Source organism: Hyaena hyaena, unplaced genomic scaffold, assembly GCF_003009895.1.
Source record: "Hyaena hyaena isolate Hyena2069 unplaced genomic scaffold, ASM300989v1 scaffold_32, whole genome shotgun sequence".
NCBI lineage: Eukaryota > Metazoa > Chordata > Mammalia > Carnivora > Hyaenidae > Hyaena > Hyaena hyaena.
The window spans coordinates 1,235,730-1,307,818 of record NW_024080663.1 but is presented as its reverse complement, the minus strand read 5'-3'; the positions used below and the strand labels follow the sequence as shown (position 1 = coordinate 1,307,818).

Below are 72,089 nucleotides of genomic sequence, written 5' to 3'. Positions count from 1 at the left end.
AGTTAAGTGTCTGACTCTTGATTTCAGCTCAGGTCATGATTTCGGATTTGTGAGCTATAGCTCTGCATCATGCTCTGTGCTGACAGTGCAGAGCCTGCTTGGGATCCTCTCTCTCCCTCTCTCACTGCCCCCCCTCCCCTCTCTATTTCTCTCTCAGAATAATAAAGGAACTTAGACATTTTTAATAAAAAAATGAAATTCTCTTTATAGACAAAGTGCTTCTAATTAATTGAATGAATAAGTTATAGTTTGGTAATTTGCTAAGTCTTGGTAATTATATTTTGATAAACTCATAAGAAATTGAGAAAACAAATAACTCTAATGTCTAATTAGCAAATCATTTTCAAGATAGGCAAAATTCTTTCATATAAATTTTAGAATCAAAATGTCAATTTCCTCTAAGAAATATTTTGAAATTGTTATTGAGACTGCCATAAGTTTGTAAGCAGCTTCAAAGAGAATTGACAAGTTTGTAATATTGAAATGTCGCACTCCATAAACATTGTTTAGCTCTCCATCTATTTAAGCCTTTAATTTCTCTCATTAAAGTATTTTAGCTTTTAATGTAGCGATCTTGCAAAACTCTAGATTAATTCCCATAGGGGCGCCTGGGTGGCTCAGTTGGTTACGCATCCGACTTCAGCTCAGGTCATGATCTCATGGTTCGTGGGTTCTTGCCCTGCGTCAGGCTCTGTGCTGACAGTTCAGAGCCTGGAGCTTGTTTCATATTCTGTGTCTTGTTGTCTCTCCGACCCTCCCCTGCTCATACTCTGTCTCTCTCTGTTTCAAGAGGTAAATAAACTATAAAAAAAAAATTAGATTAATTCCAAAAAATTGATAACTTTATTTCATTGTAAATTAATACAGCGACATCAGTTTCTTTGGGCAAGTTTTTATATCATGTTCTCTTTCTCTTCTTTACTTTTTCAAACTTTCAAAATCCTCTGTAAATAGGACATAATTAATTTCTAAATCTGATAGACTAGTCCTCATATTTTAACTAAATAGCAGCCAACTTGAAGACCTTCAATTATGTATAAATAATTATGTAGTATATACATTACGCATTATATGTTATGTACTTTTATCTTCCATTTTTATGTTCTTTTTATTTGTTCCACTCCATATACTTTTCTTCACCTGATATGCTGTTCTTGTCTCCTTTTACCCTCCTTCACTAACAATGAAAGAATGTTAGAACACCAGAGACCTATTTGATGCTTTCCTGACTTGCATGGTATTTTGATCATGTCCCTTTTTCCATCCTTATACTTTCATAAGGATCTAATCTGCTGTTAAACCTATCTGTATACTTTTTCAGTTATATAACTTTCAGATAGTTCCTCTACAAATCTGCATACTTAAATCTTTTGGAGAAAATTGAAGTTTGACTTTTATCTCCAGAAGCAGAATAAGTGTTTTTACCCCATTATGTGTCTGAGAAATCCAGTATCTGGAGTTCTTTTGGGTCTATCTATTGCTTCTGCTGATTTTGGCTCATGCAAACTTATTATATGTCCTGAAATTTCAAAGTATTTGATGGTCAATTTTATTGGGGAAAAAAAATCTTTTAGATAAAGTTTGCTGTCACTTTGTGTGTTATTATCTTCTTCAGAAAGGATTTTATCTCCTGCCTTAATTACCTGTGGACACTTGCAGTACAAGATCAATGTTGGAGGAGCCTCTATGCTGCCTAGGGGATCCCCAGGATAATCTTCACACTCTGATTCCAGAATTCAGCTCTCTCAGGTGTTTGCTCATAACAAGGATTGGTTATTGCCAATTTTGGCAGTTGCTGAGCTTGGGCTGTTTCCCATCTTTGAAAATCTGCCCCAGAGCACAGCTTCCCTCCCAGCTGTGTTTTCTGGGGTGTTCCCAGCCAGTCCCCTAGTCCTCCTCACTGAAGTGTGAGTTGCCTCCTCTCCATGGGCAAATGCCAAGGGTGTCAACAACTCTAGTTCACCTCTCTACGGTATTCACGCTCACTAGTCCAAGACTGGTTATTTTTCACTAACTTGTTGCACGTCCAATGCTACTAAGAGGATATTTTCTGTATTTTGTCTTGCTCTTTGGGCTATTCTGAGAATGTGTAAGTCAAGACACCTAAGTAACCATTACTGAAAGCATATTTTTTCACTTATAAATGAATGAAGGTAGGTGCTGGGAGCCGCACCAGCCTCGCTGGATGACAGTCACAGTGAGGAAATGGCACTGTTTACACAGCTCCTGCCATGAGAAATGAAAACTGGTATCTCCTTCTGCTACTACTGGCTCATGTTGGAAATGAGCCTGCTGGTCTTGACCAGGCCTCACAGTATTCCAAATCATACCAATATTCTGAACACAGATTCCTCATAAGGAAAGCATATTCCTGCCTTTTCAAAAGAGATTTTAGATGAAAGCACTGTTGATGACTGTCAAAAGGCTCTTCCTATGGGCCTTGCAGATCCAAGACAATTGTCCCCCCCCCCCCCCGACAAAGAGCCTAATTTAGAGTTAAGGAACAGATAAGGGCATAACTTAATACTTAACACCTTTTCTAACTGGTGATGCATGGCAGTCCCTTCCACAAGGCCTACTTTCCGCAAACACCCTCCCTTACAGGGGCGGCTGGGATGAGGATAGATAAGAGTAGCTAAAACATAACCCAAAAACAAAGGCTGACACATTTAGGGCCTCCGTGGTGTTTACACATTCAGCATCAAGTCAAAAAAGTTTCCACAAACAACTTATTAACCAGCTCAGAAACATTTGTCCTCTTGTGAGCCAGACAAAATGACTCCTAGCCCATCTATACACAACTTAAACTATGTCCTAATCCTCGCGTTATTAACTTAGAACAAATATGTATGTCATCCTGTTTTTCACTAAGAACATCCTGTTATTTCCATAGTTGTAAGATTTACTCAACCTCACTATAATTGGGGTAGTTCTGCAAGAATACTTCTGTAAAACCTACTTCTGTACACTTTCCAAAGCATCTTATCACAAAGAGTTATCCATTGAAAAATTCCTTTTTCTGATGTCACATTATTGTTTGACCTATAAATAAAGACACCAAAACCGGCAGGACAGAAACTCCTGCCTGGTGATCAGAAAGAATCTCGGGGCTCTCTCACTCTCTCTCTCGCCAACACTGTCCATCCTTCAGGGACCCCTGGACGTGCTGGAGCCGGCCTCCAGCAGGTAGGTATCAAATCATAATGGCATTTAGATTCCACTGGAAACATGTTCTAACAGATTTATCTAAGACTATCAATTTTTTCAACATGCCCAAATTATATTATTTGTACTAATTTAAACTTATCTTAAAGTTTAAGATATTAACATAAAATGGACCAGAAAAAAATTTTTCATATTATTTTGAGAAGCGTGTTGGAAAAAATTGTGTAGATAAATGTCTGTTTCCTAAGTATTTGATTTCACATAACTTCCCTTAGGATGGTGTAAACTTGATTAGAACAGAACTGTGCTCATTTATCTCTATGCCTTTAGTACCTGGTACAGTACCATATATAGAATAGTCCCTCAGTAAATATTTCTTGAATTGTTACGTTTTCATTTTTTCTCCAATTTTAAAATTGTGTTGTGTATGATGTCAATGATACTGATGTCAGTGAGTAACTGATCAGCAATAGAAAACAACATTATTTTCACTAAATCTAGTCATTTTCCTTTCTGATCAATACAACAGTTGGTTTCAGTATTCAAATGGCATTAAGACCAAGATTCCATCTGCTTTTCCTGAAATATTGGTTAATTTACTCTAATTTGCATGCCATTTGAAATAACCTTGCAAGAACTAAGCACAGATTGAAGAAATTAAAGATATTTGTATAATGTGGCTTTTACCATTTTATGACATTTTAAGTTTTAAAATTTCCTCTGAATAGTATTTACAAAGGCAAATGGATGTCTGAAATTTAAATATGATAGTAAAATCCTCTCTACCATATTTTATGGCATATTAAGGAATATTTTTAATTTTTGTCAAATCTTTTGTGAAAAATAAACGATACACCGTTCTGTGTGTTATTCCTGCGCATCTGAAGTCATGTCACAAGTTGGCTGTGCTCTGTGAATTCACATCCACAGATATGACATTAAAGAATCACGACTAGATATTACAGCAGGCTAAAAGGTGGTTCAAGAACTCTGCCATGAGAGCGATTGGTGAGAAACGGTATATGCCAAAAAAGTCATGGTTTATTCTGGAGACAGTAAGATCAACCACGTGGGCTCAGAGTAAACTCAAACTAAAATTGAGAATTAGTGAGAATTAGGATACATGGGGAGGAAGGGAAATTCTGAAAGCTGGTGAATATCAGGGGTCAGGACAGCATTCCATTAAGAACCTGAGAGCAAATATTTTACAATTTGTGAGCTACATAATTTTGGTCACAGCTCCTCGCCTCTGCCACTACAGTGTCAAAGCATGCATACACAACACAAAATGGCTGTATGTGGTTGTGGTCCAGTAACACATTTATATATTTTTAAGTTTGTTTATTTGTTTGTTTGTTTAGAGAGACCGCATGAGTTGGGAAGGAGCGGAGAGACAGGGAGGGAGAAGCCCAAGCAGGTTCCACACTGTCAGCCCAGAGCCTGATACGGGGCTCAAACCCAAGAATCGAGTAACACTATTTATAAAACCAGGCTGGATTTGGTCTGTGAGATGGTGATTCACCAACTCCTGCTGAAGAGGGTTCCAGGACCCCAGGAGCCAACTTGTTGCTTGAAGGAACAATGCTGGAAGACAGAGAACCAAAAGTCTTACCTTCTCTGTGGCATGGTGGCTCCGTTTGCCGCCAGACTTTGGTCCTCCACAATCCCATGTAAATTAGCTCCAGGCTGCTGAGATTCCCATGGTGACTTGGAGCTCTGCACAGTCTGTAGCATTGCCCACTTGGAGACTAAGCAAGAGTTTTCTCATTTCACAAGTCCTAGGCACATCCACTGTTCTCAAAGCACAGCCCCATGCCAGGACCAAGTCCAGAAGGGCTTCCAAACTTAGTTATATATCCCTCCAGAGCTAGCTCTTCCCGAACAGCTCTTGGGTCCTACTATTTTAGATTCGGGTCATGAAACCAGAAATACTTTTCCTTCTGGTGAGTTCCTCTTGAGAGTCTTTATGTCTCCTCCCGCCAGAAGATCTCTTGTTTAGGGACGCTATAGGTCACCTTGAAAGTTGCCCTTAATTTTTATTTTTTTCACTCTTAATTGTTAAATTAGGATCAGAGTCTGGGTCTTTTTCTTCCACAAAGACCCTAGTTTTTATAAAACTGATTCATCTGCCAACATATCTAAGAAAATAGAAAAGTAGTCCCCTGGTAACAAAAGTATGATACCCTTCTCTAAGGAGAGTGAGTCCTATTCAATTTACATTTGCCTATGTCAGCCTTTTTCAAAGCAGAGATCTGCTCCCAGGTGACTTCTTTCTTTCCCTATAGAATAAATGTGCAGTTTGGCTTTATAGAAAGAAACTTTAGCCCTGTTTAAAAGAAGCTCTTCTTCAGGTATGAGGTCATTTTCTTTGGATGCAAGAAGCTGTTCCTGGAAGAGCTAGACTTTCTAAAATGAATAGAAGCTAACTTATCTAAAATGCAAATTAGACCAATACTGCACATCTTGATCCTTTTAAATTGCTAGCAGCCCACACTTTCTTCTGGCATCATCTTACGTGTGCTGGTCCATCACACAATCTGCACAGTTCACTCATCAATATTTGTCAACGCCGGTTAACCCCAGCAAGTTGTGTACATGGACAAGATGTGCATGGCTGCAAGTAGTGAAGCTCCACAAGCACTGCATATGAGGGGTTCACGGACACCTTTATCATCACTCCTCCTGAAAATCGTGGGTAGCAGCAAACTATGCAGTGGTAGACAACTTGTGTTGAGGTTTCATTTGTTGTCTATTGGGATACATTGCAAGATGATGGCATGGTGGATTGTGGCTGGAAATCAGTCAGACACAGACTATTAATACCTCATACTTTATTCCCAGAGAAATGCTCTTACAATGTCATTAGTATCAATCTTATAGAGTATCTATTACACAGAAATTTTTGGTTGTAAGTGACAGGAACTCAAAGAAAAGTAACGGGCAAACGTGGCTTGGGAAGGAGGCAATTATTGACTCATGTATCTGAACCTCAGAGAAGGTTGTGTTGTAGCTGGCTTTGTGGTAATTGAATTCAAGAACTCAAAACTCTCAAGAATCTGTATCTTTTTATATCTTCTTCTCCCTTCATGTCAACTTTATTCTCTTCTACTACTATAAGACTTTCCTCATTTGGCAGAGGGAACAGGACCATGGGCAGCTTGGGACTTACACTGTCACAGCCTTGCTACCAAAAAAGGGAAGGAAGGGCACATTTCCCTCTGACGCTAGTTAGAAAGCCCCTGGGAGGGTACTCTGATAGGTTTTATGATCATCTCTGGGCAAATCTCCATTGCCATACCATATGGTATCATACATGGTAGGACTCATTTCAGTCATGTGCTCACTCCATGACCAATTTATGGTGGATTGTGTGGCAGTAAATGTCCCCATGCTTCGAGACAACATATTGGCTTGTATTTGGAGAATAGGTCCTATCTCAGAGGAAGGAATGGATGAAAACCAAAGTACCAGATGTTCTCAATGCCTGGGATCTACAAAAGACCAAAAATTGATGAATTAAAAGTTTACTCAATTGCAAATCGATAACTTCTATAATTCAGTGTAAAGGGTGAGCCAATGAATCTAAGAATTCTAGAGTTTTACAAGCACCATTCCACATTTTGCAAGGTCTGTCATTTGTGACTCCATACCTGTGTGAAATCAACTTTTCATTAATTTTGTACTTCAGAATAAAGTCCAGAACTAATATGCCTATTTTCCAAATACTAATGAACAAATTTTTACCAAAGATGTAATTAATTAAAGATACAAACATTATTTTAAGTGTATAGTTTTCATGTAGTTTATATATTACTGTGAAGTTAAACTATAATTCTATTTGTCTTATTTTAAAGTTATGCAACATCTTAATTTTAAGATACATATTGCTTTAGCTCTTTTCACAAGTGTTTCCAGAGAATACTGCAAGGACAAAAGTGGCGTGAGTGGCAGCAAAAGTTAAGAACCACTGCTTTACATCATCTTACATTGCTTCCTATGTGTTTTAATAATTCTTTCTAAAATTGTTTGGACTCCTGTTCTAATTTTTCTTATAACTGTTTATAAAACATAAGCGTGGTGACTGTAGTTAACAGTACTGTATGGAATATTTGAAATATTGCATATTTGAAAGTTGCTAATAGAGTGGATCTTAAAAGTCCTCATCACAAGAAAAAAATTAATTATATATAGGGATGGATCTTAATTAGACTTACTGCAGTGATTGTTTTGCAATACATGTGAATATCGAATCATTACATTGTATACCTAAAACTAATATAATGTTATATGTCAATTATACCTCAAGAAAAAAACCATAATGGTTATATCATGACATTCAAATTAAGAGGGAACAAGGAGAAATTTTAGTTTAGTATGACAGATAAAATGGAATTCCCAGTCCACAGAGGAGTTGAATAGCCAAGGAGACCAAGATAGATGAAAAGATACATTCAAGAAGCATTTAAATGCATGGGTGCTCAGAGAAAAAAGAGGACCACTAACATTTGGATTCTAGAAAAGTTTTGGAGCTTATAGAGCCTAGAGACAAGGCTGGGAAACTTCATGGGGGAAGTGAGTCTTCAGGAGAATTTAGGAGAATTTGAGATGCAGTATTTACAAGAGTGCATGGTTGGCTACACACTGGGAAAAGATTGGAGGATGCAGACTTGCTTGATTGGAACACGTTTCTCCCTAGCTCCAGAGAGAGGCTCAAAATTCTCATGTTGGACTAATTATTATAAAAACTCTATGCGATCAAAGGGTAATTACAGAAGGACTGAGAAAACAGGAGTCAGTCTGGACTAATTAAAATAGATTCTTGTTTGTGTGTCAGACACCTTCCACACTTCTTGCGAAAATTGCCAATGTGCTCAAAGTGTTGAGAGAGAAGAGAAAGAAGGAGACTGTGTGCTTATCCCAACAGGATCATAAATCATAAAAGTCTAAATTAATGAAAGCACTTACTCAGAATCTTTGTTTCAAGGTTATACCAACCACTATAGGGGAGAAGAGAAATTATGGAATTTAGTTACTCAATAAATATTTACTAAATTCTTGAAATGTACATAATGCTATGCTAAGGATTGTGTGTTGGGTCCACACAGGGGACAATGGGGGCTTAGATGAAAAGACTGATGGAGGCCAGACCAAGGAAGCCCTTAAATGCCAGCCAAGAGACTGGAGAACCTTGGAGAGTTTTTAAGTAAATAAGTAACATGATCAAAATTGTACTTTTAGAGAAGTAAAATTAAAATCAAAATCAGAGAGTTGATCATGGGGGCTCCTAGGTGGCTCAGTCAGTTAAGCATCTGACTCTTGGTTTCTGTTCAAGAATCATCATGATCTCATGGTTCGTGCCTTCAAGCCCAGTTTGTGGCTCCATGCTGATGGTGCAGAGCCCTTTGGGATTCATCCTCTCCTTATTACTCGGCACCTACCCTGCTTGCTTTCTCTCTCTCTCAAAATGAATAAATAAACATTTTATTAATTTTTTTTAAAAAATAAAGAGTTGATCATAAAATGAAGATACAAAGCCAGGGAAACTGCCCCAGAAGCTGTTATAACATTATAGAGATAGTGAAGAATTGAACAAACTGGTGAGAACAGAATTTTAATGGAGAGGATGGATAGAAGAGATACGACATGCCTCATTCCCTCAATTCACTCCTCCAGGTGGGAATACAATATCAGATTAAAAATACCAAATAAAATGATCACGGTCATAATCAAGTGCTACTATGTTCAGTGCAAAATAAGGTCAACAGTTGTTCAGACAGAGGTCAATGAGAGCTGGGAGTAGTGTTAATAAAAATCATAAATGTGAGATGTGCATATATTCCAGGAGAGGGGAACAGCATGTGAGAGGGCTCAGAGGCAGAGTGAACATGGTCCAAGCATGGCTCAAACAAGTTCGTCAGAGGAGAGGACACAGTCTGCAGAGAGCAAAATGAGGCTGTTCAACAGAGGTAAAGAGTGTCCTGTGGATCACTTGTGTAGAGGGGTGTTGTATGGCAAAAAGCTTGGAGGACACAGCGAACTATTGCAAGAAACCAGGCATTAATTGTGGCCAATGGAAATAGGGAAGACACAAGTCGGAAAGAACAGAATTTCACCGGAAATTCAAAAGGATTTGGAGACTAAATATAAGGGATGAAAGACATGAATAAATCGAAGGTGATGGCAAGAGTTTTAGACTGAGTGGTTGGCTCTTATTCTTTAATTAGTTGTTGCCTATTACTTACCAGTATGATAGTAGAGAACCTTTTTCCTAGTGTGACACTGAAAGAAAAGGAATAGTCAATTGTATTCATGTGTTTCTCAACCTTTTCACACATAAAATGATGTATTAATACAGCACAGTAAGGTAAAGTAAAAGAAAAGGGCAGCTATGTAAAACTTAGTGGAAATAATTAATTATATTTTTACAGTATGTAAGCCTGAAGACAAATCAAATTTTAGGGGAACACATTAAATATAAAACTTCCAAATAAAATCTATTCAATTTTTAATGAGAAACTTGAGCTTACTTCCAAAAATATAATTTTGTACAGGGAATGGCTACATACATTTTCTGATCAAACATTTTTAATTTTGATCTCTCTAACTTTGTGATAGTTACCATTTAAGAAAATCTTTGTACAAGTAGCTGATGAATATCTAAAATCATTGCTTTACAACCACTGAAAATATAATAACCTTTGAAATTCTACTGGAAAAACCCAACAACTCTGCTTTCATTGACCAAAGCAATGTTTAAGTTTCCTGTGACCACATTTTTTAAGTTTATTTATTTATTTTTGAAAGAGAGAGCAGGCAACCGAGGAAGGGGTGGAGAGAGGGGGAGAGACAGAATCCCAAGCAGACTCTGTACTGTCGGCAGTGAGCCCGAAGAAGGCCTTGATCTCATGAATCACGAGATCATGACCTGAGCTGAAATCAACTGAGCCACCTAGGTATCCTTCTTACGATCGCTTGACTGTTTTTAAATCCAATTAGAATTTATATATCAAATATGTCAGAACAAAAATGCTCTTATTTCCAAAATATGTGTGTGTTCAGGGCATTCGCACCCCCTAAAAGTTACATTGGGGTGAGAGAGTTGGCAGCTCACACGCTCTGCCGCTGACTGGGTGATACGTCCAATTGGTTTCCAGTTCGTGATTATGTTCAGTGCGTTGGGGTGGAGCATCAATTTCCATGGCTGGCAGGCCTCTGGGCATACGTCAGAGAGAAGGACGAAGGAGAGAGAGAGAGACAGAGACAAGAATTTATTTTAAAGGATATGGGAATTTGTGAAGAAACAGAAGGAAGAAGAAAGCCAGACTTCTCAAAGGAAGAGAGCACGTCACTTCTGAGAATTGAAAGCTCAGAAGTAATTGCTATTCTCTCTGCAGCTGCCATGAATCAACGTCAAGAGTTTTCCATCTTGGTATCACTCCCTTCAAATTTCAAATTCCTAGGGAATTTATTCCATTCGCTCTCACTTGGCTCACCATCCGCACTCCCCTAGTTGACCTGGAGAGGACTGAACACCTTCAGTACAGCTTTGACTGCAGGAGTGGACAGCTCTTCATGAAAATTCAAGATACCGACGCAAGAAGAAACAATGTGTCTTGGACAAACAAGATGTTTGTTCGATGTTCGTTTTACCATTCTAACTCTATTTTAAGGTGAGGAAACCAAGTCCCTGAGGTAAAACGTTCTCTTCAATCAATGACGAGACCAGAATTAGAACAACACTTTCCCATCTGCCAGAACTTTCCTCATTTCGCTTCTTTTTCTCCTTCATACATTCAGTTCTTTTAACTCTCTCTCTTTTGGAAAAATGAAATAAAATCTTACATTGTCTCCTGAAAATGCTATGAAGTGGGCTGGTGTCTGAGAAATATATTACTAAATAAAATGCACTTTTTTCGACCTTAAAGATAAATGTCAGACAAATATCCCAAGGTTGAATACTTGCCAAAAAGCTGAAAAAGAGTTTGTATTTGGCTGTGAGCACTCAAAACCAACACATGGGAAAACCACTTCTTTCTTATCTTAGGAGTCTGACAGTTTTAATGATCATGTCAAATGCATTTTTCAGGCATATATTTTCCAGGTTATTTGTGCTGTGAAGTACTCTGTCTTGTGAAATGTCAGAGTGCTGCAGTTTTAGTGGGTGCCTTTTTTCATTTGAATGCACTGAAATAAGATTTCCAATGAAAAATATCCAGGTTCTGTGAGGCACATTAAATTGTTTTTAATGCCACCATTATCATGAGAATTTGCAACTGGCAACATTCAACATACAAGCTCTGCCCTTGGCCCAACTGTACACGGTGAATGAGGGATGGAGCATTTTTTAGTTCAGGAGTGTCTTCTAGTCACCTCCATGCTGGGAGTGGCTCTAAGGTCCACTCCTCCCAAAGCCTTCTTCCCTCAGCCACGACACTTAGGAGGTCTCTCCACAGCAATTACAAGCGTATCCTAATTGTTTCTTTAGTTGTGTATACCACAAGAGGTAATTATATGCCTGTTACCAGAAGCAGTGTGTGCAGCACTTAAGATCACAGAATTTGGGGTGATCTACTGGGTTGAAAAACTCTGCTAATTTCAGTCATTGCTCTTGAATATAATAGCTAACCTCTCTGAGTCTCAGGTCCTGTAACCGAAAAATGTGAGTCAATGGTATCCAGTTCTTAAAGATGTTATAAGCCTTAAATGAGGTAAAAGGTGCAAAGCATTTTGAACAGTGATGTGTCTATAGTGAGCATCATGTAAGTGCTTTCTATTGTTATGACAAATTTATTATCCTGTGTCTTCTCCCCTTCCACTTGCATTAGACTCCAGTTTCTGTGAAGGCAGGAACCATATTCTATGATTTTATTCAGTGGGTATCCAGTAGGAAATGCGCCTCTCACAAAGTCAGGGGGGTGGGGGTGGGTAGTCAATCGATATTTGCAGGTTGAATGGATGGATAGATGAATGAATGGACCAATTTGATAACATCCCAAGTGCTTTCACATGTACTGTCACATTTGAGCTCCCAAGTGCTGCTGTCAGATGGCACCAACACATCTCTCATTTTATGTCTTAGGAAACTGAAACTTGGAGTGACTTACTTGAGAGCAGATTTCAAATATAAATTCTGAACTTGAGCTCAGGTCTCTGACTCCAAATCTCATTCTCTTCTGGTTCGATCTATTTACCTAATGTTTTCCATCTCTGAATCCTCTCTACAAGATTATTCTATAAAAGAGAGGAAAGAAAATATTTTTTTTTAAAGTGGGATAGAAGAAAAGAGAATCTGGTCAAGAGAAGGATACAAGAGTTATAAGAGGAATGGGCTTTGAATTCTGAAGCATTTCCTGATCCTATACCATGTAGTCAGATCAGGCTGGTCTGACCACCTAGAGAGAAAAGGAAAGCACCTATCTAATGTTTCAATAATTTATTGAATTACTGAGGTGTGGTCCCCATGCGTCTCTGATATTTTATCACACGTTTTCAGCTCTTGGCTGTTGTGGACTCTGGGTCTAGAGTTCTCTCTTGTCCAGCAAGAGAGTGGAACACAAGATTAAAAATGTGAGAAAAAAAAAAAAAAAAAAAAAAGTGAGAGGGGCTAATGTCCAGGAGGAGACAAGAGCCCTGAACAAGGCTCCTTGCTCTATTTTTATTAGCACTGGAAGGCTTACAAGCATGATGGACCCACACAAAGAGACAATGCAATCTTGAACATTAACTCATGGGCCTGAGGGAACGGGGGTTTTGAAGATATGCGGTGTTAGGGGTTTGGGTCAATACAAAACAAAATCCTGGCTCTGGTGGAAGGTGGTTTACAGAAGACAGGAGGCCCCACCTATGTTTACCAAACTGGCCTAGGGGACAAGAAAGACTACTTGCTACACCAGGGTCAACAAGGCACCTAATTAGCTCCGCTCTGGGCAACTTCCACCCTCCTGCAGTCTAGAGCCCTGTTTACCTATTTTGGTCCTTCCTTCCTGTGAAAGCAGCTTTCTGCTATTGTACTAAGTTGGGGGGCACTTCCGCCCTGAATACCTAAATTGATTACCTCATCTTGGATGTTTACATCCTGAGGTTTCCTATTCCTATACCTTTGTCCTATACTGGGGGCCTTTGCTCCATTTACCTAACCTAATCTTGGATGTTTTCATCCTGAGATTCCTTATTCTTATACCTTTATCCTATGCTGGGGGCCTCTGCCTTGTTTATGTAACCTAATCTTATTTTCCTAAGCTTGTTTACCCAAACTTGGGTGTGTACATCCTATGGCTTTCTCATTCTTTATGCCTTGTTCACCCATTGGTGCGACCTCAGGGAATGCTTAAGCCTATTCTCCACACTTGGCTAGGGAAATTAGGGGGCTACAGTGGTGAGCCTTCCGTTTTACCTCCTCTTTATTTAGGAAAGCTGAGTTTCCAGGATGATAAATTCAAATATCTTCTTAGTTTTTTACAGCCACCAAGAATTGCAAATTTTGTTGAGGTATTAAGAAAGTTGAAAAAAGGAAACACACACAAAAGAATTTTGGTAGTAACGAGAAGTATAGTTACTGGTTAATAGCATGATGACCAATAAACAGAATCAACTAACAGTTATTAAGCATTTAGTATGTGAATGAAACCATGTTAGATGGTTTTATAATCATCATTTATTTATTTTTGCCCATACCCCCACGTACCTCCATCATTTGATTTAGTTGGTTTATGCATTCCTTCAACAAATATTTACTGAACACTTATTTGTCAGGCACAATCCCAGTTACCAGACAAGACATACTAACCTTTTAGAGCTCACATTCTAGTGGGAGATAAAGTCAATAAAAGTCAATAAAAAATTGACTTTTTTATAAATACTTGCTAAACTATCAGATAGTAGTAAGTTCTATGAAGAAAAACAAAATAATGAGTAAGGATGAAGAGTAATGGAGGCCTGAGGTGATCAATGCTATTTAGGTGGAGTGAGTGGTCCTGAGGAGTTTGAATTTGGGCAAAGGTATGAAATAAGTAAGAGGTTAAGCCACACAGTGTTGACAGAAGGGCATTCCTGGAGGAAGAAACAGGAAGTGCAAAGTTCCTGAGGGAGTACATAGCTAGTCTAGGACTATCGGACCATTAAGGCATAGGGCAACATTAGCGAGTCCATGAATCAGGCAGGGCCCTCCGATAAGGCTTTAAGGAAGATGTGAGGAATTTAGGTTTTCTCCTGAGTGTGATGGGGAGTTCTTGGAGGCTTTGGGCAGAGGAATGACACAAGTGGATCTACTTTTCAAAAGATCTTCCCGGCTCCTGTAGAGGAAATGATCTGTAGGACACAGGGCTACCAAGAGTAGAAGCTGGTAGATCAGCTAGGAGGCTCTTGTGCCAGTTCAGGAAAGAAATGGCTGTAGTTGTGGAGGGTGAGGGATGGGGGCGAGCTGTCGGCTTTGGAAGGTAACATAGCTCTCTTCTGATCAGGCCACTTTCCGAGCGAAATGAGTTAAGTCATTAGCTGAGAACGACAAGATTTGAAGAAAGAGAAGGTGTGAGTTGGTCCCCGGAGATAAGAAAGTGAACAGACTATGGAAAAATACTAGGATTGTGGGGGATTAGGAGCGGTTTGAAGTTTGCTGCCATTAGTCTAACTTGAAACAAGACCACATGGCTGTGTGTTTTTCCCTACCCACCTTCAGTTGTGCTGGTGGGAGCAGATAATTGGGTTTAGTTGGGGCTGGGGTTCTGCCAGTGAAGTGTGGTGCATAGGGAGGTGGAAATGGAGTTTGGAACAGCTGGGCTCTGGAACCCAAGCCCGACAGAAGAAAATGAAAGAAAGAAAAAGAAAATCAGACTGTCTCCACACTGTCAAAGATCTACTGGAGTGTGCTATCAACTGAATATCTGCGTGCCCTCGAAATTCCTGTGCTGAAACCCTACCTTCCAGTGCGAGGGGATTTGGAGGTGGGAGCATTTGACAGACAATTGTTCAGATGAGGTCATGAGAGAATGGGGATTGGACTGAGAACTTCGGCATTGGCGGTCAGATGCGTCAAGTAGAGACTTTGAAGATACTGGAAATGGCCAGTGGCTCGTCATCATAGGAGTGAGCTATCTTTTTTATTACATAAAAAAGTGTTTTCTGCTTGCTGAGTGTTTTCCTTCCAGGTTGCCAGAATAACCACAAAGCTGAGACCTGCCAAGCCCACTGCCAACGAGGTGAAGGACTTGTCTTATGTTGTTAATGTCTGAAGAGGTGCCTCTGTGATGCTGGCTTGGTTCGAGAGGTGTGATGCTGAGGTCAGAACATGCCCTGGCCTCTGGAGTCAAGGAGGATGCCCGCGCATCTGCCCCATCGACGCAGGGAACCCTCACCATTCCCAGACAGGTAATGGTGTTCATCAGCAGGAAGGGTCGCTGTTGCAGGGAACCGGGGAATCTCCTAAGCAGAGAATCCTCAGAAGGGGCCGTCATTCCTTGATAGCAGCCAACTCTCAATAAGTTCCCACCAGGGCCTACTTTTCAGTATGGGATCCAAGTTTTAGCTCCCCGCAGGTAGAGGTCCGTGTTGATGCCTAGCGAGGGTCAGTGCGCAGGACCTGGGCTTCTGCTCTCCAGCAGTCCTTAAGTAAGCGTTCCTCGAGTGGCCCGGGAGGCTTTCCGGGGTTGGGGAGGGTGGGGTGGGGTGTCTGAGCTCCTCAGCCTCTCTGCTGCAATATCCAGGGGTGCGTCCCCCCTTTTCCGATTCTTGACGTCAAGCTCCTCCGACAGCGCCAAGCCTCGCAAGGGCGGTGGAGAGCAGAGGGAGGCTGGCAGGGAGGGGAAGCCATTGCAGCAACAGCTCGTGGGAGGGAGCTGGACGTCTCTAGGTGGAGAAAACCCCGGAGCGAGGGCCAGAGTAGGGGAGGAGGGAGACCTGCCGGTTCAGGGAGCCTCTTGCGGCAAAGAGGGGCGGGGAGAGGCGGGGGCGCTGCATGCCACGCGCTGGCTCCAGCGGTGCCCGCGGGGAATGTGACATCAGCGGCGCCGGGCGCTTGCGGCTGGAGCAGGCGGCTCGCCTCGGCTGCGCCGGGCACACCTCGCCAGGGGGAGGACGCGGACTCGCGCAGGCCGGGATGTCGGCGAAGGAGAGGCCAAAGGGCAAAGTGATCAAGGACAGCGTGACCCTCTTGCCCTGCTTCTATTTCGTGGAGGTGAGTTGGTGCAGCGCCTTGGCATAATGCAGATCTCGCCGGCAGCTCCGGAGGGAATTGGGGTCCTGGACGGTGTCGGAGGCGCGGAGACTGTGCCCGGGTGCGCGTCGCTGCCCTAAAATGCCCGACCCTCCCCCCTGCCCTAGGTTTCTCCGGAGCTCCCCCGAGTGCCCCCGTGAGCGTCTGCCAGCCAGGGGTGATTATCACGAGTGGTGTCGCTGCTAGGGGGCCTGCAGGGAAGAGATACCTGTGTGAGTGAACGCGGGGCTAGTTCCCTGGCCCTCCTGTAGCGCCTGTGCACAGCGTCCGCGGCCCGCAGGGGCCATGATGCCGATATTTTGGGATGTGTGTCTTCCGTTTGCAAGTACGTATCTAGACTAGAACTCTGTGAGCTGTTGGTAACAATTCCAATGCACACAGCCATGCTCAGAATGTATGAGATCTGGGGATGTTTATAGAGCATTAGAATTACTGATTGCTTCAAGAAAAAAACGTTCCCCTGTTATGATTTCTGTGGTGCTCACATCTGCTTCTAAAATTGGGTCTGCATCCCTAGGCATCAACCTATTGGCCCTTTTCCATGGTTAACAAAAATTATACATATATGTGTATACATATCATGTATACACATATGTATGTATACGTATGTGTAGTATTTTAAAAATATGTGACATCATCTGGTTTTGCATGGTTTGTACATGTGCACTTTTTTTTTCTGTGCTGAGCAGCATTACAGATAAGCAATTGACATACAAATGTAGTGATAAGGAACCTCTAACTTACCAAAATGCAGTATTTAAGAAAGGAACAATTTATGGGAGGGTTGTAAAGATTGACGGGTACAGTGATTCCATGCACTACGGTCCATTGCATTAGGAAGACATTTTTTAAACAAGAGGTTTATTAAATCATAGGTAAAAAAGAGATGTATTGGGTAGGTTTAGGGAGATAAGATGGTTTTAGGTATAATTGTATGTTCTGTAATTAAAGCCTGGATTGCATAGAGAATTATAAGACTGTTGCTGAATTAAAAATATCCTTCACTGGCTGTCTTTTCAGCCAAATATGGAGGTTTAGCACTTCCAAGTGCAGATAGTAGACTCTGTATTTGATGACTGTGAGGCTTATCTATATTGAGGGATAGCCAGGGCCTTGAAACTTGGGGGAAGGGACATTGTCAGATTGTTTGTTGTAGAGAACAGTATATTTGCAAATTTCTCTTAGGTGTCCTACATTTTGAAAGCAGTGTCACTTATAAGAAAGATGTATGTGACTTGCATAAGTCTCAGAAAAATGAAGGGTAACTCCTTCATCCATGACCCATAGGAGAAAAAAAAAAAAGATATCCTGTTTATTTAAAGTAATTAATTGATTCATTTATTTTCATCCTTCCTCTTTCACAAGGGATTTTGAGACCATGATTTAGATAATATTGCTGAAATATAACCAAGAGTTTTCTCAAGGAAAATGTGGGCAGCAGAGGATTCCATGATGAAAAGGGAAAATAAATAGAAGACGGGATACCTGACTTTAAACCAAATCATGTCAGGCCACTTGTCGCATTGCTAATCCACTGTGGTTTAAAACACTTTCATTCACATCTGGACCCCTTATGTGTTCTAGGAGAAATCAGTTCATTTCTGGGTTCTACCTCCAGGATGGAGCACACCTGAGGTCAGCTACAAGCTGATGACGTATGGATGGTGACTATATGGCTTCAAGGAAAATACTTTTATGAAAGAGGATGCAAACCAGAGAATTAAGAATATGCCTTTAAAGAGTCTGTGTGTGCACTTGGAAGTAGCTTTAACAGGGGTACATATCCCTTAATCCAAAACATTAGGAGTACGCTTTTGAAATGTGTCTCTCATAGGGACACCTAGCTGGCTCAGTTGGTAGAGCATCTGACTCTTGATCTCAGGGTCTGGAGTTCAGGCCCCGGATTGGGTGTAGAGCCTACTAACCCCCGCCGCCCCCCCCAAAAAAAAAAAACTGACAATGAAGTGTGTCTCTAGGAACAAACTTCTCACAATTGTTACTTTTTTTCTATGAATGGAAATAGTCCCGAAATCCTTACATTCCCTTTGACCTATTCACATACCCTCTACGAATTCCTTAGCAGGGCAAGCTATAAAACAATTGCTTGAAGCCTATGCATGGAGTTTGAGTGAGCATTAATGACATTATATCTTGGGGGTAACAGATTTCAAAGGGAGAGCCACAAAATTGGATTGTGAATTATCTCCCTGAAACTTCAATGCATGATGAACCACTAAAGAGCCTCTAGAAAATGGGGTAAGACATTAGTACACCAATTATTTAAGGGGTTGACAAGATGCACTACCAGGCTTCTTTGGAATGACTCATTTTGAAGCCAGTGAGATCGAGCTTTATATCTCCTTTGGAGGATGAATAAATAGCATGAATTAACACGTCAGTAAGATGCTCTAGAATAATGACACTTTGTTTTACAACATAGTTTCCCAAGACTTTAGTAATTAAAATAGAAAAGTGAAACATGAGTGAATCTTCCATCACAGGCCAGCCCAAAGCACATATTTCAAGCCTTTCTCTGTTACTTCAGACAATAATTTAAGCCATCTCTTTGCCAATTTCCTGAGTTGGTTTGGGTTCCAGAGCATTCCTGAAATTGACCTATCTTAATAGACCTGAATGGAGACAGTAACTAACTGGGTGCTATTTACAGTTTGTACAACAATAATGGCAACCATTTGCAAGCACTTAATAGATACTCAGAATAAGGAAAGCTAAATGCTTCACGCACACCATCTCATTCAGTTTTTAAAGTTCTCATTAAGAAGCCATTATTGTCTCTGTTTCAAAGAAGAAACAGAAACTCATGAACGTTCAACAACTTGCCAGGGTTTATTTACAAAGCAAGGTCAGAGGTATAGCTGAGTGCTGATTTAGAACATGTGCTCCTAACCACTGCACCAACTGTCTCTCTCAACATGTTGAAAGAATATTCACATAGGTAAAGTTAATGCCTATGGTCTCCCACTAGTAAACATCGGAATATGTAGTTTAAAGTAACGGCATATTGATAAAGATGACAGTCTTGCCTGATAACAGACCAACTTTCCCAGCTGAGTTCCTCCTCCTCAGGCTGCCTCGTGGCACAAAGCGTTGGTGGACAGTGTATACTCCCCACACTGACTCACTAGTTAGTGGCTGGTGTTCCCTCAACAGAGGAAAGAGTGGAGACCCTGGCAGCCCATGTGCAGAGTGTCAGGGCGTGGAGATTATATCCCTGTGGGCATTGGCTCGAAACCTCTAAAAAAACCTCAAAAACCTCTAAAATCCCCACCAAACTCAATGTTAAGCAAACATCAAATTAATGGAAAGCATCAATTTTTGTACATCTTTGGTTTATGCTGCCAATTGTCTGCTGATAAAGGGGTTTATGGTTGACGGGTAACTAAATACATGAATATTACGTGGTGATTGGAAACACATGTGATGATTTTCAGCAAGATACCACATTTTATGAACAAGTTTGTTTATTTTCAGCAAGATACCACATTTTATGAACAAGTTTGTTTATTCGGTCTTGCATTGTACAACTTGAAAGGAACTCTCAAACAAGCACATCCATGGCCTTATCGGGTTCAACAGAAAAGCAGGTTAAAAAGGAATGTTCCACTAAAGAAAAGGTTTCTTTTGCCTTTACAGTTCCAAAGCACTCTCCAACTGATGGTTGTATCACTTACGGTGGCAATGGCAGCCCGCAGCACACCTAGAATTCGTAAAAGGTCTTTCAGGCATCATCACCCAGTATTACATGTGATAAGGCTGATTGTGAGCCTAATGCATTTTCTTTATGCAAGCCATCATAATGGCTGTACCTGTGCTCAGACTCACCATTTTGTTCTCATTAGTCATCCTATTTAAAGAAATGGGCTCACATCAATTCAGCATGTAATAGCAACAAATGACAAAGACGTTTTAAGCCCACAAGGTATAAATTCTTAATAAATGCAAAAGAGATTCTTTTCATCTAAATGTTCTGTTTTATGACATACATTTTTATTACTAACCTAATGCTTATTTTATGGAGGCAGAAGAGCTGTGTTTGACCAATACACAAAGATACTTTTATAGGACTACAGATACACAGTTTGAAATTCTTGTGTTTTTGTACATGTGCCTGCACTCACGCACACACACCCCTACACACATAGGCATGCACAAACATGGGTGGAGTGAGAATATCATCTCTCTCCATTAAGCATAAAGTAATAGTATCTGAAGCCTTATAGATTCAGAATATTTTAAAAAACAGCAAACTTGAAATTGTACAGAAAGTTTTCACTAGCTTGAATGTTGTAGTTAACAATGGATATGTTTTAGGATTTTGTTAACGCAGGCTAATTACTCAGGGTTGATAATACAAAATGTGTTCAGGAGTAGAAGCCATTGTTTCTCAGTGGCCATCCTACCTGGAGAAGTCCCAAAAGCCTTTGTTTGAGTACAGATAGCTGTATCAGTCAGAACAGCACTGTCAGTCTGAATAACCACACATCCTCATGTCCTGACAAAACATTCATCTGCTTTTTGTTTCCTACCCACTGGAGAGTGTCCACAGATTCTGCATTGTAGCAAAGCTTAATTCACAAGATTTCTGTTCTAGCTTATGACCTATGTGAAAATCATATAACTCATTTGATCCCCTTGCTGAGAAATAGAGCTAGCTTATTTTCTTCTTCATAAACTTTGGCATCCGTAAGAAGTACGAAATCACATTTGTGCATTGCACATACCAAAATAGTAGCGATAAGTTTCTCCCTTTTCTAGATGGCACCGGGAAAGTCTGCTTAAAGTCTGCAAACCCTGCCAAGAGAGATGAGCTGACAAATCTTTCCTCCTCTTTTAGAGTCACAATGCGCAAAGTCTTTTCATGAAAAACAAGAAGGAAGTGGAGAAGATAATAGATTCCTAAGTTCTAGAGAGATTAAATGAGGACATTCCCATAAATACCAAGTATTCAGAAACAGGCAGAACCTGCGATTAGGGAAATCTGTGCTATTCCTCAGCACCAACGCCATTCTACTGTGTCTCCGTGGCCAAGTCACTCACAATGTTCTTTGCCCTACTTTTCTCTGACAGTCAAAAAAAAAAATTGCCTTCTACCGACCTCAAAAGAGATTGAAAATAATGATGATAATATAATAATAGTAATAAGACAGAATCATCAACTTCAAACCTCTTTTATGTGACAGACCCTGTCCATATGATACCTTTAATACTGAGAACTACCCAAGGGGCACCTGGGTGGCTCAGTCGGTTAAGCGGTTAAGCTTTTGACTTTGGCTCAGGTCATGATCTCACGGCTCTTGGGTTCAGGCCCTGCGTCAGGCTCTGTGCTGACAGCTCAGAGCCTAGAGCCTGTTAGTGATTCTGTGTCTTCCTCTCTCTCTGCCCCTCTTCCCCTTGTGCTCTGTCTCTCTGTCTCTCAAAAATAGACTTTAAAAAAAACCTGAGAACTGCTCTAGAAGGTAGTATCAATATTGTATTAAGGTAGTACGAAGAAAGTATTATTATCCCTATTTTTTATTTTTTTTAAGTTTATTTATTTTGATAGAGAAAGACACACAAAGTGAATGGGGGAGGGGCAGAGAGAGAGGAAGAGAGAGAATCCCAAGCAGGCTCTGTGCTGTCAGCATAGAGTACAACACAGGGCTCCAATTCATGAACTGTGAAATCGTGACCTGAGCCAAAGCCAAGAATCGGACAGTTAACTGACTGAGCCACCCAGGCACCCCTATTATCCCTATTTCTTAAATCAGCAAACTATGGCCCAGAGAGCTATTTCTAGGGACACACAGCAATGAAGTGAAGCAGCCAGGATTTGAGTGCTGGTCCATCTCACTCGCACTACCATCACATCGCCCTCTCTCACACCTACTCTAAGGATACGGCTAACTGTGACAAAGCAGTGGGATAGGAATGCTGGCCTCTGCCATGACTGGGGTAGCTTCTTGGTGTCTGAAGGCAGATACTTGAAAGATGTCTGCTTGGAGCTCCCTTTGAGTTGTGGAATGAAGTTTTTCTCTTTATTCATCTGTTAACCTTGGCTCTGTTAGTACTATCTCCTACTCAGAGTAAGTGATTTAATCCTGACATGGAGGTGCAGATGACACAATATCTATCCACCTAAAACGGTGCTTCCTTTGGGAAGGCACAGCGGACATCCATGAGCCTCCTGTGGAGACCGTACAAACAGCTATGGATGGAGCGACAGGGAGGAGTCAGAACTGAAATAAAGCTTAGAAGGAGGAGAGTCTGCAGTTCTATGAAAGAAGGAATCCCCCAAAGAGAACAGAAACAGAGAGAGGCCAGACCAAGGGGGTTTAGGAGAAAATGCCTGGGAAAATATAGAAGGTAGGAGTGAAGTGCATGTAAGGGGAATGGAGATCCAGTCTGTGAGCAAACTGTGGAGACTCCTTTAGGCATTTGGGCTGTCTAACCTGGCTTGGTACAAAAAGCATTTAAAGCACAGTTGTTACTGCATGTGTTGGGAATGTATTACAAATATTACACACAACACAGGCTCTTTTTCAGGCAACCTCTCTTTAAAAAACAAAGTTAAGGCAATGTTGTATTACAGAATTAAGTCTAATAAAATCATGCACTCCAAGAACATCTGGTTTGATTCCTCTACCACAGAGGAGGAAATTGTGGCTTGAAAAGGTTAACTGAGTTACTTAAAGGCACACTTTGGTTAATATAAGGTCAGGAATAGAACGTGAGTCTCCTGACTCCTGTTCTAGTGCTCAGTCCTAATTATTACTATTTCTAGAATTCCTCATATTAGAAAATTTCCCCCTGGATTATAACACTTAAAATACAGGTCATTCTAATTCTACATGTGAACAAATTGTGCTAGCTGTTTGAAAGTTGTATCTAAATACCTAGGGGACACATTTCATGATATTGCATCGCAATAGTCAACATGTTAAAGCAGTTATGGATGGATCTTCTGCTTTTTCAAATTGTTAGCCTCTTTGAGAAGCATGGTTACAGCTGGGGGCATCTGGGTGGCTCAGTCGGTTAAGCGTCCAACTTCAGCTCAGGTCAGGACCTCACGGTTCATGAGTTGGAGCCCTGCATTGGGCTCTGCGCTGACAGCTAAGAACCTGGAGGCTGCTTCAGATTCTGCGTCTCCCTTTTTCTCTGTCCATCCCCACTCATGCTTTCTCTCTCTCTCAAAAATAAGTAATAAACATTAAAAAAATAAAGTGTGAAATGTCTAATTATGAGCATCTTAGCTTTCTATGGCTTCTTCTAGAATTAATTAGCTGAGAAATGTACTTCCAGGTAACTATGGACTTGAGTAATTTCCTCATGGTCATCGATTTTGGAATGTGAAGGCCAAAGATGAAGATGCTAATTTTGACACAGTTAACATGGAGGTGTTTTTCCTGGTCAGTAATTAGATACTGAATCAATTGCCCTGTAAGTCCATTACTCTCTGTTGTTTTTAAGTTACAAAGTATTTATGTTAATCAGCATAAAGGAAGATAATTGCTTTGTATTTGCTGTAACAAGATGGCTTCTGTACATTTTTCTAGAACTGACATTAGACCACTTAGGTATAAAATAAAGAGAAGAGGAAATCTAGGTAATTTAAATCAGTGTATTTAAAAAAAAAAAAGGTAAATAAAGTATCAGTTCGTTTAATAGGCTCTTGTTTGGGAGAGGGAATAACAGATCTGTGTATGAGCATGTTGCCTACGATATAATGTCCTCACCAAAAGCCTGGGCTGTGCGATTGCCTTGGCAGTAAAACTGCCATTTTATAAAGTCCTAATCATGCTTCAGAAACCAGGTCCACATAGGCAGAACCCAAAAGAGACTGATCTTATATTAAGTACTCTCCAAAAGGGGAGTACTTAATATAAGTACTGAAATACCAGCATATAATCTGTTTGTACCTTCACGAAAGTTCATTTATTCACTTAATACATATTTATTGATTACTTATTATGTGCCTTTTAGTTAAATTAAGGGAAATAATAAGGAATCATTATTGGTAGACTTCCTAGGCCATAGTAGAATTTCAATAAATTTTCATTGAATAGATGGAATAAAACAACATTACTATGAACATAAATTAATCTTTAACTTTCTCTTTCCAGCTAGTGGAGACATTTTTATTTGTAAAGTAAGTGCTGATGAATGTCCCATCAAATATGTTGCTCTGTCTCATGGATTATTGAACAATGGAAGATTAAATCCATCTCCAAGTTCTATATGAGTCCTCATCTCTTAATTATACCATTTTGTGATCTAAGGCATGCCTATAGATTTTTTAAGATTTGAGACTTCAAGGAGAAGTACTATTTAAACAAAGGACTCATCATTGTTTTAATTTTCATAGAAAACACTTTCGATTACATAAGGTACAGTAATTCACTTCCTCCAAGCCTCAGTTTCCACATTTGTAAAATGGTGAAAATACTGTGGGCATATCAGTTTTTGTAACTGGTCATGTACAAACTATGTAATATGGCTAACAATTTCTAATGGAAATGCCATGCTTACTAAAAGAGCTTTCTCTTTCTCATTTGCAAATACCTATCCACTCATCATCTTATCTAAAGTAAACTTCCTATGTAGCTTCAGACATTACTAGATTGCCTGGGAAGGAGTTTATTTTTCTGCTTTACATATCACATATATTTTATAATGTGCATACAATAATTTGTTTCAATGCATAAATACACAAAACACATGCTTATTGCATTACACACTCATTTTTATTGATAGAGGTACACACACACACACACACACACACACTCATACAAACAACACATACGCTCACAAAATGGAAAGTAAAGATACTTGACTTTGTCAGTGGACGACAATTTACATTTACCGAACATCTTCTGTATCTTAGTTTAACACTCTATTGCAAGTCCTTTCTCCAAGGACGTTGGTTGGCCCATACTCTCTGAGAATCTGCCATTCTTGACTTTTCAGAATTCTATGGTGCTATATATGAACTCAGAAGCAGCAGTTATCCAGTGCAGATTACATATCTTCCCATGTTTCTATTTGGCCATCTATAAAATTAAAAAAATATATATGTCCTACAAAAAAAGATGAATCAAAGGATAACCCAATCTTTGGAATAAGTGACCTCATTTAGACTAACAGGGTGAAATTCTCTGGAATTTTTATTGAGACAGTTGGATATTTAAGTCTCATACATATACAGTCATCTCACGGACAATATTGGTTCTAGTGACATTTTAGATAGTTAAACCAGGAGATAATTAAGATAATTAATTTTTTCATTTTTTAACTCCACCCTCTAATGCAATAGAAGTAGCAGGGAGCAGATAACAGGCTCTTAATAAATTTGTGCTGTATTAATGTTACATTGGTCAAGAAATCTATCAACTTAATCAATGGAAATAGGGAAATAGAAACTGTGCTGAGCCTCAGCTTTGATATTGCTCTTGGCCTCTGGCTTCTCTGGCTGATTTGGAAGGCTAATTAATGGTCCTTTAGGCCCAGTTCAGAAATAAGGGAAGAAATTTCTAAGACTTTATTGCCCAGATATGTGTTCCAACATGTCTAAGAAAGGCCCAGTGCAGCACCTCTCAGAAAATGTCCACTCTGTGGGGCTATTAAAGACTTTACAGACTGCTCTTTCCAAAGCTCTAGCCCAGCATCAGGGTCTGTCCCTTCCTCCACCTCCACCCTTTCACTTTAAGATTGCAGAGGTCAACATAGCAGAGGAGAGGAAAGATGGTAATAGGAGATGACCCCAACAAGCACAAATACCTTCAAGAGGTGTGCTGCAGTCTCACATTCTTTTCTGCGCTGTTTCTTCATTTTCCAGGTCATATGAAAACTCATAATAAGGACAGCAATTTCTAATCTAGGCAGAGGCTGTTGAGCATAACAGAGGGACAGAACATTAACAAAACACCTTCAACATTTCTTTTATATTCACCGATGCCTTTCACAGGTACATTCAAGTAAATAAGATCTTTAGCAGCCTTGGAAAATCTTTAATCTTGAAGGTGGGCTCTTAATGAGCATTTAAGTATGCATCTAAAGATATAAGAGACAAGCTTGAAGGGGAGAGAGTCTCATGAGATATTGTTAAGTTCTTATCTAAAAATATAAATTGGAAATCCCTTTGCTGGATAATTGATAGGTCAAATACTATATCTCAAGCACATAGTATATGCTCAATAAATGTTTGTTAAATAAATCAATTAATTATTATATAATAGAAAATATAAACATTTATAGTGCTTAAATAAAATAGTTTAATGATAAATTGATATCTGAATTAAGAATGCAACTAAATTTTCTTCAAAATACTGATGTCTCTAACTCAATAATATCTATGTATATAACATAAAATTATATGTCAGTAAAATTATATGTCGGTTTAGATCTCAAAATCAGAATTTTGGTTTTATTATTCCATATCTCAAATATGTCATTTTTAGTTACATTTCATTTCCCTGACATTGCAAGACAATATTTACATATTTTTCTTTTACCCCTATGTTGTTTCATATTAGGAAATATTTATTGGACCCTAAATGCACTATGTATTTCCTTTGTAAGGCTGTTCAGGTGAAAATATGTATGCTCTCCCTATATGAATAAAATAAGTAATACTGCAAATGATTTACTCTAAGTATATTAAGATTTTAATTTTTTAAAGGAGACATCAAAAAATACATGCCCAATACCAGTCACAACAGAAATTGTAAAGTGGTGGGGCACCTGGATGGCTCAGTCGGTGAAGCATCTGACTTTGCCTCAGGTTATGATCTCACAGTCTGTGGGTTCGAGCCCCGCATAAGGCTCTGTGTTAACCTCTCAGAGCCTGGAGCCTGCTTCAGATTCTGTGTATCTCTTCCTCTGCCCCTCCCTCACTCATGCTCTCTCTATCTCTCATAAATAAGTAGACTAAAAAAAATAAAAGAAGATAAAAGAATTATAAAGTGGTATCCATAGTATATAAAAATAAAATGTACTTTATATTAATGTATTTTTTCTATTTCTCAACATCTTTGTGAAGGCAAAGGTCAGAGTTGGCAGTTTTAGCAAAAGGCAGTGGGTATAATCAGATTGCAAACATGAACTAAGGTGCTAGGTTTCTTGAGTTTGTAATCTAGCTAATCAGCTGTATAATTCTGCACAAATCATGTAATCTGTGCTTCAATTCTCTCATCTGTATGATGGGGATAATAATAGTGCCTAATAATAGTAAGAGATTTTGTGAAGACTGCATGAGTTCAGAAATTTAAACCACTTTAAATGGAACATGGAAAATACTAGTAGCATTAAATTGCTGCTTGTATCCATATTTCTAAATGTCAGGTATATGTTCTAAGGGAAAAGAAATTACAGCTGTAGAAAGATTAAAAGCAATTACTTTTAACAATTGAAATACAGGTCTCCAGCCTCAGGTCTTAGTGTCTAATTTGGTTTAAAGGACAAAATGCTTTCCAAGACAATGCACATACTTCATTGTCTAATTATGTAAGAGGAACAAATCTTCAAAACCTGAGGTTAAAACTGGTGATTACAAAGCTTACTGCCCCAAGCCAAATGCTGAATCAATATTCAGGTAATAAAATAGACATGCATTATTTCAAACTTTACTGATTGATCACTGCATGATTGTAATTAGTGTTTTTAGAGCTGTAGAGCTGTAATTTATATTTGGATATAAAGACATAGGACAGAGTTTTCCCATTAAACCTAACACATATTGGGTCTGGTTGCTCTTCCCTATTAACTACTATTGCTATTTGAAGGACTTAGCTTGAGTTTCTTGTGCCCTTTAATGTTTAAAAAAATCATTAGAATTCTAGAAATTTTCAGTAGCAGCATGTTCTGTGGTAGAAGTAGGCAAAGATCTTTTAACATGGGGATTTTTCTTTTATTGTATTAGCCACATGAAAAGATCAATGTAAATATTTAACATCTCCATTCAAAGCATCCATACATGTATGTATTTATACTACATTGAGGCTTCTGAATATGTCCTTTACTATACTAGGCCCAGGGGATAAAGAAGTGAATAGGAACATTTCTCTGTTCTCAAGGGTCTTATTGAATAGCAGAGAAAAGTGAAGAACAACAGCATCCCATAAGATAATTGCTATGACGGAAGCATTCATCTCTGTGCAGTTAGCGAAAGTGATCCAAAGGGAACATTAAAGACAGGAAAGCATCTGGAGCTTTAAAGGTGCCCAATTCCTGATATTTTATACTAGGAGTTATTTACAAGGGAAAACACAAATGAAGATAAAAGCAGGCAACATCCAAGATATAATTAAAGGTTCTTAAGATATTACCAAAAAATTTAAAATTACATCAGAGAAACGGCACAGGGAAGGACATTTAAGACCTGTAATATCTTATGATTAAGAGTGTGATTTGAAGGCAGCTCCCACCTTTCACCCCTTGCACACATGGCCATCTCTCGCTTCTGTCCTTAAGTGGCATTTCCACTGAAGCCTGGGGCTATTCTTTCCTGAAAAGCACCAGACTGATGCCAGATGGTGACATGTGCCAGGGTGGCAGCAGGGAGTAGTGGGGAGTGTGGATCCAGGAATATAACAGATGAGGTTCCCCACTCTGGCTCTGTACTTAGAAGACAGGCATGCTGTTTAACTCATCTGGGGCAGGGTCTTTTCTTAAAATTTATCTGAAAATTCCAAAGAGGTTATGAGTGTTAAATTAGATCATTTATGGGGAATTGCCTAAAGAAAAACCCAGTAAATGTTCCTGTCTTCATAGATATGTGTTACTACTCCGCAAATTCTACTTTCGGTAACCGAAAGTGAACTGAGCTCTAGAAAGATAGGTGGCAGATTTGAGCAGATGAACCAAGTTTCATGTTTGGGTGATAAAGAAATTGGTAGAGACACTGTTTAAGAGTTCAGAGTTAAGGGGGCACCTGGGTGGCTTAGTCGGTTAAGCGTCCGACTTTCGCTTAGGTAATGATCTCGCGGTTCGTGGGTTCAAGCCCCGCGTTGGGCTCTGTGCTGACTGCCATCTCAGAGTTTGGAGCCTGTTTCAGTCTGTGACTCCCTCTCTCTCTGACCCTCCCCTGCTCACGCTGTCTCTCTCTCTCTCCTAGAAATAAATAAAACATTAAAAAAAAAAAAGAGTTCAGAGTTAAGAACTGGGTGACTTTCTTTCAAACTGCACCTATTTCCTGCAACACCCTCCTCCCATTTGCGAACTGCAGCCATTGCTGCAATGTTGAGGGGAGAGCAGCTTGAGACCCATAAGCAAAGAAGTGTGTATATAGCATGTTTCCTGGACTTAAGCACCAGGGTAGAATGTAGGTACTCCCACTCACCAGCTTTGTGACCCCTGGATGACTTATGTAACCTACATCTGTCTCAGTTTTTCCATCTGTAGATTAGGAATACCAGTAGATACTTTATAAGGTGTGGACTGAATGGAGCCATCTACAATAGAACTTAGCACAGTATCTGGTACCTACATCCTCAACATATACGCTATGTGACTGTTAATAAATTGCTCATGCTTTGTTTTTATTTAATAGTAATGCCTTGATTTCTTTTGATTAAATTCAGTGAACATTTGCTGGACACCTAACACTGTGTGTTTGAAAGCACTGTGTGAATACAGAGATCTGACTTTTAAGTACTTAATCTTAAAATGAGGGCTGGCAATACACAAAGCATTACAATGCAAGGCAGATAAACAGGTCCTACGATAAACTAGATATGGAATATGTAAGTCAGAAATTTCTTTACTAGGAAAGTTTTTATGGGACACAAATGTGAAATGTAATATAAAGCAGAGACTGGAACATGTCGTTTGAGATATAAGTGTAATGGGCACATGGGTTTTTTCGTGGGTTGGGAGAGTGAAGAGTAGGTATGGAGCAAAATTAAACAAGAAATTAGGCTATAAGATAAAAGGTCGTTAATCCCATTCTACAAGAAATTTGTACTTTGTTCAATTATTAGTGGGACACTCTTAAAGGCTTGATCAGTCGTGAACTCTAGAAAATCAGCCTAGAAGAATTGTGCAGGATGAAATGAATCATGCAGAGAACAGAGGTAGAAGACCTAATACTTTATAGAAGGGAGTGACCATGTAAAAAAAAATGGTTGGAATGTTTCTGAAATCATGCCAGGACATAGAGAATTCCAGAACTAGATGGCACTGTAAGCAGACCCTCATTTCACTAAGAAGGGAAGAGGTCCAGAGAGTTTAACTGACTTGCCCAAATGCAGAAGCTAGTAGAATAAATGAGGGCACACACTGGTTTCTCCTAGTTATGAGGCTGGTATAGGGTTCCCTCTGTCACGCTGCCCTGTTTGAATTTGTATCTATGCGTGTGCCATTTAGCCACAGCCATTTTATTTGTGAAAACTAGCTCAGATACCTAGACCGTGAATAATGTTGTAGACTCATTCTTAACCTATTCCTTCCCTTAACACCACTATACATGTTAGCGTGTTTTTTAATAATCCGTATTTTGGAGATTCATTGTAGTTCATCTGAATATGCTACAATTAAGATAGTTTTATAAACTATAAAGCCCTATACTATATTCTAATATATATTGTTAGTTATTGTTACTGTCAATATTTGAAAGGGACATTTATCTGTATTACCTACGGGCAAAAATTACTAAGGAAAATCATTATACATTAAACTGTAGGAAGTAAAAAATTCTACTATCACCATACTGACCTATGACAATCTCCTTTGTGGCCCAAGCTTTAGTAAAATTCCTTTGATCTGCTAGGATTTCTTCAGTTTTAACTTGATTTCAATATATTTATTAGTTTTAATTTTCACATTTTATGTAATTTTAAGATACTTTACCAGAATTGGTTCCCAGCCTCCCACTTAAAATTTGCTATTTGCATAAGAAAATGTTTCTTTCGGGGCGCCTGGGTGGCTTAGTCGGTTGAGCGTCCGACTTTCGCTTAGGTCATGATCTCGCGGTTCGTGGGTTCGAGCCCCGCGTCGGGNAATGGTTTTAATTCTCCCCAAACAATTTATAAACTCAATGAAATTCCAACACAAGTCTCACTCATCAACAATAACATTCTCATAAAATTTTTCCTGGAACTTGATATGCTTATCCTAAAATTCATAAGAAACAATGAAGGGCTGGGGCGCCTGGGTGGCCTAGTCGGTTAAGCGTCCGACTTTCGCTTAGGTCATGATCTCGCGGTTCGTGGGTTCGAGCCCCGCGTCGGGCTCTGTGCTGACTGCCAGCTCAGAGCCTGGAGCCTGTTTCAGTCTGTGACTCCCTCTCTCTCTGACCCTCCCCTGCTCATGCTGTCTCTCTCTCTCTCTCCTAGAAATAAATAAAACATAAAAAAAAAAAAAAGAAAGAAAATGTTTCTTTCTTCGTGGATTATCTCCTGCATATGAGTGGTAGCAATATACACAATACATTCTGTGACTTCTTGTTCCATTATTTATATTAAAACCAAAGTAAGTTAACTCTGAAATTTCTTGTGCAAGTGTTCAAAAGTGAGCATGCTGTTTAAATCATCCTGTATCAATGACCTGCACCTTTCTACCTGCAGCGTTCGTCCAGATGGGCATCTTATTCTTTTCTGACAGCTACGTTTTGATCACTAAGACACATCTCAACGTTCAGATTCCCCAAACAGAACTTTAGCTTTCTCTTACCTAAGCTTCTCCCAGCTTTCCCTCTTCTAGTAAATGATGCTTCTGACCCAATTGCTCAACCGTGAATCCTTGAAATCAGCTTTTATCATTTTTTTGTCCAGTGACCAGACCATCAACAAGTCTCATCTGTCTCCAGAATCATATCCAGATCTGGCAACTTCTGTATATCTCCACCACTCCCCCTGAGTAAATGCTGCCATCGTCTCTTGCCTGGATTACTGCAAGTGCCATCCATCCACTAGTATGGAAGCTTCATGGGTGTAGGGGGTTCTCTGTTTTGTTGTCATTTTCCTCACACTCTGAGCAGTGTCTATCACGTCCTAGGTATTTCATAAATACTTGCTGAGTTTTGGTGAGCCTTCTAAATGTTCACCCTGCTCCTACTTTTCACCCATTACAATCCATCATCCACCCAATAGCCAGAGCGATGTTTGTAAAATATATTTCAAGTCATATTACCCCTCTGCTTAAATTCTCTAAAGCCATTTCCAAATGTACTTTGGATAAAGTATTAACTCTGGCCACCGCCTTCAATTCTCCACAAAGCGTGGCCCCAAATCCACCTCTCTGACTTTTCATGTCACGTCTCCCTTTTGACTCTGCCTTTTACCTGGTTTTTATATGATTAGTTCTTTCTTGCTCCATCAAGCCTCTGCTTAAATGGCACCTATGTAGGTAAATCTCTAATCTAAAATAGCAATCCAGGCACCGAGTTACCACAGCCTTTTCTTTTTTCTTCTTTATAGTCTATGTTCTTTCTCACTTTATAATTTTTAAATTCTTACCTGCCTTCCCCAGTTAGAATGAAATCTTCATCAGAACAAGGGCGCCTGGGTGGCTCAGTCAGTTAAGCATCTGACTTCGGCTCAGGTCATGATCTCATAGTTCTTGGGTTCGAGCCCCGCGTTGGGCTCTGTGCTGACAGCTCAGAGCTTGGAGCCTGCTTCAGATTCTGTGTCTCCCTCTCTCTCTGCCCTGTTCTTGCTCACACTCTGTCTGCCTCTCTCTCAAGAACAAGGACTTTGTCTTATGCCATCCATATTCTAGGACACAGGACAAGGCCTAGTGCTAGGAGGCTCTCAGTAGCTCTTTGTTGAATAAATAAATAAACATATTTAAAATATAAATAAAATAAATAAACATACAATAACATATTGTATGTTAAGTGGCCCTTTGGGGCTAGGATTCCACTAGTTTAAGAGGACGTCCTGAGATCTACATTTACAATGGCCATGAGAAAGGAAATGAATGGAGCTGTCCTGTATTACTCTAGGCCAAGAGCAAACTAAACTTTCCCAAATGAGAAGGAAAGCTTGTTCTTAGGATCAACATGCTAAAAGCAAGTAAGTTATCTGACCCAGATAAAATGTCATGATAGAGTCCTTAAAGTGTTTTGCTAAAATTGATGTAGATTGTCAATTTGTATTTTTTAAATTGACATGAAAAAATCAATATTATCTGGCAAATGTAACCTTTTGAAACACATTTTTTTTGTTTGCCTCGTCCTCTAAACCTGTTATAATTCTCTTAAAAATTGCTTCTATTATTTTTACTGAAAGTTCCTTAGCAGATGGCAATTATAAGAATGAAGCTCTTGTTTTTTAAGAACCATTTTGCTAATCTTCAGGTAATTTCCCTCCTCTGTATTGCTGCATAAAAATAGCAAGTTCATGCTTTCTTCTTGGCTACAACATAACTAGTGAATAAAATTCCTAATGCCTGCTTATATGGATCTTTTAAAAATCTCTTTTTAAATCTCATTTTAAATGCAATCAAAAGATGCCTGTATGCTTTTATTATGTGTGTGTATATATATATATCTCAATTCTGTATCTATGCCCAAATTAGTACATACCATCTGTTAAAGTTCTTCTATTCAAAAAGAAATTTTGTTGATGAATATTTCAAGAGCTGAAAGATACCTTGGAAGACAAGTATGTTAGAAGTAAACATTGTGAAAAAAAGAAGAAAAGAGTTTAATTTAATTCATTACATTGTCTGGCAGTAAAATACCATAGGATAACAATGCAAAAAATTACTTTTTTCCTCAAATATTATAAATATTTTGTTCAAATCACTCTTTCTTAAAAACAAAACTGAAGTAGAATGCGAAGAGTAAAAGTTTTTTTAAAACCAGAGAAAGAAACACCAAAAAGAAGAAAAATATTACTATTATTTTGAAACCAGATGAGGGTCTTGAAACATGTTTCTGTAGAGCTGTAAAAAATATTAATACACAGGGAGAAAAATGGTGTCACTGGAAAAATTGGCAGTTTCAAAAAGGCTATGTTTGAAATGACTGAGGAGCATAACATTACTGAAGGAAATTATTTTCACTCCAAAAATGAATTTATTATATTCATATATATGCATATATATTTGGAAGTCACTCTGATGTATATTATTAGTAGAAATATAGAAGTGAGTAAGATTAGACCCCCACTTTAAGATTTTCATTTGGGGGGCACCTAGGTGGCTCAGTCGGTTAAGCATCTGACTTTGGCTCAGGTCATGATCTCATGGTTCATGGGTTTGAGCCCTGCAATGGGCTCTGTGCTGACAGCTCGGAGCCTGGAGCCTGCTTCAGATTCTGTGTCTCCCTCTCTCTCTGGCCCTCCCTCACTCATGCCATGTCTCTCTCTCTCAAAAATAAATAAAATGTTTTTAAAAATTTACAAAAACAAAAGGATTTTAATTTGGGAGGCAGAGCAAAGGCTCCAACTAGCCTGTAGCAGTTAAGTATAACAAAGAACAACACATACAAATTTCCTAAAAAGAAGTACTAGGGAATTAAGAATGAGGAAATTACTCTTAAAAATTATTACCAAAAATGGCATTATGGAAAAGGTGACATCTGATAGTATAACAACATGATCATAATACTAACGTTTATGCACTATTCTTCATTCCAGATATTACTGAAAATGACTTGCAATACTTCATTTAATATGACAACTTCTTATGCTGATGGCTACTTTCAGTGTACTTATTTCATAGAAAAAAAGACTGAGATTTAAGAAAAACATTTCCAAGGTCTCATTGGTAGTAAAGAGTGGAAGAATGGATATTAGAACCCCTTAGGTGCCTTGAAGACCATATGACCCCATTGGGTTTGACTACAATATGTTGAATTCAGAGTGTCCAATCTATTCAAACACACACAGACACACGCACACTGTAAGAATAGCACTTTCACTCCATGGCTATATCTTCATTGTTACAGTTAAGCAGATTTAAAGTAATCATCTGCAGAATTCAGTGGCAAATAATGTCTACACTAGAGAAAAATTGCTTAATTTTCAGATTGGCCATGTTAAGTTGTGTTCACCTTTCTGCAGAAGACATCAAATTCACTTTACTGGGGCATTAGTATATTAAACTGAGAGGATCAAATGTTATTTGGGTAGGTGTCAAAGGTTTCAGATCTGATTCCCATTTGCACAATATCTGTATAAGACCTAAAATATGGCATGAAGGAAAGACGAAAGAAAGTGGGTCATCGAATCTGGTTTAAAAGTGAAATATTTAACATTCACATTAATGGAGGGAAAACTTACACAGACTTTATGGAAACAATACTTTTTTTAATTGTTTATTTATTTACTTTGAGAGTGAGAAAGAGAAGAAAAGGAGTGGGGGAGAGGAGCAGAGAGAGAGAGAGAGAGAGAGAACCCCAATCAGGCTCTGTGCTAGCAGCACAACATGGGGCTTGATCTCACAATGCTGAGGTCATCACCTGAGCCAAAATTAAGCATTGGATGGTTACCTGGCAGGTATCCCTGGAAACAGGGCTTTTAAGATAATGTCTATTTATGCTAAAGTGATGCATATTTTTAACTAAAGATTTGCACATAGAAACTCTTAAGCAGAACTTTAAGCTAAACAGGCCCCTCACTGATTGATGCTAGTTGTATTACAGTATCTTAAAACTTTACTAACATTTTTCAGAGAAAAAAGCATAGAATAGTGGTTAAGAAATATGACTTTGGAGCTACGATTCCTGGGCTCAGAATCCACCTCTGCCACTTACTAGAGGAGACTGGACTTCTCTACCTGCAAAACAAAGATAATAATAGCACCCATATTATAATAAAAAGTCTTAAGTTAAATGAGTTAAAATTAATAATGAAATTACTTGAGATTTCTAAACAAAAAAATTACTGGCACATAGTAAGCGCTATGTGAAATATTTGTTAAATTACAACTAAAATATATTTAAGTGGAAAATCTCATTCACATACATGCACATGAAGCAGTGCTCGATAGGTCAAGACTGAAGCTACCATTAGTCCATTACAGGAGAGGTGAGTGGTGAGGAGAAATGACCACATATTTGGAGTGATCAAATGATTGTGGGTTTTAATGAGAGAAATAGAAGTGATTTGATGTACTTTTTGTTATCTGTACTGAAAAGCATCAATCCGGAAAACAGAAAGACAGTGCCAGATAAATCTCTATACATAATTAGTTGTTCTATTAAACCTAATTCTCACCTCATTACAAAAAGAAACTTGGGAAAAGAAGGCATAATGCTGTTTTGTAAATTTATTTTTTCAACTGGACAGAGATAATGGATGGTCAATAATGTTTCATCAAAAATCTGCCCTGTTTAGTCAGATAAATATTGTGTCTTCTACAAGCAACAAAGCCTTAAGCTAAACAGGTCTTTTTTAAAATGCTTATTTATTTTTGAGAGAGAGAGTCAGAGAGAGAGGGAGACAAAGGATCCAAAGCAGGCTCTGTGCTGTTAGCACAAAGCCCAATGCAGGGCTCAAACTCATGAACTGGGGGATCATGACCTGAGCTGATGCTTAACTGACTAAGCCACCCAGGTGCCCTGAACAGTTCTTTAGAATAATGTGATATAATCTGAATTTTCAGATTCTGAAAGGCCTGGCATCAATGTACATGCAGTATTTTCTCTTAATCTTTTGATCCTTTCTGGCCAAGCCCATGTCCTGTTCACCATATGGTAGCTAGCTTCCTCATAGTACCTACCATATTGCAGGTTGAATGAATTAACAGTTGAATCCATAACACAAAGTCTAGAAAGTAAATTGTGTGTAATTTAGGTTTACCAGACAAACTAAAGGGCATCCAGTGAAATTAGAATTTCAGATAAACAATAATTATTAGTATAAGTATCTTCCAAATATTGCATGGGACATATTTATACTAAAAATTGTTCAATGATTATCTGAAATTATAATCTCACTGGGTGACCAGTATTTTCTTTCATTTACTAAATCTGGTAACTCTAGTCTAGTTATTAAACTAAATTAAGATTTATTCATTTATTCAATTAGTCATTTACCAACAAGTATTTATTGCTTTATTAAATTATTAAAAGATGTACTACAGGCCCACCTTGTGCCAAGAACAATTCTACACCCTGACTCAGCAATAAATAAATAATACCAGCAGACTCTCACTTCATGGAGCATGTATTTCAGTGCAAATGGAAGGAGGAATGATGAAAAATAAATAAGTGAAGTATTAAATTGACAAGGTAATTTCAGTTAATGATCAGTGCCATGAAGAAAATCAAGCAAGATGATGAATGTCAAGAGAGAAGTATGGATTAAGGGCTACCTTAGTAAGAAAGTACAGGAAGTCATCATTAAATGGTGAGGCCACTTGTACAAAGAGCCAGAAGAAGAGCAAAAAATGCAAAGGACCCTAAGTAGAAATGATTTTGACTGTTTCAGGTAAAGTGTGAAAACCAATTAGATTGTAGTGGGCAGGGGCTTGGAGAGTTGTACAAACATTGTACAAGAAGACGTAAGAAACTGAAGCAAGAGCTAGTTCATGCAGAAACTTACATTCCATGATGTGACAGTCAGATGGTATTAGAGTAGAATGGAAAGCACCAGAGTGGTTAAAATAGGGAGTGATATGATTGAAAATATTTTCAAAAGACTCGTTGGTTTGCTGGATGGAAAATGGATAGATGGGGTGTGGAGGGGAAGAGGGAGAGTACAAAACTAAGAGGTCGTCCGAGAGCAAAGATGAGGGACGACACAGGCTCATAGGCTGGTGACAGAGGTAGGTTAATTGGAGATATGTTTTGAAGGCAGAAGCAAAAGCACTCATGAAGGGCTTTGACTCTGAGATCAGAAAAGAGTGGTGAGAGATGATAGCTATTTACTTCCACTTAAAGATGTACTGATCCTATGTATGACCCATGCACAATAATAAATTTCTCTTCTATATCCTTCTTTCTCAGTTGCCTATATTGGCATCATCGGTGGTTAGCCTGTATTTCCTTGAACTCACAGATGTCTTCAAACCTGTGCACTCCGGATTTAGCTGCTATGACCGGAGTCTTAGCATGCCGTATATTGAACCAACCCAGGAGGCAATTCCATTCCTCATGTTGCTTAGCTTGGCTTTCGCTGGACCTGCAATTACGGTAAGAATTGCCCCCCAAATTATGTTTGTCAGTCCCCCAAAGTAAGAATGACCACATTTGTGTAATAAGTGGGTTAAAAAGTGAACTCTAAATCTTGGAACAGAGAGATCATGTCTTTGAGATATTTTGAAAGTGTCATGGGACTTAATAGTTGAAAATTACTGGGATTCACAGTTACAGAAGATTATATGATTGCAAAATTGATGGGTCTCTAATGTTCAGTTTTATAAATGATTCTAAAAAATGTTAGTAACTGTATAATTCCTCTTGAATAGCTAATATGATGTTTCTGATATACTTCCTAATTGATGTGTTTATTTGGTATCTGAAACTGGAAAACTGGAGGAAAAATCCAAATTATTATAGAGGCAAGAGACTTTCTTCTCAAAATGCATGTAGCTATCGCTGACAGCTTCATGTTTACTGGGTTAGCATTTTCTATTGATTATGAGCACTGAGCACCAGCAACTGTAAAGTAAAAAGGTCACAACTCACATTTCTGGCATACTGGGGCATGCACACATGCACACACACATGTGCACACATGCACACCCACAGGAAAATAAAGTGCATTAGATTCAAAACAGGCGTTTGCATTTTTAAATATGTGGTATAAAATAATGCCCTAACCTACTAATTAGGAATTGAATTAAATTCATAGTTATTTTTAGTTTGTTAACTTGCACATTATGAATAAGCACACTTTTTCTTAATGCATTAATAAATAAGACTAGATAGAGAAAGACAAATATATGACTTCACTCGTGAGGAATTTAAGATACAAAACAGACGAACATAAGGGAAGCAAAAATAATATCCTTTTATTACCAAAAATAATTTTAATGCCCCTTAAAAGAGGGAGGGGGACAAAACATAAGAGACTCTTAAATATAGAGAACAAACAGAGGGTTGCTGGAGGGGGTGTGGGAGGGGGGATGGGCTAAATGGGCAAGGGGCATTAAGAAAGACACTTGTTGGGATGAGCACTGGGTGTTGTAGGTAGGGGATGAATTGCTGGAATCTACTGAAATTATTGTTGCACTCTATGTTAGCTAACTTGGATGTAAATTAAAAAATAAATTAATTAATTTAAAAAGAAATAAATAAATAAGACCAGGCAAACTTTTCCAGAGGGCTTCTTCTGGAAGTAGATTCTGCCCTCAGAATCCTACATAAAGGGCAAAAACAGGTTTCAAGGTTACTAATATTTATTTCTATCAGTAGGAACTCTTAATTTTCCTTTATCATACCATGAATGTCAGAGGAAGTGGCTATTAAATGACAAGCTGTATTTGAATGGAGTTTTTACAAGATTCCCTAATGAACTGGCCTATTCTGGTTCAGCAAATCAGCAATTTTAGAAAAAAAGCTATACATAAAGCTTCCAAAGTCGATACTTTTATGTAGCCATGAACTTGTTTTTAAAATTTTCCCCTATATTAGAAAATCATAGCATATGTTTACACTCTAAATAAATTATACAAGATATTCTCAGAAGGTAGAATCAGAACTTAATATTCCATAGAACTTTGTCATACTCAAAATACTTTGTAAATTAATGAGTTATTTGAACTCTAGTAACTCCAGGGTGATTGGAACTATTCATGATGTGCTTAGAAATAGCTGAGACTCAAACTAATAAAACATTTTTAAAGTGCAGTATTACTCAGAACAATAACATTTCCCTGTCATTTCTCTAATGACTTATTAAAACATCCATATCATCAGTCATTTGATAAGAGCAAAATGAATATATGCTTTAAACTGTTACACCAGAAAGCATTTCTCCTAGTTAGGGTATAATCCTCAAGTTTATTATAATAGAATATTTGAAATTAAATTCTGTAAAAATGTTCAGGACTCTGCTGAAAAAATTGTGTTGATATTTAGTTATTTAAATAATTTGTTTTTTATATATCCAGAAGCCTTTCTTCCCCAGGGTATTTTATTAAGTTTCTAGGAAAGCAAGGCTAATTGTGGCACTTGCTGTTGGCACTATTTATCCCACATTGATCCCTTTGTTGACACTGTTACATGTCCTGAGGACCATGACCTTGGCTTCATCACTGTGTTCCTGCATCTCTGACTCCTTCATTTCCCATAACAAATTCTCTATATGCAATTTAGAAATACTTTCTGGATATTCTGGGCCAAAGCTTTCTTTCTTGAGCCCTGAGAAATAACAGGACAGATCTGTCATGGCTGCCTCACACCAAGTTGACCTGGGGAACTCAGGGCCAATTCCTCCCACAAAGAGCCCGTTGAATCTGGGAGTCTTCACAGGGCTTCTATAGTGGCTTCATGCCTCTTAATGGAATAAGAGGAAAACTAGGGAGGTATTTATACCCTGGGGCCCCTAAATTCCCCCATATCTTGGAGCTCCATGATACTCCAGGATGTCAGTGATTCTTACACACTGGTTTCATAGCTTTGGGTAAACACTCAAAGGTAAAACAAATCTTGTCTTTGCTGACATCAAATATTGTTTTCACACCATTCTTTTCAAACATATATCATGCTTCTTCTAGATTCCTTTCCAATTTCATTTTTCCTTTTCTATTTTTAGGGGCTCCTCCCAAAACATTCATTTTTTCAACATTGGTCTTATAATGTCTATAGTCATCTTGTTCTAGACCCATAATTCTGCTTCTAATCTTCCTACATAGTTACAACTGTAACCTCCTTCGCCTCTTTTCCTGAAGGTGAAAAATAACAAGTAGACTCTAATCACCAACTTTCAAGGATGCTCTTCTCCTTTTATCTATACGGTAGCATAAACCTGCTGCAAATGTGGTAGTGACTGTAGGAGGGGAGGCAAGAGCAATCTTTCATTTGAAAATGGCGTTTAGGCTATTGTTTAAAGCCCTCTTCTGTGAGGAGAAGCACTTCTTGTTTTCACCCATTCACCTTGAGAGAAAAATCAAATAAAACAAAGACCTCATGCCCATGATATTCTTCAAACGAATCTTCACATGAACAAAAGAAGATTGAGTGATATTTTTATACAGCGGCGCCTTGGGTGGCTCAGTCAGTTAAACATCCAACTCTTGATTTCAGCTCAGTCATGATCTCAGGGATCATGGGATCAAGACACAAGTGGGGCTGCCCTGATAGCACAGAGCCTGCTTGGGATTCTCTCTCTCCCTCTCTCTCTATCCTCTCCTGCTCTTGTGTGCACATCCTCTCTTTCTTTCAAAAACAAAAACAAAACAAAATAAACTCATGCCCACAGTATTTTTTAAATTTTTAAAAAATCTTTATTTATTTTTGACAGAGAGAGAGAAACAGTGTAGGCGGGGTAGGAACAGAGAGAGGCGGAGACACAGAATCTGAAGCAGGCTCCAGGCTCTGAGCTGCCAGCACAGAGCCTGATGCAGAGTTTGAACTCACCACTAACCAACCACAAGTTCATGACCTGAGCTGAAGTTGGACGCTTAACCGACTGAGCCCCCCAGATGCCCCCACAATATTCTTTAAAACAATCTTTATATGAATAAAAGAATATCGACTGATTTTTTACACAGGCATTTAACTATAAATCTTTTAGTGTTTGCTTTTTAGATTTTTAGAAATCCTTTGAGAGACGTTTTAAAAATAATTTGTCTTCGTGTTGTTGAACGAGAAACTGTAAAAGTTCCTTTCATGTCTGTGAAATACATTTTATGTTTCTGAAATTGCCCTTAAATTGGAAAGTTTCATCCTTAATATTCACTTTTCGTTTACTTTCAAGTGATAATGAAACCAGCGTTTTGTTCAGTCCTGTGGAGATTGTGTCTCAGGGAAAACAACAAAGAATACCATAAATCTTCATGAAATCTATATGGAAAGAAAAAGATGTATATTTTCTCTTCCCTGGAAGTAAAATTTTATTACATATTATTAAAGGATATCTAACTTTATATAAGAATTCTGATGGAATTGGATTATGTTCCTAGAGGGTAACTAACCTTAGCTTTAGGAGACTATACAATCAAAAGGTGTAATATTAAATCCATTATGGTTTCCAAAGACATTCACTGCAAATTTAAACACTAAAGATACTGTGACAAATATTATATATTTGTTGTCATTGTGCTTTGGTGTTTTCACAAGAAAGACTTTTTTGATTGGAGTTCTTCTTGTGGTGGCTATTCTTAGGGTACTGCCCATATGATTAATAAAAAGCAATATATTTCTCACTATGTCTGTCCTGAAGTAGAGTCACTTCAGAATCTCTTCCAAAAACCTGCCCTTGATATTTGACAAGCCAAAAACAATTATTATTTCTTTTCTGGCTTGTGTACAGGTCAAACAGAATATTGTGAAAAGATGCTTGTCACAAATTGTTTTCTGTTTACAAATGACAAAAGCAAGAAATAATTTTATTGTCAGAGCCTAAACTCTGAAATCATATTTTAGCACAACAGCATGCCATTCAGAATGAGGAAACAGGCAGGCACATTTAGAAATACATCAAGAAGCATCTCCCCTCCCCCTGAGGAGAATTCCATCTTTCAACAGAATTGAACCGCTTTGAAAATTCATGGAATGACATATAGATCAAGGTTAAATGAATAGAAGTATGAGGAGAAAATTGATGTGTTTCTTAGAGAGGACCGTTGGGTGATGTCAAAATAATGACAAGAAACCTCTACCCATAATCAAGCCAAATAGTATTAAAGCACTCTCTTGACATATGAGTTTTGAGCACATTATGCAACTAAAATAAAACCCCTGAAATCTCAAGGTCATTTAAGATAATGACTTTTGTGTTGTATGATAAGATACATTTCCCTAATGGCACTATACAAATAAATTCGTATATAATTTAGCCTTCATGTATAAAATGTGAATCATTACATATAATTGAAAAGAGGGGAAAATTATTCACAGAATTATTATTGAGGGAGTGAAGATGAAATCATCATTTTTTTCACCATACAACAATGCACTTCAGGAATGAGTGGTTAATGTTCTTGAAATGATAAATTTGAGATACCCATTATCTTATGCCATGTGTGTAGAATATCATGTCACATCTATCTATGCAGAATATAGAACTTATTGTGTTTCCATGTCTAACTTAAAGTGATAATGTAGGATGACATTTTTCAAGAAGTATAATTAACTCACTGTTCAATGATTTGGAAAAAAAGACCTCCTTTTAATAATTTCTACACAATTGATCTTAAAGATGTTTACCATGTATCCCATATGATCTTCACACACGTATGGTTATTGGTAGAGTTCCATTAAGAAAATTATTTTTTATACAAATTAAGATTCTTTATACTTGTACACATACCATAATACCTACAGAATTAAATACAGCAGATTGAACATTCAAAGTAGAAGGTCATAGGCTTACTGTGATTAGCTTAAAAACTATAATTTTATAAACTTCATAAAATAAATGTTAAACTAGTCATGAAAACTGAGAAATTTCCCTTGGGAAATCTGTTTGAGCCCCTAGTCATGACCATGACCTTTAAAGTGACACCATCGCTTGTATCTAAGAGACTTCTGGTGTCTCATGTAATTCAACTTTCCTTAGCTCCACACATCTACAGATCAATGTTGTATTTCATAATAATCCCTTAGGCACAATAATCTTAAATATTTGAAATTTTTTGCATAAATAAAACTCAAAATTTCAAATCTTACTTCTCTTGTATAGAATAACCAACAACCTGAATGCCCAGGGTAATTAGCCAACAAGAAGCCCACAGTGAAGGTAACAAAAACAAATCCCACAATGCCAGGCATTGTGCTAGACAATGAGAATGAAAGAAATGTTTCTTCCCTCAGAGAGTTGTAGTCAGGTGAAAGACAAACGAATAAACAATTCAAGTGCATTTTTTTAAAGTGTATGTACTTATGTATTTATTTATTTTTTGAAAGAGAGAGAGAGAGAAAAAGCATGAATGGGGGGAGGAGCAGAGAGAGAAGGAGACACAGGGTCTGAAGCAGGCTCCAGGCCTGTGCTGAGCTGCCAGCACAGAGTCTGATGTGGAACTTGAACCCACAAACCATGAGATCATGACCTGAGCCAAAGTTGGACACTTAACCAACTGAGCCACCCAGCCACCCCTTCAAGTGTATTTTAACCAAGCTATGCTAAGAGGGAAGGATGAGGTGCTGAGGAAGCCACAAAGGGGGGGAACATAATTCAGTTTAGGATGTTGTAGGGTATTTTAAGGAAAACTTCTTAAAGGAAGTGATGCCTAAATGTATTGAGTCTCTTCTCTGATGTCCTATGTCTTGAAATCCTACAGCAAATATACTCCTCTTTATCTTAATGTAATCCTTCTGATACTACAGCATGGCTCTCTGTCCATTGTAAACACATTTTCTATCTTATACCTAAGAAATACCCTACTCACCTAAAGTCTCTTGTAATCTGCATTCTCCAGTAAAGTACCTACCAGCCAAATCTGGCTCTTTTATGTTAAATCTGAATTGATTTAAATTTTAAATGCTGAATTAAATATAGGGAAATGAAATTAGAAATTCAGCTCCTCAGCTGTGGTAGCTACATTTCAAGACTCAATACCACATGTGGGTTACTGGACAGGATGGAAAATATTTCCACCATCACAGACATTTTTATTAGGCTGCTCTGCTTTAGGTAGCACCTTTCTAACCTTGGGCATACTTTCCAGGAATCGAACCTTCTGCTCAATCCCAAATTGGTTTATTGAAATAATATGCCAGTAAAATTTCTTAATCCTATCTTTGGTACTTATTTTATTCCTCCCCACCCTCACCAGCCATCTTGTTTTTGTGCTTTTAGCAATGAAATGTCAAGATTCAAAGACTTAGGGAAGAATCAGTCATCATGCAATTAATCAGTTAGGTATCCTCCCTCAGTGTCATTGAGCAAAAAGGCCAAAGACTGGGTGCTCCAACTATATGAAAATGCCAGGATGCTACCACACCCTTTACCAGTACATAGGCACACAGAAGATCCAGCCAGTGCTCTTTACAGTGCCCTGGTTGCTTCTTCTCACTGCTTTCTCAACTACTCAAGAGAAATTGCTCACATCTCTAAAGCTTTTAAGAAAACTACATCTTTACCTTGTTGAACTGATGATGTGCTAAGAGATACGTTAGAATTCATTTGTACCCACTGAGTCCTTTCTGAACCCCATCTTGTCTTTGCAGATTATGGTAGGGGAAGGAATTCTCTACTGTTGCCTGTCCAAAAGAAGAAATGGTGTTGGACTGGAGCCCAACATTAATGCCGGAGGCTGCAACTTCAACTCCTTCCTTAGAAGAGCCGTCAGATTCGTTGGTAAGTGTGGGGAGCCACAAAGAAAGGAAGCGTTTTTTTCAAATAGAAATGTTATATTTAATTACAGATATTAAGTCTTTAAAGCTATAATTTAGATGTATAATTCTGGGTACATGATGAGTTTTACATTATACAAATATCTGTTAAAACACTAAGATTTGGGCTTTGTATCTGTAATCTGTTATTTACAGTTATAGTGCTTGTTTTGAGAGCTAACATGCCATGCATTTCAGTATATTTTTGTTTTAGCCGTGGCTGAAGCATAAATTTATTTTAAAATGGTTTCTCTAGATCTGTGTTCATTTTTTAAAGTGGAGAATAAATGTCAGCAGGCCATTATGAATAGATAACTCTTCAGAAATTAGTTTAGCCACATCAGTGATTCCATTTTAATTCTCCTGGAGCGTTTTCGTAGAGAAGTTACTGCACATGGAAATGTCACCAGAGAGAGAGCTGAATCATGGCTATTTATCCTTGGTTATATCCTCTAACTTTGCCTCCCATTTAAAAAAAAATTAATGTTTTTTAAAATTTATTTCTGAGAGAGAGAGAGAGACAGCGTGAGCAGGGGAGGGCCAGAGAGAGAGAGGGAGACACAGAATCTGAAGCAGTCTCCAGACTCTGAGCTGGCTGTCAGCACAGAGCCTGACACGGGGCTCGAACCCACGAACGGTAAGATCATGACCTGAGCTGAAGTTGGACACTCAACCGACTGAGCCACCCAGGTGCCCCTGCCTCCCAGTTTTAATAAGACCTATAGAAAATCAGCATCTGAATCTAACCGGTATCTAAACCGTCATCTTGGGGCGCCTGGGTGACTCAGTCGGTTAAGTGTCCGACTTCGGCTCAGGTCATGATCTCACTTTTCGTGGGTTCTAGCCCCTTGTCAGGCTCTGTGCTGACAGCTAGCTCAGAGCCTGGAGCCTGCTTCAGATTCTGTGTCTCCCTCTCTCTCTGACCCTCCTCTGCTCACGCTCTCTCTCTCTCTCTCTCTCTCAGAAGTAAATAAAACATTAAAAAAAAATTTAAACCTACATCTTTTCTGATAAGCATGGAACTATCTTAATGTTTGAGTCACGGGCCTTTTTATTCTGCAATAGGTCAGTAAAAAATTTACCCGCGCAGCTCAAAAGAATAGGTCATTTGATTTAGTACCTAGAAGATAATTAAGTACAACCTTCTTCCCTACTAGAGGAAAAGTCCAGTCTAAGTCATGCCCTAGACTTGCTCCACTAAGCAAGGCACTTGGAGATGGTAAGACAAAAAAAGGCACCTTAGCAGGGTCACAAACTGAAGCAAGGATAGAAATCTTCAGGACACATAGCTGGTCTGAGAGAAAAAAAAATTGTAATGTCACAAAATTCTGTGGACAAAGGGGCATATGACCTCTGTGAAAAGCCACATGCCTGTAAGATGGTCCATCCTTCCCTCGAGAACAGTGTTCCAGAGTCCGCAACCCCATCCTCGGTGGGTCACGAGATTTTCATTCTCCAAAGGTAGAAACGGATGGACTTCCCCACTGAAACACACTCCTAGGACCTTGCATACTGCTGGGAATTCGAATGTAGAAATGAAGGTCCTGTGTCGTGAATCCCAGACGAGTGGGTAGAGAAAAACTGGGAGAGTAGTTGCTAGGTGGGGAGAAGCACCTTGTTTGGGGAAAACAAGGTAACATGCAGGCCAGCAACCGAGGTCTGGAGGGGTCTATTGATGAATTGCCCAGCTGCCTCTTACAATGATTTCTATGAGAAAAATCCCGAATCAGAATCCAGGCTGTCAATTCGGAAGGAATCTAAGGTGTCAAGACCACGTAGTGGAAGCAGGTGAGTTCAGGTAATGTGTATGTGAGCAGAGCTTGACTCCCAGGTAAGGGACTTGCAGCAGGAATGGAGTTTGAGCGGACAAGCCTGCATCAGAATTTGCGAGTTTAGACTGGCCACAGGACACACAAGAAAGATGGGATTTGGATGGGAGCTAGAAGAACATCATCTCTGAATTCCAGACACGCAGGAAGGCTTGCACAGCCCTGTACCCAGGAGATGACTGTTTCTGCGACAGGGCCCACCTGCCCTCTTCTCTGTTTTTATTAGCATTCCTGGTATGACTACCGCTTGTACGGAGTTGGAACCGGTTCTGTAGGGTTTAGGGAATACTGGAGAGAGCAAGCCCTGGAAGTTGAAATGTTAAGCAATTTTAAGTTATTTTGAATTGTGCTTCATTCCCTGTATTTGATTCTTCTCAAATCACACAGTTGGCCGCCTTAATATGTCCTGGGTGTCTTATAAGAGACCAATGGCAATGATATTAAGAATAGGTCCTATATAACCCAAATGGCAAAAAATACATCAAATGACTACCTTAGAGATCCTCGTTGCCCTTCTTTTAGAGCAGGTACCTGGTTTAAAGGGTCAGGAATTTTCTATATTGTTTTCTCCAAATTAACCCAGAGAAAATGATCACAACAGATTTGAAGGTTGCCACACTAACATGTAATAAACATGGTTGACAGTGGCACAATATCAGCATTAGGCACTAACCTGGTAACAATTTCTTTCCCTTTGCTTGTAGGCGTTCATGTGTTTGGACTGTGCTCTACAGCTCTCATTACAGATATCATACAGCTCTCCACAGGCTATCAGGCACCATACTTTCTGACCGTGTGCAAGCCAAACTACACCTCTCTGAATGTGTCTTGCAAAGAAAATTCCTACATTGTAGAAGATATTTGCTCAGGATCTGATCTTACAGTGATCAACAGTGGCAGGTTAGAAACTGAGACTTTAAAACTTTCCACATCAGTGTTTTCATTGTTCATTAAAAGCATGGGATATCATTTTAGGCACACATTTTTCATTCATAATGACTTTGGTTTTATTTTTCTTTTCAACTCTGTGTTTTCGTTAGTGGTTTTTTTTTTTAAATATTTTTTTATTTATTTCTAGGAGACAGAGAGAGAGACAGCGTGAGCAGGGGAGGGTCAGAGAGAGAGGGAGTCACAGACTGAAACAGGCTCCAGGCTCTGAGCTGGCAGTCAGCACAGAGCCCGACGCTGGGCTCGAACCCACGAACCGCGAGATCATGACCTAAGTGAAAGTCGGACGCTTAACCGACTAAGCCACCCAGGCGCCCCATTAGTTAGTGGTTATACCATAGAAAACCCATTGGTGGCTCATTCCAAATCCTCCGTCTCCAAATTTCAGCCTCACATTCCTGCCACTAATCTTCATATCACCAAATTCTACTCACATTTTGTGACCTACCCATTACTCATTATGGTTTTAAGTTATCACAGTTGGTTTATTTTAGGATATTATAGTTAGTTGTGACTTACAGTCAATACATGTTCCGTACTGACGTATGTGGAAGACTAAATATCTATATTTACATCTCTATTATATATTTTGTTTTTTAAAAATTATATGAATTTTCCTTTTCGTAGAGTTTTATACATACACCTTCTCTGAATAAATTCAAAAGATCAACATAGCTTCTTGCCTTGCATTTTAGAAAATAAAAGACAGGAAAATTCAAGAAAATACCAATGCATTAAGTTTTTTTCAGTGAATAAAGCAAAAATTAAGCTTTTTGGCAAGAGATAATGTTTTGCAAGTTCAAAAGAAATAAGTTGCAGAAGGACAAAGGGCAATAGTGATTGTTCAAAGAATTGCATGTCATTCAGATCAATTTAAGAGTCAAAAATAAGCTAATAAGTACTCTTGAAGAAACACAGCCTGATATTATGTAATTATACACATTCAAGTACTCATGGCCCATTCAATAATTTTGAAGCTACATTTAGGACCTGTGTCTTCTATTCTTTCTCAATCCTTTTTTACGTATCTTGTCTGTGTTAAATGGTAATCCTTTTTATTGGGTACCAAATAATTAGGAGGACATCAATATCATGGAATTTTATCTTTAAATTATTTTATCCCTTAAAAGAAATGTCCACTTTTCCTTCGCCTGTCGTTTTCAGTGTTTCTCTAATATCTTGAGTTCCACTTCTCTCACCGTGCTTCTTACATTTAACTAGATGCTTAGTGATTCTTGAGATGATAATTACTTTAAAGTGGAATATACAGGGAAACATTTTGTTAAAATTGGACTTCGTGTTTTTGAGAGTATAAAAGATGCATTTATACTCATTGCTGTGAGAAAATAATTTTGCCTTTTAAAGCTTTATGTAAATGAAACCATATATTTAGAAGCATGAAAAAAGTTTAAAAGCTTTAAGAAATCTAGGTTTTATGGACCTTTACTTTAAACTGACATAATTCTAATACCAAAGCATAATAATAATGTTTTTCTATCCATTTCTACTCTCGACCTTCATTCCCATGGTGTAACAAAGTGTCGCCTCCAAAGCTGACACTTGATATGAAAGCACAGTACTATTATTTTTTCATTCTAATGGTAATCAGCAGTGTTTATCACTCAGATCTTTCTCCAGAAAACCAAACAGAAATTAAAGTTATCACCTATTGCCTTGAAGCTTTTAAGTTAAATGTTTTAACCACCCAGTGTTCTTGAGATGATTGTTAGCAGTGGATCTGAAATAGACCTAATCTGACTGTCTTCCTTTGGCAGAAAATCGTTCCCTTCTCAACATGCGACCCTCGCTGCTTTTGCTGCTGTGTACATTTCGGTAAGTCACTGACTCTTTTTCATCATCTATGTCCTAGAGAAAATTAGAGAAATGAGTGCTGTCTCCAAGAGACTAATTAGGTTATATAGCCATGTGATAACAGAACAGTAAACTTCACCACAGCGGTCCTGCAAGACGATTGCATCATGAGCAGAAACTGGGTGAACTTTCCTACAGAGTCATGATATTTATTCAGCCCAGTATTCCTTCAATGTAATATTATACCTCATGGCAGGGTATTATGAACGACATGAATGTTATAAATTCTGAAACTGAAAGAATTGTGTTAAGCACAACACACACACACACACACACACATACACACACACACACACACATGCTTTACTTTCAGTATGTAACAGTTCAAAGTCAGTGTAAATTTGATAAACTATATACAATGAATCATCATCCTATCTAATTAGTACAATAATCCATTATGTCTTATGTGAGAAAAGTAGACTGAAATTATGTGACAAGTAACATGGAAACTAAACAGTTATCTGGCTCATTCTACAGCTTCAATTTATTTTTCAAATTTCCATGTAATTAAATGAGATCTTTTTTTTTTTAAATGTTTTTTATTTATTTCTAGGAGAGAGACAGCATGAGCAGGGGAGGGTCAGAGAGAGAGGGAGATACAGACTCTGAAACAGGCTCCAGGCTCCAAGCTGTCAGTCAGCATAGAGCCCAATGCGGGGCTCGAACCGACGAACCGCGAGATCATGACCTGAGTGAAAGCCGGACGCTCAACCGACTAAGCCACCCGGGCGCCCCTGAGATCTTTTTTTTTTACTTGATGAATTTGCTATGTATTTCTTTTTCTTCAGGTATAGAACATAACCATAACAGGGCAAATAGAACAGTAAAGTTGATGTTGAGTGTACCACTTAGGTTTCAAGTTTAACTTTTTATTTGATTATAATTTAATAGTAAAAACGATCTTTTTAACATACTTAACATATCTCTTTCATTTTTAAGATGTACTTCAATTCGACATTAACGGATTCCTCTAAGCTTCTGAAACCTCTCTTGGTCTTCACGTTTATCATCTGTGGGATCATCTGTGGGCTAACACGAATAACTCAGTATAAGAATCACCCAGTTGATGTCTATTGTGGCTTTTTAATAGGAGGAGGAATTGCTCTGTACTTGGTAAATAATTTATTATTCTTATTTGATAAACCACAGTTTAAGTGGAAAACTTGCATTGAACATTTTGCACTGTAATAATTTACTTGCAATATAGTTTATATTCATGAGAAAATATCTGGGTTCATCTCCATGCTAAGCCAAAACACATATCTTACTTTAATTTTTAATTTTTATAACATTTATTCATTTTTGAGAGACAGAGATAGGGCATGAAGAGGGGAGAGGCAGAGAGAGGGAGACACAGAATCTGAAGCAGGTTCCAGGCTCTGAGCTGTTAGCACAGAGCCCAACATGGGGCTTGAATGCACAAACCACATGATCATGACCTAAGCCGAAGTCAGGTGCTTAACCAATTGAGCCACGCATGTGCCTGATATGCTACTTTTAGCAAAATAATTTTTTAAACTTTTATCATGGACCAGAAACTCCAATTTTAGGATTATTGCATTTTATCGTCATACACACACACACACCCCAAAAAGAATCAAGGATTATTTTTGCTAGTATAATTTTATAGATGAGGAAAGGAAAGTAAATATTAGTGAAAGTAAGTTTCATGATGGTGAAAGTTTAGTGGAAGTTTATATAAGTTGCCCAACAACACAAATGTAGCACCTGGATATATCAGCACCAGTTAATACTGAATTTTTTAGCAGTATTCTATTTTCAAGCCTGATCTTCCTTCAGAGGAAATATTCTCAGCATAAGGAAACTGAGATTGTCAATTTCATGCATTCATTCCTTTACTCATTCATTTTACATTTATTCAATATCTGATCTGTGCTAGCTACTATACTGAGCATCAGAATAGTGAGAAATAAGATATAATCTTAAGAAGTTTTCAGTGTAAAGACCAATAAAAATACAGATGATTACAATATGTTAGATGATATAATACGGTGTGAACAAAATGCTTTGGGAATAGCAGACTGAAGAAGGAAGTTAGGGAAGTCTTCATAGAAGTGATGTGGTTTTTAAGAAATAAGAAATTTTTTTCTTAGTGTAAGAAATGGAGGAAGGACTTCCAAGCAGAAGAAACTAAAAGATGGATGCATGAAAGAGCAAGTATAAATGGAAGGTTAGGAACAGGAAGTATGAGAGATAATGGCCAGTGTCTAGCTTGGAAGACTGGACAGATGGCGACTTCATGAGCAGGTCAGGTAAACAATGGAGGGAGCAGGTTGGTGGAAGCAGCTCAATTTAAGGATCGACAGGCAGTTGAAGAGTTGGGTCTGGAGCTCAAAAGAGCAATCAGTAGTGGAGAAATAGACTTGGAAGTCATGGACATTATTGAGGAAGCACGATGATAGTTCCGGGGATATATACAATTGCCAGGTCATTAAGAATAAAAGGAAGCCAGGTGACACCAACATGCAAGCAGCATGGAGAGGAAGAGGCAATAACCAAGGAAACTGAGAGAGGCTGGCAGAAAAATGAGAATCCTCTATAGCAGCAGTTCAATCATGTCATCTTGATGCATGTGTGGAAGGTGTTACAAGAAAGTGATTACAAAAAAACAGTAAAAGCGCTGAGGCAAACAATGATTTGTTTTTCATTTTTATAAACTAGCAGGGTCAGGACTGTTACTCCAAATCTCACGCTTACTCATGTGCTTCCTTCCATGGCGGAGAAAGTGATCCAAGTAAAGTTAGTATTCCAGGAACTGGGCATAAGGTTGGGTTTCTTATGCAAGTGTTGATTGGTGATGTGTTACAGAATAAGCAAAGAAGACTGAGAACTGAGTCTCCACAGTTCATGAATTGCCTTCACATGTGTGTGATTTCATGGTGTCCTGGAATTAGCATGGTCTCCATAAACTGAAGAATTTGGGCTTGAATCTCAAATATCCCTGACATTTAGCCAAGTTACATAGTCTCTAAGAAGTCTGTTTTTTCACCTATGAAATGAGAATAATAACTACCTACTTCATGTCATAACGAGGATGAAGCAACTATATTTATTAAGCACAGTGCTGGGCACTGAATGTTGAACAATATGGGTAGAGGTTACTTAAAGTCTAGTGGATGATTTTCCTAAACTTACAACAATTATTACAATTAATGAATACAATTATTAATGGAACATTAGGTAGGGACTGCTCATTCTAGGAAAACTGGCAGTGAGAGCATAGACAGATATTATTTAGAAGAAAATTTGAACTGGGAATTAAAGTGGTTGGAGAGGCAAAAGCTTGACATTACTTAATTTTTGTTTGCACCCTATGCCCTGAGATTGGAAATCCGTCAATTCTGAACCAATGCTGTTTTAAATTGTTAAGCATTCTATAAAATGTTAAACCCACAGGATTATTTTGGTTTGATTTGAAAAGTAGACAGTGGCTACCATTTATGGAAATTAACAACCAAGTAGGTATCTGTTGCTTACTCTTACCTCCAAACTAAGCATCTCGGAAACTGAAAATCCAACAGGGATTTGGTCTTCTATGTGTAAAAAGAGTAAAAATTCTGAATCTGAATTTTTTCTTTATCCAAATTTGTATCTCCCAAACCTAAAATAATAAAAAATTGGTAGGTTAAGTATGAAAACAAGATTAAATAAAATTTAGCTCAAATTTAGTGTCCTAGCACTGAATTGATCAAATATACACTTCCACACTTAAGACCAAGTTAAAGGAAAGAATGTGGGTGCTCCAGACTAATGACAACTTCTGCCCTGTCTTCTGAGAATATTCTGTACCACACTGAACACACAGGGCTGTGCTTGATCCGAGTCATAACAACATTTGTCTCTGACCTCACTGTAAAACCAGATAGCATATTTTATGAATGATTTGTTGTTTGATATGTTTCACACCTCTCCTGCTTTCCCATCATAAGGTGTGATTGAAAATGGAAGGTAAAATAAATCAGTTAAGCTATCCCGGGTGTCCAGAGGTTCCTAAATCCAGAAAAATGAATTGCTCTGAAAAGAATGTCCTATTTCTCTCATTGTTGTCTTTTTCTTCCCCTCAAAATGTACAGAAGATAGATAAGATTCACAAAAACATCCAGTGAGATGGAGAAAGGAGAGGAAATTCAACTAATAAAAAATAATGGGCTCCTTATTTCTGAGGAGCCAGTTTAGCAATTTATGACATAACTCACAAATTATTTCCTGAGCAATTGTAGTTTTGGTTTTTTATTATTTGTGTTAGCTAATGGTGTATAGAGAGCACATACCTTGTTTATATGCGTCAGTAGGTCCTCTAAGACAAATTCTTAGTAACCATGTCTTCTAGTGCATGACGTTCTTATTTCTCTCCAATGCCAGGGCTTGTATGCTGTGGGGAATTTTCTCCCTAGCGAAGAGAGTATGTTTCAGCACAGAGAAGCCCTCAGATCTCTGACAGACCTCAACCAAGATCCCAGCAGAGTATTATCTGCTAAAAATGGTAGCAGCAGTGATGGAATTGCTCACACGGAAGGCATCCTCAACCGAAACCACAGAGATCCCAGCTCCCTGACAAACCTCAAAAGGGCAAACGCTGATGTAGAGATCATCACTCCACGGAGTCCCATGGGGAAGGAGAACATGGTTACCTTTAGCAATACCCTGCCTAGAGCCAACACCCCATCTGTAGAAGACCCTGTCAGAAGAAATGCCACCATTCATGCCTCTATGGATTCTGCTCGTTCAAAACAGCTTCTTACCCAGTGGAAGAATAAGAATGAAAGCCGGAAGTTGTCCTTGCAAGTTATAGAGTCTGAGCCTGGACAGTCACCACCCAGATCCATAGAAATGAGGTCAAGCTCAGAGCCCTCCAGAGTAGGGGTGAATGGAGACCACCATCCTCCCAGCAATCAGTACCTCAAGATCCAGCCTGGCACTGTCCCCGGGTGTAACAATAGCATGCCTGGAGGACCACGAGTGTCCATCCAGTCCCGCCCTGGGTCCTCGCAGTTAGTGCACATCCCCGAGGAGACACAGGAAAACATAAGCACCTCTCCCAAAAGCAGCTCTGCTCGGGCCAAGTGGTTGAAAGCTGCAGAGAAGACCGTGGCCTGTAACAGAAGCAATAGCCAGCCCCGAATAATGCAAGTAATAGCAATGTCCAAGCAGCAGGGTGTCCTCCAAAGCAGCCCCAAGAACACGGAAGGCAGCACTGTCTCCTGCACTGGCTCCATCCGCTACAAAACCTTAACAGACCACGAACCCAGTGGGATCGTAAGAGTTGAGGCTCACCCCGAGAACAACAGGCCCATCATACAGATCCCATCCACCGAAGGCGAAGGTAGTGGCTCCTGGAAATGGAAAGCCCCTGAAAAGGGCAGCCTTCGCCAAACTTATGAGCTCAACGATCTCAACAGGGACTCAGAAAGCTGTGAGTCCCTGAAAGACAGTTTTGGTTCCGGAGACCGCAAGAGAAGCAACATCGATAACAATGAGCATCACCACCATGGAATCACCACTATCCGTGTCACCCCAGTAGAGGGCAGCGAAATTGGTTCAGAGACGTTGTCTGTTTCTTCCTCCCGCGACTCTACCCTGCGGAGAAAGGGCAACATCATCTTAATACCTGAACGAAGTAACAGCCCCGAGAACACTAGAAATATCTTCTACAAGGGAACCTCCCCAACACGGGCTTATAAGGATTGAGTGGTGGGATTCAGTCACGTGAGCGATCCCCTCCCTCCCCCCTAAGGACCACGTGTTGATTCTCCCTGTGCTCTGTTTCAGCGGATTGGGAAGCCTTCTCTTCATTTTGGGTCATTTTACCATCAGCTCCGAACTCAATGACTTTTGAGAACTACTAAATGCAAGCTTGTAGATTTCACATCAAGGGGAGGGGCAAAGCACAAAGCAAGAACCTAATTAATATGATAATGTGAAGAATCTGAAGACCTATCTTCAAACTTAAAAGGTTTGCAGAAGGCAGTATCAGAAGTGGTTTCCTTCAGTGTATACTATTTTACTTCCTGAATGTGCCAACTTTAGGGATTTTTCTTTATAATTAGCTGTGGGAATCCAGAACACGTTTCCCTACAGCAGAGGCCATGCAGTATTATATATTCATTTTGCAGAATCTGCGCCTACAGCCCAGTAAGGGTGGTGCTGATTATATAGTACACATACCATGTAAACTCTCAAATTCTATTTAGCTGTGAAATAGTGGTGTGCAATTCCTTGTCAAAGAAATGCTTCTGTATTAAGAAGATGCTGGCTGCTTTGTGTTAGAATAGGACACCCCGCAGCTTCTCTGTAGTGTCACCGTCAAAAAATGAAAAGGTTTTGTGCATTTCCTCATTTTTCTGCTTTCTTCAACAACAAAAAATGTGTAGGAATATTTTCAGTGAAAGGGAATAACTAGTACTTTTCTACATAGTTGTTTTTTTGCTACTTACTTTTTATTTAAGTGTAGGTACCAGCAATGATTCTTTTTTTTAGTGAGTCAACTTGCATAATTTAAGAAATACATTGTTTTAGAGTTTTTTGAAATTGTTGTGATCATATTTTGCATTTTATGGCTCCTCCTTTATTTATTGTTTTTTTGATATCATAGATATGTTTTTCTATTTTTAAAAGCAAGAATAACAGTTGACATTCCTTAAGCAAAATATACTGCTGTGAATTTATAAATAAGAAATCTGAACCAACACTTGACATTGTGAATTACATTGCCAGCAGTGTCGGTTGAATCTGGATGTATCCAACCAGCTGGCTTAGGTTGCTATCTTAATTAGTAATCCAAAAACTTAATTTTGTTCCAGATTAGTAATTTTTTATAATCTAATAACCAGTAAATTAGAGCAACAGTAGCTGGGTTTTACCTTCTTCCCTGAGATATTTTTGTTAATTGGACATCAACAGGCAGAATCTGAAAAAAAAAAAAAAGCAAATTGATAAGTGAAAGTATCTCACAATATAAATTCAGAATGTATTTCTTCAAAATATCTAAATAGACACAGGTTTTGTGCTTAATATGCAAACAACAGTTTTGCTACCTATCCTGAATAAAGCCTTCGGCCTAAATCAAAGGAAAACAAATATTATCAATAAGAAGAAGATAAAACCAAAACATTCGGAGGTGTTTTCCAACTTAAAAATTTAAGCGTGGAGAAATATTTGGTTCTTGGTATTTAGTATCACATCTTTTTTACACCATTTCTTAAGAATTCTAATATACACTTGACGATTGCCAAGGGGATAAAAGGTAACAACGAAGCTGGTTGATCTGATCTGTTTGCAACAAGAACAGAAGCGGTTGTTAGGAGATAAAAGAGACCGCATCATTATCAACTTCTACAGGAAAAGGGCAAAGCTTCTAGACTTGACCAACCTCCTAAGAGCATTAGGGATTTAGCTGAAACCAGCAGAATTGAAAACTCTGGCAATAAAATATGATTCAACTATATCCCTTCTGGCAATTTCCTTCTCAGAGAGGGGAGTGGGAGTAAAACGTTGCCTTCCCCACTTCTCGCCACCGCCACCATCACGGCACTCCTACTGGCGTTTGCCATTTCATAGAGAGAAAGGTGGACTGGTTTTAGTACTCTGAAGAAAAAAAATCCTAAATCTGCAGCATTTAAGGTGCAGTATGATATTTCCTAATCTTTCCTATTTCTTAACAAAAGATTTTAAAGTACTTCTCTAGTCATTGAAGGTTTTTTTTTCTTTACATAAATATTGATATATTCTTTTTCTACTCAAAGTGCCAAAGGCTACAGTTTTTAATGACTGAACAAATTGTACCACATTGTTAAGGAAATATAATGATAGTCGCTAGAACTCAGACCTCTGCATGTATATTTGATAATACATCTTTTGTAAAAAAAATTACAAAAAAATATTTGTTTACATTCCACTGGTACCTTAATTTAAAATAAATGAGACTAACAGGTGGTATCTCTTCTTAGTGTTCTATTTATCTGATTTGCTAATGAGAGTACTTCTTCCTTTGTTAGGCTGTGCTTTACTGATAAAACCAAGTATTGAATAAAGAGAGTAATTATCTTTTTAAAGTAAATAAAATTATGAAAATATATATAATATATATAAAGTATTGTGTTTAATAAAATGTTATGCAATGTTTTCCAAACTGATAAAGTTTGTAAAGTGCTATAATGTATTTTGTTAAGTACAGATTAAAGCTATTGTGTGAGTATATTGTGCTAACATCATAGAAATAAAGATTAGATTTCTTCATCAAAATTGGAACATTTTGATTTTTTACTTCAGAGACAGTATGAATGGATAATAACTTGGCTTTAGGAAAACATCTAAAGAAATAAGAATGTATCAGAACTGATTATATTCATAATTGTTTAGAAGAAACAGTGTTGACTAACCAAAGTTGATCAAACTATGCCATAATTTCCCCTCATCATTTAGAATTTTTATTTTATGCTTATTAAAGGAGCTCTTTTAGATTTACTTAGGCGTAGATCTTTTACATATCAATATTATAAAGTGTAAAAACAAAAATATGTCAGGGCCAATCGCTCTGAATCCATTTTTGACTAAAAGTACTTGATGTGCCTCTTTTCCCCAATATTATTGCCCCCTGCTTGGCCCTATACGGAGACATGGTTTTGCCATCTGTAAAACATGACTTCCATACTTTCTCCATTTGCCATAATTCCCCAGCAGGAATGGGGTGGGAAGGAGGAATTAAAAGATAAGCAGCTTTAAGAAGAAGACATAGAAGTTTCATATGTCATGTGTGATCTTCCCAAATGGTACAAACTAGATCTCCTTGGCTGGAAGAGAGGCCAGGAATGTAGTATCTAGCTGAGAGGCTCCAGCCCAACTAAAAATTTGTGTCTTCTCTAACTAGATGAAAAAGGATGAGAATGGCTCCTGGGGGTTAACGATCAGTTTCTGTCATACCAGCTTCAAGACTCCTCACAATAGGATCTACAGAACCGTATATATCACTGCTTCTCCATACAAACCTATCTGTTGCATCAGGCCTGGCTTCTTCATTTGTGTGTGTGTTGGGGGGTGGGGGAGGGCGCCGGAGTGTGAGTGTGTGTGTGGTTTAGTTTTAACTCTCTGGAAAGTCTTTGCACCCCTTTTTAAAGCTTCCTTTGTCCTTTCAAGCTAACTGTCAATATTCCTTTATTTTCAGTTTTTCCTTTATTCTAATTTTAGGGCTGGAAGGGACTTGAGATATCACTTACCCTTCTAGGTATAATCACTGTGGTTACTATGTTTCACACATGAGAAATGTAGAATGCACGAGAAGGGCTTTACTCAAAATCACACAAACTGTAGATGGAAGAAGGACACTGAGGTCAGGAAAGAATACCTCCTGCTCCATTTTTTATTTCCTAATGTTTAGTGCATCACCTACCACATAGGTTGGACACTCAATAACATTTGAAATAATGAATGAATGAATTATTTATACTTATAAATGCTTGTTCTGTGTGACCAATGTATTCATTAATCATACAGTTTGTATTATTAATCAATTTGATTGATGAGGCATTGAATATTTACTACACATTAAATTGTAAGCTTTTATAAGCAGCTCCCAGCACAACAGACACTTGATAAATATAAGATTCATTGAATGAGTACAGTATGTTCCATTTACTGTAAGTGAAAAATTATGAAAATGAGTAGATAACAGAATTCATCATGTGAAGGAAAGTATGAGAGGATTTGAAAGAGAAAGAAATGGTGGTCCACTTGATTGTGCCCTGAAATCTTACCGTTCTCAGAAATCACCTCCAAGACTCTGAAGCCAAATAGATGTTATTTATATTTTTCTCCTTTTTCTTATTTGAAGCATCTTTTTCAAATGTTGACATTGTGTAAGCCAGATTTCTTGGAACAAACTGTTTCCTCACAATAGATATGATTTTGTAACAGTTGTTTGTTCAAATGTCTCCCACCTCCACAGAAATGTCGGTGCAGTAAAGTGCCAATAAAGAATACTTACTTCCTCTATCATTTAAGAGAAAGAAAGAAAGAAAGAAAGAAAGAAAGAAAGAAAGAAAGAAAGAAAGAAAGCCCTCTTTGTAGTCAGCATTCTAACTTATTTTTCAAATTCAAAATCAGAGATTAGAGTCCAGGACTTTAGTAATTTCTTTTTTTCGAGCATATCCACTGGTCTCTTATTTCTACCTAATACGCCACTTAGGGTATCACAATTATTTCCAGAATTATGGAGTAATGAGTCTTTGGGTCAGGCTGCAATGTGTTCAGATTCCAGTTCCAACTACTGTGTGCCCTGATTTTCTTGCCTGAATAATAAGGGTGACAGTTTAAAGCTGCTATGGAGCTGAATAAATATATGCAGGCAAATCATCTGCAACACTGTGTGGCAGTATATATGTATTGGTTCCTATTTTGGGGCAATGTTGTGTGACTTCTTTATCTCTAGTCTTCACCCTTCTCTAGAAATCTAGAACCTAGTATACAACTGCCTGCTTGATTGATATCTATACTTAAATATGTATAATTATCTCAAATTTAACATTTTCAAAATAACATTTCCTGATTTCTATTCCCAAATGTATTCTTCCATCTTAGTAAACCAGCAACCCCACTACTGCAAAAGCAGAACATCTAAACTATATACTTAATCCACTCCTTTCCCTTACCACTCACTTCTGAACTAAGTCCTATTGGTGTTCCTCCAAAATGTATCCTGTGACCTCTTTCCCCCATCCTTATTGTCTTTAACCTTGGTTAGACCACCATAGACTCTTCATACTTCTCTCTGGGGTTGAGGCCTCCATTTTTGCTATAGTCCATTCTTCACATGGCAGTTAGAATAAACTTCTTAAAAAACACAAGTCAGATCAGATGCCCTCCTAAACTCCCCAAATGGTTTACAGAAATTCAAGTTCTAGACACATGAGAACTTTAGACATGGGTTTCCAGTCCCTTCATTGACAAAAAGAAGTTTCTTGATGAAGGAACCCCAATCTTCAGTGATGGTACCTGTTAGATAGAGAATGTAGAGAAAAATCAATCTGACTAGAGGACCAACTGAGAAAAGTCTGCTCCTGTCATCTCTACTTCGATGACATTATCCATGACCTCTAAGGATCTCTAGTGACCTTAATTAATCCCAATGAAGACACTTCTAGTATTAATGATGCCCCAAAATAGTTCTTTTATTTATATAGTTGGCAAATGTATATTAATTACATGCAACATGTCTGCCTTCCAGAAACAGATTTTAGAAATGCAGAACACTTGAGTGCAATCCTGGCTGGATCACTCACCAATTCTGTGACCTTGAGCAATATCCCTGCCCTTCCTGAAAAGCAAGCCAGGTTGCTACCTCAGATCCTAACCCACCAGTTGCTGCTCAGCATGTTGTACGGATATGTGCTTCTAGTCTTACAGTGGCCCACCACTGACTTCTCTGCTTGTCACCATCAAGAACTATTCGGCATGGTAGCTTAACAGGATGCTCTTCCTTTCACATGGATTTAATGAGGAGAAGATGAAGAAAAGGCAAAGCTCTTATTACCGTTCCTTTCTTTTGGTCTCCATACGACCATATATATGCATCTTTATAGATGTATTCAAGTAACGAGAGGAAATGATAAACATAGGAGGTGAAAATATTAAAACTCTGTGCTAAAAATTAATTTCCTGCAATTAAATAAAAAAGCTATCAAGCATGAAAAGACATGGAATAAACTTAAATGCATATTACTAAGTGAAAGAAGTCAGTCTGAAAGGCTTCACTGTATGATTCCAATTATATGACATTCTCAAAAAGTAAAAACTGTGGAGAGAGTAAAAAGATCAGTGGGCGACCACTTCATAATACACTTCCAGACTAGATTTTCAATACTTCTTTTTAACCATTGATCATTCATCTTCCAGATCAAGGGAGAAAAATACTGAGAAAACAATATAGTAGAGATCTCTCTGCTAAGATCTTAAAGTGTATCCTTCCAATTAACTTTCCAATCCAAATGCAGTTATTGAAATACGACACATTATTAAAGGGTGCTTTTATTCCCTTGCCTCTCTAATTAATCCTTCCTCCACTGTCTATTTTTTTTTGTTTTGCTTATATTACTCAGTGTATATTAACAAATGTTTTGAATCTTCCAGTCTTAAATTTAAATTTTTACCTGTCTCCAAAGCATACTGTTACTGATGAAATTTTGTTTGAAAGTAGTCAAACTTTTCTCTTTTTTTAAATGTCTGTTTATTTGAGAGAAAGAGAGAGAGAGAGAGAGCATTAGAGGGGGAGGGGCAGAGAGTGAGGAAATGAGGGAGAGCCCAAGCAGGTTCAGTGCTGTCAGCTTAAAGCCAGATGTGGGGCTTTATCTCACAAACCCCGTGATCTTGAGATCATGACCTCAGCCCAAATCAAAAGTCAGACACTTAAGCGACTGAGCCACCCAGGTGCCCCAAAAGTAGTCAAGCTCCTCTTGATCAATTTTTTACATGTGCTTGAGTGAAAGGGTTTTAAATAATTTCATACATAACGGTGATAATTTCATAAGAAATGTAATGTGGTCTACATTTTAACAATTCCACCTTTTAGTAAATACCTCAGGTGATGATTATTCTCATTAACATTTGGAAACCATTTGGAAACCATTTCAATGGGCCATACTCACCAGGGAACAGGCACTATGTTTGACTCACTATTGTATTGCTAGTGCTCACTACAGTGCCTTGGCATTGAAAAAACTCAAAATTATCTAAATGGTTTTATTAAACCTCCCAACTTACTAGATATTACTGTTTCAATTTGGAAAGTGACAGGCAAAAACTCAAAGAAGCTAAAAGACTTTGTCAAGTTCGCTAACTAGCTCCTGACAGATCTGATTTTAATATCCAGGGTTCTGGGATTGCAGCTATGTCTTTGATGGTGAGCCACAAAAAAATTGGAATTTTTCCCCTTTTTGGTGAATATCAGGTTCAAAAATATCCACTCATTCAGGCTGGAGGAGGCATCAAGACTTGGAGGGAAGTGGGACAATCCATTAAATTCACCAAAATTCTATTATGGGAATTTAGCCTGGAGAATTCCTTATCAGCAGCAAAAAAAAAAAAAAAAAAAAAAAAAAAACACACAAAAACAAAAACCAATTTTTTTCCAATAACACATTTGATTAGAAGACTTGTTCTAATACGAGTTCACCTTATCTTTTAAGATAAAGGTAAATCAAATTACTAATTCTGTTCTCTTAATTATTTTTTAAGAAACACTATAGTTTAGGGGCGCCTGGGTTGGCTCAGTTGGTTAAGCATCCAACTTCGGCTCAGGTCATGATCTCACAGTTCGTGGGTTCGAGCCCCGCGTCATGCTCTGTGCTGACAGCTGGCTCAGAGCCTGGAGTCTGTTTCAGATTTTGTATCTCCCTCTCTCTCTCTGACCCTCTCTTGTTCATGGTGTCTCTCTCTCTCTCTCTCAGAAATAAATAAAACGTATTAAAAAATTAAAAAAAAAGAAACACTATAGTTTATTTAAAAATCTTTACATGTATCTTAGAGAAAAAAATAAGGGCCTCTCCCAAACTCCATGACCAGCTAGGTCATGACTTCTCTAAAAGCTCTAAACTGAGCTTTTAATGTATTCTAACATTTTTATTAATCAATAGATACCAGGAGTGAGGCAGGAGCCTACACACTCATTTTGTCCCCAAAGTAAAAGGTTCTCAGTAAGCAACCATTCTCTTCAGCTGTGTTCACCCTGCTCTGTCCACTTCACACATGCCTCACAAGACCTTGACGCATCATCATTAAGCTGCCTCATTACCAAGTCAGAGAAATTCTTTCAGCTCCTGTGTTCTAGGTTGTTAGACATATATAAATAGGTGACATGTGGGCCTACGTATACCGCCTGTAAGAGAAAACATACACCTGTATGTTGGCAAAGCTTCTAAATAGTGGCTGTATGAATATTTCATGTTTCCTCCTGGCCACTGCCTCTGTAACCTGTTTTTAAGTGATACAAAGAGGGAGGAGAAGAGTACAGGAGAGGTCCGTTTCCATAGGAACAAGTGTCACAACAGAAAAGCCTGTTAGAGCTAGAGCTCTGCCTCCAGGTCAACTGAACTCACACCACCAGGGTGTTATGAGCAGCACATTTCCCTAACTTAATTGCATTCTCAAGAGTCATCTCTAAAACCCTCCCATAAGCAATAACTTTCCTTTTCATGAGGCATTTTCCTTTATTTTCTACACTTTGAACTTCTGGATGTCTTTAGCCGTGAAGTGAAATAGACTCACCAAAGTCTGAATCCTGTCCTACGACCATATTGACAAGTTTTTTAGGGAATAAACCCAGAACACACCTTACCAGTAAAACAACCACCACCAAAAATACTCCCCCATATCACAATATACAACACTGCATTATTATGTTTAACATGAAATATGTAAAGTGTTATAAACACGGACTTTCTGGCCTCTGGAAAAAAATAATTTAAATCAGAAAATTAGCTATATTTTTTGTTTGGATTGGTACTATTTGAATATAAGAGGAAAAAAAAACCAGTTAAGCATGAATATCGTGGGAGAAAATTAAGGCAAAACAAAATAATTACTTTTTTTTAAATACTAACTGTAGTTAATCTAACTGTTAAAACACGCTGGCTACTTGGCAGAAGGCATGAAGGATCAAAAAAGTAATAAGTAACTTATAAAACTTTTCTAAACTTACAAGATGAATTAATACAAAACACTTCAACTTGGAAGAAAAATTGGTAATTTACAAATAACTTCTCATGATCAATATAAGAAATCAGTATTATTCTGCATTATATTTTAAGGAATTGGAGGAAAAAGTCCATTTTAGAAAGTCCATAATTATCATGCAAACTCTAAGACTACTGTTTATAGCTTTTGAAAAGGGGCTTAAGTATTAAAATAGTAACAACAGATAAGTTCTAGAAATCTATTATCTTTGAATTCATATTTCTTCTCTCTCCACATGCACTTTGTCAAAGAACTCTGTGTCCTGTCACTTCTCATCCGTTACCCACAACCTCACTCTAGCACTTCTTTGGCTCCCGCAGCTCTAGGTCCCCACCCTGCAAGCTTCCAGAGCTCCAAGGCAGAGCCACTCTTCCTTTTTGTATTTACCTGTCTGCATTCCCATTCCTAGTGGGCAGGTTTCTCATAGGTTTGCCAGAAAGGTCTGATTAAATTATTTTGCGATATGATGTAAGTGACTGATGGAAATGTCAGTGTGTTGTATTTCCCAGGGTGATCTGCATTCAGAAGGGAAATTGATAATCCCCAAAAGCTAATGTGTTGATTCAAATCTTTTGGAAATGAGAAGAAACATTTCTTTAAGTAAATAAATGAATACTCAAAGGAAGAATGAATCTGTAATGTTAGAATGTCAGCAGCAACACAGCTGTAGACCCCAACAGTCTCTTTGTAAAAATTTGTTTGTTTATTTATTTTGAGACAGACAGAGACAGCGTGAGTGGTGCAGAGGAAGAGAGAGAGAGAATCCCAAGCAGGCTCTGCACTGTCAGTGCAGAGCTTGAAAACCGTGAAATCATGACCTGAGCCAAAACCAAGAGAAGGCCAGCTGAGCCACCCAGGGACCCCTTAATTTGCATAGTTTTGACAACTACCGCCTTCACATACAACTATTAGCTCTGCAACAAAATTTTGGAAACTTAGAAGCTACCTGATTTATTCTTCACCACCGTGTCTCACAATTCTGAATTTGCACCACCAGGTACCTTTAAAATAGGAAAGGATGAGGTTAAAAACAAGAGGCTGTTTGAGTCACAAAAGCCTCCAGATTTTCTTCCTCATTTTTTGTTCCCTACCACTGCAGAAAACGAAGATATGTCCTTGGAATGGTAAGACAGAGATTTATTTGAGATGGTAAGAATTCTGTCCCTTGGAAACATATACCAGAAGGTGGGGAAAAAATTTATACTAAAACTTTAAGGTTCAGTGGAAGTCTATCAGTCACATACTGAATTTTGAAAACCCAACCTTTTTGCCCATTGGGATCTCAGAATGACGACAGGTAAGCTAATAATCTCCAGGTCAATGGTAGAAAAGTTCATTTCAGGGAATTTGACTGGCTCAAAGAGAAAAGAACTAAAGATACTGCTATCAGCCTAACTGGATTAACCAGCCCAGAGATCAATGAATCAGGAACATATAATAGTCCTAAATGTAAATGCTCCTATTAACAGAGCTTCAAAATATGTAAAGCCAAAATTAACAGGACTAAAAGGAGAAACTAAATCCACAATTAGAGGTGGTGATTTTAACAGCCTTTTCTTTGTAATTGACAGAACAGGCAGAAAAAAAGTATTAAAAACATGGACCATTTGATTAATATTATCAAAACGTGACCTGATATTTATGCTTTACACACAACTGAAGCATATATATTTTTCTTGAGTGCACCATGAAACACTCACTAAGCAGATGATATAGTGTGCCATAAAACAAGTCTCAAAAAGTTGAAAAAATTAGAAATCATATGCTTTCATACCTTAACTGCATTTAATTAAAAAATCAATAAGATCTCTAGAAAATCTCCAAACAGCTGAAATTTAATCAACTTATTTCTAAGTAATTGATGGAGAAAGGAAAAATACACAAGGGAAATTAGAAAATACTACTTATTAAATGATAACTAAAACATAAGATACCGAAACTATCAGGATGTAGCCAAAGGAGTGCTGATGCAGTACTTAGAAGGAAATTTATAGTGTTCATATATATATATATATGGCAAAGCCAATAATCTAAAACAAGGGGCTGGGCTAGGCACCAGAAATTCAAAATAAAACAGAGTCCGTGTCCTGATGGTAAATACGGCCTAGTGCAATGGTTGCCCTATATCAGCATGAATAATCACCACCAGGAGTAGTTACTAAAATGAGGAATCATTAGAATGGAGACCCAATTAGAGTTTTCCCTCACTGTTTTAGTGTGTCCTTCACAGTGAGGAGTTCCATGTTGCTAACAAAAATACAAAGAAATCAATTTCATTACATATTAGGAAAATGTTAATTAGAAACAATGAGAATTCACCACACACAACCACCAGAGCTGCTAAATGAAAAGGACAGAAAATTCCAAGTGCTGCAAGGATGTGGAACAACCAGAACTCTCACATGCTGTTAGTGAGAAGTTAAATTGATAAAACTACTTTGGAGAACCGTTTGGCAGTAATGGCTAAAGCTGAATGTGTATAAGGTCCATGACTCATCCAAGTTCCTTCCTTAGTATATACCCAACAAAAATGCTTACATATGCTGACTAAATACCATGTACTATCATATTCAGAGCAGCACTCTTTGTAAATAAAAACTAATAAACCCTACCTAAATGTCCGTCAAGAGTAGAACAGGTTTTAAAAATGGTGACATGGCCACATAATTAGATACTACACAACAATAAATAGAAAAAAACTACAAATATGTGCAAAATTTGGATGAATATAATAAAGGTAACATTGAATAAAAGGAGTAGCATCAATAAAATAATATATACAGAACAATTCTATTCATATAAATTTCAAAAACAGAACTATTGCATGGTGGGTGAAGTCAGGATCCTGTTTAGCTGCAGGGGATGGGAAGTGGGGATGACTGGTAAGAGACATGAAGCTAATTTGTGGAATGCTGGCAATGTTCTATTCCTCTATTTGTGTGTGCTATTGACATTTGAAAGTTCACATGATAAAAGCCCACTGGGTTGTAGACATAGAATTTGTTCACAGAAAGTTCCTGTTTTGTTTTAATTAAAAGTTCAAATAAAAACAGAAGAAATATTTCCCATTGTTTTTAGTTTGATTCATGAAAGTCATCACAAAAGTATCTTTACTATCAGGACTTCTTATGCTTACAATTGCCAACTCCAGTTCTTTCTCTCCTTACATTTAGTTAAAATGGCTTAGGCTATTCTGTTCATTCTCACCCTTATGATATACTCTTTGGGTGTTCAAATAAATGGGAGATTGTTAACATTTTCAAAGTCGAATAATAAGTTTAATGTTTCATTTAAGAGAATCATTTTTGAGGTTAATAATTGACCATGTAATCCCCGTGTCTCCCTATGTAATCCTTTTTGAATCAGGCTAGTGAGGCTTACAACTCCCTGAGAGTCGTGGTAGCTACTTGAGTTCTGTCCCTTTGGAAATGGAAAGCACCACTTTCTGAAGCTGAACAGACCTATATTGAATCATAATGCTCCTACTCTGGACCACTGGAGATATCTGGTGTAATTTAAAATCTACTTCTTGCACTCTAATCATTTTCTTTCTCCTTTAATAGACATATGGGGAAACAATCATACAGTTGTTGGGTTTGCAACTAAACTTTGAGAAGGCTTTAAATAAATATTCATAGAAATATGAATTATCTTGCATTCCTTAGTAAGTTATAACCGCTTTTGTTGTTTAGGGAAAATATCCATTTACTCACATTGGTCAAATTGTAAGTCGCCTTGGAATTTAGTGCATAACTGATATGAATTTAGTGAATAAAGGATCTTAACTTTCTGACATTCATTTTATACAACTTCATTTTAAAGCACTGGATATCCACAGATGAGAAAAGTCCATTCACTAAAACATTTATCAATGGAATATTTGCTTTCTTTTGTTTTACCTTTGATAAATTAAAACATACTTTTTAAAAAGGTAAAAAGAAAACTAACTTCCATTCCCACCAGCATTAGCTATAATTCTTACTGTAATCTTATCAGTGAACCACAATCATGAGTTCAGGAATGACTGCATTAGTGCACCAAATGTGTCAGCTGAAAATAACTATGCAATTAATTGCCAAGGGATTCTATAACTTTGATGGTCATATAATACGATTCCTGGCCTTTTCCAAAGGTGTACAAAGTTTGTGCTGTGATAGTTGTAGAAGATGTGGGTCTACGTCAAGATATCTGCCAAATCAAAACGATTTGGACACTGCATTTGAACTAGATTTAATATTGGAAATTTAGAGAATACTAGTTGTTTGCCTTAAGATACAGGCTTCTCACAGTACATGAGTTTTAGATTTATCCAGTTTTCTTAAAATAACTGACTTCTTGAGAGCATCTTTTAAAATGAGAGCATGCCTAGCTTCATTACAGTTGCACAAATTTATACTCGTGGATAAAGTATAATTGTAGATTGTTTTTCCTCCCATTACCATCTTTTGAAAAATATTCTGTTCTTCATTTTTCCCTAATAATTATGAGATATTTTGTGTTTTATTGCTTTCTATTCATAATACTCACATCTTTACTTACACTTTCATAGTTTCTGAATTGATTGCTGTTTCAGTTTCTATGGTAACTGCCAGTTGCCTACCTATAAATAGATATTTTATAATAGCAGGCTTATGAAAGTTCAATTTTTGAATACCCTTCTGCAATAAGGAGAATTGCTAGAATAATAACATATAAATCAAGATTTAGGAAAACAGATATCTTATACTTGTCAGGGTGTAAAAATAGATGACTAAAATTGAAAGTTCAGTTAGATACATGCTGGCAAGCACATGGCGAAAAAAGAGAGAATACTTGAATATTTAAAAGGAAAAATGTACAGTTGGGATATACTTTTCATTTTAGGCCCCAGTGAAGATTCATGATACCTTTTAAATAGCATTTATTAACCACATACAAACTCCCCAAACTGTTTTCCTTTCATTGGAAGCATATACTACTCTTCAACATGAATTTGTAGAAATTCTTACTTATACCTATGGATATTATTGCTTGGTTTTATATATTTATATTATATATAAATTCATATATTAAATTTATATTATATATAAATATATATTATATATATTTAAGATATACATCTCTATATATATCTCTATCTATAGATATATATAGATACAGATAGATAGATGGGTATAGATAGATCTTCCAATCTATTTTTTTATCTTTTAATGTTCTTCATATTATGGTTTCATTTGTCATACAGGTATTTTAATTTATGTAATCAAATGATTCAGTTTAAAAAACAATTTTAATAAAGGGAGCACCTGGCTAGCTCACTCAAGAGAGCAGGCAACTCTTGATCTCAGGGTCATGAGTTTGAACCCCACATGAGGCCTAGACCTTACTTTATCCCACTCCCCAAAATTTGAAATATTGTCTTCTATGGATTCTGAGTCTGTGTCTCACTTAGGAAACCTGTCCTATTACAAGATTATAAAAACATTCCCTTGTATTTCTTTTTTGTTCTTAAATAGTCTTAAAAGTATATCATGCTATTAATCTATATGGAATTTATTTTTGAGTTTATTGTGAGGCGAGTTTCTATTTTTTATTAAATGTCAACTGGATTATCAGTAATGATCATTTCCTTGATAATTTTAAGTGCCCTATCATATATTAAATTTCAAATATACATGGATCTATTTTATACATGGACCCTGTATTATGGTCCCCTCATTTAGTTTTTTATTCCTACACTGATATCTGCTATCTAGCATGTATTAACATATAGTAGTATATTTCAGATGTGTGCTAGTATTCTGCTTATTTTACTCCACTGTTTGAACTTTAGAATCAGCTTGAAGTTCCATAAAATCCCCATTATTGTTTCCACTTAGTTTATTATGTAATTCAGGAACAATGTACATCTGTATAACATTTAGTCTTCCCATTTAGAAACATATGAAATGTCTACATGTTCCTCGGTTTTATGTTCAACAGTAAAGCCACATTTTACTACCTACTCAGAAAAATCTAGGATTTTATAGCTTTTGTGCTATTATATGTGGAATATTTTTCCATTATTTTTCTGTTTGCTCATTGTAATTAATGCTGCTAATGCTTGCATATTTATCTAGCATTTCACCCCTTACCTGTACTATTATATTAATTCTATTGGCTTTTCTGGCTCTTTTATATGTATTTAAAGACACGCTAATATATGCTTTCATTTTCTACTCACATATAAAGCTTACAAATATAGTTTTGTGCACTTGAGGGAATAATCTAAATGCGTACCAAATTTTTGGGAAAGATAATAAATGTATATTTATTTGTACAATCTGTACAATCTGTACAATCTGTTCCAGTTAATGCGTTAATATCTACAGACAGAGTGCAGACTCTGTCTACAAAATAAAGAACATATTAATATTTTTAAATAAAAATTATCAACTTCAACTTTTCTTAGATTTAAGCTGTATTGTAAATTTTCACATGACAGAATCTTTATTGGATTATGAGCTTCTTAAATTCTGTAGATCCACCTTATTCAAGTATCTCAGGGTCACCAGACCCACCCAGTGAACTCATTTGGTGTTCCAGATCAATCAATCAATCTTTACCACCCTACTTACTTTTAGTCAGCAAAGAAAAGCCCAGAGCTTGATTGAAACCTATGAAATTTTCTCTGCTTTGAAAATATTGTCCTTTTATATCACATTTGGTCTCATTCCTAAATGCTTTTTACATATAACATGATTGTGCATTCAACAGAAGGGTCTTTTTTCAGTTTAATCAGAATTTGTAGGTATCTTATGGAATACTACATGGCAATGAGAAACAATGAAATCTGGCCATGTGTAGCAACATGGATGGACCTTGAGGGTGTTATGCTGAGCGAAATAAGTCAGGCAGAGAAGGACAAATACCATATGTTTGCACGTCTAGGATTAGGAGGAACTTAAGAGGACCATGGGGGAGA

General features: G+C 37.9%; 1 protein-coding gene across 1 annotated transcript; it reads left to right on the top strand.

The window, feature by feature from the left end:
* The first annotated feature begins 16,173 nt into the window (after positions 1-16,173).
* On the top strand, positions 16,174-56,874 carry PLPPR4 (phospholipid phosphatase related 4). Its single transcript, XM_039228422.1, has 7 exons — positions 16,174-16,333; positions 38,262-38,447; positions 45,591-45,720; positions 48,289-48,484; positions 50,308-50,365; positions 51,344-51,517; positions 54,788-56,874. Exons 1-7 carry the CDS (start codon positions 16,256-16,258, stop codon positions 56,111-56,113), a joined length of 2,148 nt encoding a protein of 715 aa, XP_039084353.1. The 5' UTR covers positions 16,174-16,255; the 3' UTR covers positions 56,114-56,874.
* Positions 56,875-72,089: the final 15,215 nt, after the last annotated feature.

What these genes read in the sequence shown, in the direction of transcription:
- PLPPR4 (XM_039228422.1), top strand. Translation starts at nt 16,256, where the DNA reads ATGTCGGCGAAGGAGAGGCCAAAGGGCAAAGTGATCAAGGACAGCGTG. An exon ending in CCTGCTTCTATTTCGTGGAG is followed by an intron (nt 16,334 to 38,261) that starts GTGAGTTGGTGC and finishes CTTCTTTCTCAG; the next exon opens with TTGCCTATATTGGCATCATC. An exon ending in TCGCTGGACCTGCAATTACG is followed by an intron (nt 38,448 to 45,590) that starts GTAAGAATTGCC and finishes TTGTCTTTGCAG; the next exon opens with ATTATGGTAGGGGAAGGAAT.